The sequence below is a fragment of the Triticum aestivum genome, chromosome 2D (genome assembly GCF_018294505.1).
Source record: "Triticum aestivum cultivar Chinese Spring chromosome 2D, IWGSC CS RefSeq v2.1, whole genome shotgun sequence".
In the NCBI taxonomy this organism is placed as follows: Eukaryota; Viridiplantae; Streptophyta; class Magnoliopsida; order Poales; family Poaceae; genus Triticum; species Triticum aestivum.
Window position 1 is genome coordinate 574,004,272 of NC_057799.1, and position 71,866 is coordinate 574,076,137.

General features: G+C 46.2%; 3 protein-coding genes across 4 annotated transcripts; 2 read left to right on the forward strand and 1 right to left on the reverse strand.

Annotated features, from left to right (window-relative positions):
- The first annotated feature begins 28,035 nt into the window (after nt 1-28,035).
- LOC123054604 (uncharacterized) lies at nt 28,036-31,458 on the forward strand. Of its 2 annotated transcripts, none has more exons than XM_044478409.1 (6): nt 28,036-28,395; nt 29,226-29,381; nt 29,460-30,119; nt 30,198-30,642; nt 30,782-30,863; nt 30,984-31,458. In XM_044478409.1, the coding sequence occupies exons 2-6, from the start codon at nt 29,252-29,254 to the stop codon at nt 31,194-31,196; spliced, it is 1,530 nt and encodes a 509-aa protein (XP_044334344.1). In that variant the 5' UTR covers nt 28,036-28,395; nt 29,226-29,251; the 3' UTR covers nt 31,197-31,458. The 2 variants fall into 2 exon arrangements, with proteins under 2 accessions (XP_044334344.1, XP_044334343.1); XM_044478408.1 differs by having other exon boundaries at nt 28,039-28,395; nt 29,222-29,381.
- An 11,765-nt stretch (nt 31,459-43,223) lies between these two features.
- LOC123054605 (serine/threonine-protein phosphatase 6 regulatory subunit 3) lies at nt 43,224-53,093 on the forward strand. The gene is made up of 20 exons (XM_044478410.1): nt 43,224-43,568; nt 44,540-44,695; nt 44,780-44,883; nt 45,352-45,438; nt 45,523-45,598; nt 45,703-45,777; nt 45,901-45,954; nt 46,399-46,458; nt 46,624-46,740; nt 47,445-47,539; nt 47,664-47,866; nt 48,683-48,780; nt 48,962-49,065; nt 49,133-49,298; nt 49,397-49,519; nt 49,739-49,821; nt 50,530-50,671; nt 51,212-51,241; nt 51,546-51,616; nt 51,915-53,093. The coding sequence occupies exons 2-20, from the start codon at nt 44,657-44,659 to the stop codon at nt 52,534-52,536; spliced, it is 2,349 nt and encodes a 782-aa protein (XP_044334345.1). The 5' UTR covers nt 43,224-43,568; nt 44,540-44,656; the 3' UTR covers nt 52,537-53,093.
- Nucleotides 53,094-53,201: 108 nt separating this feature from the next.
- LOC123054606 (protein NOI4) lies at nt 53,202-54,158 on the reverse strand. The gene is made up of 3 exons (XM_044478411.1): nt 53,988-54,158; nt 53,640-53,891; nt 53,202-53,553 (listed from the first exon to the last, which is right to left on the reverse strand). Exons 1-3 carry the CDS (start codon nt 54,009-54,011, stop codon nt 53,515-53,517), a joined length of 315 nt encoding a protein of 104 aa, XP_044334346.1. The 5' UTR covers nt 54,012-54,158; the 3' UTR covers nt 53,202-53,514.
- Nucleotides 54,159-71,866: the final 17,708 nt, after the last annotated feature.

The window sequence follows — 71,866 nt, forward strand, 5'->3', positions numbered from 1 at the left end:
GCCTCTGGTTAGATTTTTTGTGTGCTTTAATTAGTGTTTGTGCCAAGTAGAACCTTTGGGAAGACTTGGGTGAAGTCTTTATGATCTTGCTGTAAAAAAACAGAAACTTTAGCGCTCACGAGATTAGCTACAACTTTTTACTGGAGAGTGATATTTAGTTGATTATGTTTGCAGATGATTAATAGATAAATTCCTCACGTCCAGAAATTTATTTTAGAATTTTTGGAGTTCCAGAAGTATGCGTTTGATACAGATTACTAAAGACTGTTCTGTTTTTGACAGATTCTGTTTTCCGTGTGTTGTTTGCTTATTTTGAGGAATCTATGGCTAGTATTGGAGGTTATGAACCATAGAGAAGTTGGAATACAGTAGGTTTAACACCAATATAAATAAAGAATGAGTTCATTGCAGTATCTTGAAGTGGTGTTTTGTTTTCTTTCGCTAACGGAGCTCACGAGATTTTCTGTTAAGTTTTGTGTTGTGAAGTTTTCAAGTTTTGGGTAAAGATTTGATGGATTGTGGAACAAGGAGTGGCAAGAGCCTAAGCTTGGGGATTCCCAAGGCACCCCAAGGTAAAATCCAAGGACAATCAAAAAGCCTAATCTTGGTGATGTCCCGGAAGGCATCTCCTCTTTTGTCTTCGTCCATCGGTAAATTTACTTGGAGCTATATTTTTATTCACCACATGATATGTGTTTTGCTTGGAGCGTGTTGTATGATTTGAGTCTTTTCTTTTTAGTTAACCACAATCATCCTTGCTGTACACACCTTTTGGGAGAGACACACATTATTCGGAATTTATTAGAATACTCTTTGTGCTTCACTTATATCTTTTGAGCTAAACAATTTTGCTCTAGTACTTCACTTATATCTTTTAGAGCACGGTCGTGGTTTTATTTTATAGAAATTAATGATCTCTCATGCTTCACTTATATTATTTTGAGAGTCTTTTAGAACAGCATGGTAATTTGCTTTGGCTATAAAATTAGTCCTAATGTGATAGGCATCCAAGATGGATATAATAAAAAATTTCATATAAGTGTGTTGAATACTAAGAGAAGTTTGATACTTGATGATTGTTTTGAGATATGGAGATGGTGATATTAAAGTTGTGCTAGTTGAGTAGTTGTGAATTTGAGAAATACTTGTGTTGAAGTGTGCAAGTCCCGTAGCATGCACGTATGGTAAACGTTGTGTAACAAATTTGAAACATGAGGTGTTCTTTGATTGTCATCCTTATGAGTGGCGGTCGGGGACGAGCGATGGTCTTTTCCTACCAATCTATCCCTCTAGGAGCATGCGCGTAGTGCTTGGTTTTTGATGACTTGTAGATTTTTGCAATAAGTATGTGAGTTCTTTATGACTAATGTCGAGTCGATGGATTATACGCACTCTCAACCTTCCATCATTGCTAGCCTCTTTGGTACCGTGCATTGCCCTTTCTCACCTTGAGAGTTGGTGCAAACTTCGCCGGTGCATCCAAACCCCATGATACGATACGCTCTATCACACATAAACCTCCTTATATCTTCCTCAAAACAGCCACCATACCTACCTATTATGGCATTTCCACAGCCATTCCGAGATATATTGCTATGCAACTTTCCACCGTTCCGTTTATTATGACACGCTTCATCATTGTCATATTGCCTTGCATGATCATGTAGTTGACATCGTATTTGTGGCAAATCCACCATGCATATTATTTCATACATGTCACTCTTGATTCATTGTCCATCCCGGTACACCGCTGGAGGCATTCATATAGAGTCATATTTTGTTCTAGTATCGAGTTGTAAATAAATAGAAGTGTGATGATCATCATTAATAGAGCATTGTCCCAAAAAAAAGAGAAAGGCCAAATAAAAAAAGAAAGTCCCAAAAAAAAGAAGAGAAATAAAAAGGGACAATGCTACTATCCTTTTTCCACACTTGTGCTTCAAAGTAGCACCATGATCTTTATGATAGAGAGTCTCTTGTTTTGTCACTTTCATATACTAGTGGGAATTTTTCATTATAGAACTTGGGTTGTATATTCCAACAATGGGCTTCCTCAAATGCACTAGGTCTTCGTGAGCAAGCAAGTTGGATGCACACCCACTTAGTTTCTTTTGTTGAGCTTTCATACATTTATAGCTATAGTGCATCCGTTGCATGGCAATCCCTACTCCTTGCATTGACATCAATTGATGGGCATCTCCCTAGCCCGTTGATTAGCCGCATCAATGTGAGACTTTCTCTTTTTTGTCTTCTCCACACAACCCCCATCATTATATTCTATTCCACCCATAGTGCTATATCCATGGCTCACGCTCATGTATTGCGTGAAAGTTGAAAAAAGTTTGAGATTACTAAAGTATGAAACAATTGCTTGGCTTGTCATCGGGGTTGTGCAAGATGAGAGCATCTTGTGTGACGAAAATGGAGCATGACCAAACTATATGATTTTGTAGGGATGAACTTTCTTTGGCCATGTTATTTTGAGAAGACATGATTGCTTAGTTAGTATGCTTGAAGTATTATTATTTTTATGTCAATATTAAACTTTTATCTTGAATCTTTCGGATTTGAACATTCATGCCACAATAAAGAAAATTACATTGAAGAATATGCTAAGTAGCATTGCAAATCAAAAATTCTATTTTTATCATTTACCTACTCGAGGACGAGCAAGAATTAAGCTTGGGGATGCTTGATACGTCTTCAACGTATCTATAATTTTTTATTGCTCCATGCTATTATATATTATGTTTTGGATGTTTAATGGGATTTATTATACACTTTTATATTATTTTTGGGACTAACCTACTAACCCAAGGCCCAATGCAAATTGTTGTTTTTTTGCCTATTTCATCGTTCCGCAGAAAAGGAATATCAAACGGAGTCCAAATGGAATGAAACCTTCGGGAGCGTGATTTTTGGAACAAACGTGATCTAGAGGACTTGGAGTGGACGTCAAGAAATCAACGAGGAGGCCACGAGGCAGGGAGGCGCGCCGCCACCCTCGTGGGCCCCTCGTGGCTCCACCGACCTACTTCTTCCTCCTATATATACCCATGTACCTCGAAACCATCGAGGAGCACCACGAAACCCTATTTCCACTGCCGCAACCTTCTGTACCCGTGAGATCCCATCTTGGGGCCTTTTCTGGCGCTCCGCCAGAGGGGGAATCGATCACGGAGGGCTTCTACATCAACACCATAGCCTCTCCGATGATATGTGAGTATTTTACCACAGACCTTCGGGTCCATAGTTATTAGCCGGATGGCTTCTTCTCTCTTTTTGGATCTCAATACAAAGTTCTCCTCGATCTTCTTGGAGATCTATTTGATGTAACTCTTTTTGCGGTGTGTTTGTCGAGATCCGATGAATTGTGGGTTTATGATCAAGATTATCTATGAACAATATTTGAATCTTCTCTGAATTCTTTTATGTATGATTGGTTATCTTTGCAAGTCTCTTCGAAATATCAGTTTGGTTTGGCCTACTAGATTGATCTTTCTTGCAATGGGAGAAGTGCTTAGCTTTGGGTTCAATCTTGCGTTGCTCGATCCCAGTGACAGCATGGGAAACGACACGTATTGTATTGTTGCCATCGAGGATAAAAAGATGGGGTTTATATCATATTGCTTGAGTTTATCCCTCTACATCATGTCATCTTGCCTAATGTGTTACTCTCTTCTTATGAACTTAATACTCTAGATGCATGCTGGATAGCGGTCGATGTGTGGAGTAATAGTAGTAGATGCAGGCAGGAGTCGGTCTACTTGTTGCGGACGTGATGCCTATATACATGATCATGCCTAGATATTCTCATAACTATGCACTTTTCTATCAATTGCTCGGCAGTAATTTGTTCACCCACCGTAATACTTATGCTATCTTGAGAGAAGCCACTAGTGAAACCTATGGCCCGTTTATTTTCCATCATATTAATCTTCCGTCAACGAGCCATTTCTGTCTCCGTTTATTTTGCAATCTTTACTTTCAATCTTTATCATAAAAATACAAAAAATATTATCTTATCATCTCTATCAGATCTCACTTTTGCAAGTGGCCATGAAGGGATTGACAGCCCCTTTATCGCGTTGGTTGCAAGGTTCTTATTTGTTTGTGTAGGTACGAGGGACTTGCGTGTGGCCTCCTACTGGATTGATACCTTGGTTCTCAAAAACCGAGGGAAATACTTACGCTACTTTGCTGCATCACCCTTTCCTCTTCAAGGGAAAACTAACGCATGCTCAAGAGGTAGCAGCGATCTCCTTCGTCTGCTCCTGCGACAGTACGTCCAAGAGAGCTTTGGAGCGCGCCCGGAGCGGAGCCGCCGATGTCCTTCCTCTGCTCCTGCGACAGTACGTCCAAGAGAGCTTTGGAGCGCCAGGAGGCCATGGTTGGAGTGGTGCCGACATAAGGAAGGGACCGGAGGAGAATGAGTGTGGGTCTTTGGCTATGGCCGGGAGCTGGGGCTCAAGTTAATATAGCGGGCGAATGGCAATGAGCCACGGGAGACAGATGGACGGCTGGCGCTGGAGTAGGTTCGTCGACAGCCGTGTGTCACTAATGTGTGCGGCGGACAGAAGGATGGTTGTGGTGTCGTTAACGCGAAGCAGTCGCTTGCACCGGGATGCCGCGCGGGTGGCGCTCTCTCGGTTGTCGCGCTGCTGCAATGCCGGCGCCAGTGAGAGGTCGCGTCGGGCGTGAATGCAGACGCTGCTTCAGTGACTTAACTGTAGGTGCGTTGGGTCAGTGACATGTGGACCCAACAGGCATCTAGCCCGCCTGTCCGTGACACACGAACTGCACCTGCAGTTAAGTCCGGTGAATGCGGCATTGACGTTCTATTGAGACGGTGACCATTGTAGGAGGGAAGCGCGCGCTAGCGATGGAAGGGGTTTCGGTAGGCTAGTGCGGTCAGACGCTGGCGTGGTGGTAAAATGTGAACTCAGGGATGACGAGCCTTTGAAGCGTATGCGGCACGTATTGACAACCAGGCGTCCATGCAACTGCTCTTGTCGCCAGCTAGCCTTCTACGACCACCAATAGACACCACACAACCATGCATAACTTACGAGTAATGGACGAATCGATCGGACACACACTCGTGTGCAGTGGCACTATGATTGGTCGCTCACGATAGTACATATATAGGTACCATAGTACCCTCTCTAGCTAGGTTGTTTTATAGATTGCGTTGTGATGGACGATATACATGAGCAAGGCGCCAAGTCACGAGTATGACCGTTGGTGTTGAGCCAAGTGAATCATGCTCGGTGTTCACGGAGGCCTCTAGCAAACGTCTAAACAGTAATGTCAGGCACCGCCGGGGCGCGCAGGTGACGGGCTCGCCGTTTGCGTTGCGCCATGAGCAGGACTTTGATTGAGAGGGCGACGTGCATGCATTAGCATGGTTTGACAGCGTGATCGTGAGTGTCTGCACGCGTACATGCTACTTGCCTCTATGGACGGTGTGCGCTAATGTGTGCATCACGTATAATATAAAAAATCGGTTTGTGCATTTAACGCAAAGTATTTCATTTTTATTTGGCTGGCGAGTGTGCGTTGCAGCGACGAGTCCATGGTTTGATTCCTCACATACACATAATTTTCGTTTTTATTTCTTTCTCCACTGACAGGTAGGCCAGCATAGATATATAGATAAAGAACACGAGCTGATGAGGCGTATGCGGACTGTTTGACTGGTCAACTAGACAAATACGGAGCTATGCGTTGAGCCAGTGACTGTATAATCACCATATCTCGTATACAATGCTCAAAGTGAGCTGTCAAGACAAGTTCGATGACCGCCAATGCATTTTACTCAGTAATAAATGACCAGGATTGAAGGGGAATCTAAATTTCCTTCGTCTTCTATCCTTGAGCTCTTGACAAACCAATGCACTATACAGTTATCCAGCCACTCGACCCCAGAGCTGTCACCAAGCGTCGTTCATGCCACCGCGCCGCACACTAACCGGTAAGGAAGCGATGGCATCCCGTCGCGCCGAGTTCCTCGCCGCCCATGACCGCACACAAAATTGTAGGGAAGCGATGGCATCCCATTGTGCCGAGTTCATCCCCGCTCACGACCTCACACCTACGTGGGCGGAATTTGAAGCTGCCAAGGCCGAATGGGCAGTAGAGCAAGTGTTGGGGAACGCAGTAATTTGAAAAATTCCTACGCACACGCAAGATCATGGTGATGCATAGCAACAAGAGGGGAGAGTGTCGTCCACATACCCTTGTAGACCGAAAGCGGAAGCGTTATGACAACGCGGTTGATGTAGTCGTACGTCTTCACGATTCGACCGATCCTAGTACCGAAAGTACGGCACCTCCGCGGTCTGCACATGTTCGGCTCGGTGACGTCCAACGAACTCTCGATCCATGTGAGTGTCGAGGGAGAGCTTCGTCAGCACGACGGCGTGATGACGGTGATGATGAAGCTACCGGTGCAGGGCTTCGCCTAAGCACTACGACGATATGACCGACGTGGATTATGGTGGAGGGGGGCACCGCACACGGCTAAGAGATCAATGATCAACTTGTGTGTTCTAGGGTGCCCCCCTACCCCCGTATATAAAGGAGAAAGGGGGGAGGCCGGCCGGCCCTTGGGGCGCGCCAAGGAGGGGAGGAGTCCTCCTCCTAATAGGAGTAGGACTCCCCTTTTCCTAGTCCAACTAGGAGGAGGAAGGGGAAAGGAAGGGAGAGGAAGAGGAGAAGGAAAGGGGGGCGCACCCCCCCTCCCTAGTCCAATTCGGACTCCCTATAGGGAGAGGGCGCAGCTGCCCCTTGTGGGCTGCCTCCCCTCTTCCCTATGGCCCATGTAGGCCCAACTTTACCCGGGGGGTTCCGGTAACCCTCCGGCACTCATGTTTTCTCCGAAACCACCCGGAACACTTTTAGTGTCCGAATATAGCTGTCCAATATATCAATCTTTATGTCTTGACCATTTCGAGACTCCTCGTCATGTCCGTGATCACATCCGAGACTCCGAACTACCTTCGGTACATCAAAACACATAAACTCGTAATACTGATCGTCACCGAACGTTAAGCGTGCGGACCCTACGGGTTCGAGAACTATGTAGACATGACCGAGACACGTCTCCGGTCAATAACCAATAGCGGAACCTGGATGTTCATATTGGCTCCCACATATTCTATGAAGATCTTTATTGGTCAAACCGCATAACGATATATGTTGTTCCCTTTGTCATCGGTATGTTACTTGCCTGAGATTCAATCGTCGGTATCTCAATACCTAGTTCAATCTCGTTACCGGCAAGTCTCTTTACTCGTTCCATAATGCATCATCCCGCAACTAACTCATTAGTCACATTGCTTGCAAGGCTTATAATGATGTGCATTACCGAGAGGCCCAGAGATACCTCTCCGACAATCGGAGTGACAATCCTAATCTCGATCTATGCCAACTCAACAAGTACCATCGGAGACACCTATAGAGCACCTTTATAATCACCCAGTTACATTGTGATGTTTGGTAGCACACTAAGTGTTTTTCCGGTATTTGGGAGTTGCATAATCTCATAGTCATAGGAACATGTATAAGTCATGAAGAAAGCAATAGCAACATACTAAAGGATCAAGTGCTAAGCTAACGGAATGGGTCAAGTCAATCACATCATTCTCTAATGATGTGATCCCGTTAATCAAATGACAACTCATGTCCATGGCTAGGAAACTTAACCATCTTTGATTCAACGAGCTAGTCAAGTAGAGGCATACTAGTGACACTCTGTTTGTCTATGTATTCACACATGTACTAAGTTTCCGGTTAATACAATTGTAGCATGAATAATAAACATTTATCATGATATAAGGAAATATAAACAACAACTTTATTATTGCCTCTAGGGCATATTTCCTTCAGCAAGAGGCGGCAAAAGCCGCACAGAGGGAGCGGAAAAGTCAGAAAGCACTCAAGAAAAGAGAGGCCCGCCGCCGCAAGAAAGGAGAGGATGCACGCACTGCTGCGGAGAGGTCGGCGGAGATCCAAGCACGGTGGGGTGTCGCCGACAAAGCCGGGAAGGAGGACGACGGTGTCTGGCCAGCATGTGAGAAGTAGTAGTACTAGTAGTTAGTGTGTGTGTGTGTTTGTGTCACCCGTACGTTTGTTTAATTAATTACGAGCATGTACCAGTACTAGTTACTACTGTAGTTTTTAGAGCAAATTACAAGTACATTATCCTAGACTCAATGGAAAAATTCCTATCCTTTGCATCAAATGGCATCTCTTTCTCTATAGGAATTGAGATGCATGTCATCTCACTTCCTATGATTTTCATATTCCTATAAAATTCCTATCCTATGAACCAAAGGAGGCCTCTGCTGGAGTAACTACTGTAGCTAGCAATACTGCTGGTATAGTAGTTTTCTTCAAGAAGCGGAATTCAACGAAGTGATGATGGTTCCTTCGTCCGAGCAACTTCACAGTGGGAAAGGTTGGGCCTGTGATTTGACGGCTCATTAGTCATTATTACTACGGCGCGACGACCAGGGTGACTCTCCCTTGGAGTTCTGCGTGCATGGCGAGTGGACAGGATGGTCGACGTCCCACATGTCGGCGAACGGAAGTATTCTTTCCGATATCGAGGAGCAAGGAAACTGCGTGGTATAGTATCACTGCTGATTTATATTTATTTTTTATTTCTGATGAATGCTAGCGTTTCAACTCTTGCGACGAAGGAGTGCCAAACACGACACGTGTTGGATGTCCCACACGTCAGCGAAAGGAGTTGGACATGAACAGCGTGGTAGAGCGTCTCCACTTCTGGGTCGGAGACCACACGTAGTAGTACTAGTGGTATGAATGATACAAAGTGCGACCCGGAGAGAAAGACACATCTAGTTGGAAGGACTCGGGGCATACACGTCAACAAATATAAAACCTAATATGTGCCTCCAACTAAAATAGTAGTGGTAGAGTACTTAGGCACGTACTCCATAACATCACCGTGCATTGCATGTACAACATTTAGTGGTAGTAAGAGACAAATGCCTATATGCCACGCATGTTCATCCTATTCACTACTTCAGGATGCTGCTAACGCGACACTACGATTAGAGACCCTTTGACGAAACTGTGTGCGATGCAATAATCGCAAACGGTGGTGTAAAAGAACCGTCAAAAAAGGTGCAAAACGTTTGTGATGCAGGAGCCATCAAACACGGTTCAGATTTTAGTTGCGTGTGCGATGCAGGGCATACAGTTCAGTTCAATGAATTGTTTGCGATGAGGAGGAAGAAAAGAAATGGGCAGCCAGATGAAGAGTGTGTGATATACAGCATACGGTTCACTCGGATGCACTGTTTTTTATGAGGAGGAACAATAGAAACGGGCAGCTAGATAAAGGTGTGTGCAATTGAGGGCATACGCTTCAGAAGGATTAACTGTTTGCGATTAGGCAACAGAACAGAAACGGGTCAGCCATATCAAAGTGTCTGCGATTATTAGCAAAACAAATGTGTCTGCGATTCATGGCATACACTTCACACGGATGAACTTTTTGCGATTGGCCACAACAAACTGAAACAGTTAGATAGATCAACGTGTGTGCGCTAGACGGGCACACACATTCTAATTAAAAGAAGCGTGCACGATGGTAATAACGAGCGCGCACGGTTGTTGGAACAAGACGTGTGCGGACGTTGCCTATTGCGGTGCACCCTATGGTGCAAACGCCACGTACGCGGCCGAGAAGGCATACGTGCCCATGTTACCTCTTCCGGGAATCGTGCCGCACTTATAACCGTCAGTAAAATTTGAGCCTGCGTCCCACCACATTCCAAATTGCAAACTTGTTCACATCGATCAAAACCTAAACAGTTTCCCACTTAGGAGCGTATTAGTACTCGGTTATAAATACTACTACTCCAAGATGACTGCACATTCCTCCTCAACTCCTCATCCATAAAAACAAACAAGTCATTCATCATCATTCCCTTGCGTCTGCCATGGCCAGCGTGAGGTCTGGGTCGAGAGATTGCCACCAGGGAGATGCGAGCATGGAAGCGGAAGCACGTGAGATGTCCCGCCTCACCGCGAACGCAGCCGGGATGTCCCGCCACGCGGCCGTAGCAGCACAGAGGTCCTGCCCCGCCGCCGAAGCAGCACGGAGGTCCCGCCGCGCCGTTGATGCAGCAGACTGGTCCTGCCGCGCCACAGAAGCAGAAGAGATGTCCCGCTGCGCCGCGAATGCAGTAGAGATGTCCTCCCGCGCCGCGGCGGCCTGGGAAAATGTCTCGCGGGCAGGTGAGGACTCTTACAGGCACATGCATGTGATCGTCCATAGCCAGATGGATCAGGTCTCCGGCTGGGCGAGGTTGCAGGACGACATGAAAGCCTCTTTTGAACAGGCTACCGGCGTCAGCCGGCAACTAAATGAGAGCAATGCGAAGCTCCGGGCCAAGCGCGACCTGCTGAGGATGAAGATCGTCGGAAGTGCAGAGCAGCAGGAGGAGACCACTGCCTTGTTGAAGAGGACTGGCGTCATCGTCGAGAAATTATGGACGAGAATGCCATGCTGCGCATTGAGCGCAGAAGGCTGGTGGAGGAATCCGTGGATGCTCTCAAGCAGCATCTTGAGGACAAGAAAGAGCTCATCGCCGCTCGCCGCGGAGACTAGTTCCCGTGGCCTGCAGCAACGCATCAAGAAAGTTGAGATCAGCGAGCCAGATCATTGTCTTCCTTCTTCTATTGCCCTTGTGTATTTCGGGCGTTGCCGCATGTGGCTTTTTTAATTATGTTCCTAAATATGTAAGACAATTATTATCCACTGTCATCGTCCTTATATTCATCATGCTTGCTATAAGTCGCAGTCGATGCTATATAGGTCCGTCGGATCTTTCATCAAGATCCATGCAAAACTTTCTTTTTCAGATTTTCATTTTTCTCTCTTAAATCTTAGTCTAGTAAGACATATAGCCATGCCGTAGAACAGGGGCTCGGGCGCCATTAATGGAGACGTTGGGAGGGAGGTGCGCGGCGGGTAGCGGTAAAAGGGCTCTCCTCCTGATGAGCACACGCATGGGTCTGATCGCACGCCTCCCGTACTCAAATAGCTATCCCGCACGGCACCTCCTAGCCAATAAAAAAAGGTACGCGTGGCGGCACGTAATTGGTAAGTAGAACACCCACGGTTTCAATAATACTTGTGTTTCCGATATGTAACGTGACAGCACTTGTTCCAAAATGACTTTGTTGATTGTTAATGTGTGCGCTTTCACAAATCGGACAGAAAAATTACCACAGCATGTTGGTGCCATGTCATGACACCATGCCAAGTTTCATGATTTTCAGGCGTGTTTTGGATTTACAGGAATTAAAAAAACCAAGTTTCTAAATCTTTCTGGCCGAGCCACGACGCCCAGATGTTTAAATTTCATTCCCATCTCTTGCATGGGACCTAGAAATTCACCCAAGGACACACATGTGATTTTTCAACCAACTTTGGTGCACTGGAGCATGTGCTTGTAGTTCAAATTTTAATTATGCACATTAAATGCCCAGAAACCCAATTAATGTATAGAAAGGCAAAACGAACCCCGAAAAATTCCAAAATTAAACACAACACTCCTGTTGTTCTATGTTGACACTAGAAAAATTTTGAAAGCAATAAGAGGCAACGGATATCGTCCCATCCACAAAGGTGGCACATTCCCTACCGAAACCACCACGCTTGTTGTGAGAAGCTCTAGTTTGTGAGAAGCTTATACCCAAACCTGCCCCAAATGGGACAAATTGTTTACCACGGCATGTTGATGCCGCTCCATGATAGCATGCCAAGTTTCATGAATTTTAGACGAGTTTTGGATTTACTAGAATTTAAAAACCAGGAATCTCAACGTTTTGCCGGCAATCAATAGTGCCCTGGTGTTTGAATTTCATTCCCATTTCTTGCATGGGACCGAGAAATTCACCCCAAGGACACACATGTGATTTTTCAACCAACTTTGGTGCACTGGAGCATGTGCTTCTAGTTCAAATTTGAATTATGCACATTAAATGCCCAGAAACTCAATTAATGTATAAAAAAGGCCAAATGAACCCCGAAAAATTCCAAAATTAAACACAACACTCTTGTTGTTCTATGTTGACAATAGAAATTTTTTGAAAGCATTAAGAGGCAACGGATATTGTTCCGTCCCCAAAGGTGGCACGTTCCCTACCGAAACCATCACGCTTGTTGTGAGAAGCTCTGGTTTGTGAGAAGCTTATACCCAAACTTGCGCCAAATGGACAAAAAAATTACCACGGCATGTTGATGCCGCTCCATGATAGCATGCCAAGTTATAATTTCAGACGAGTTTTGGATTTACTAGAATTTAAAAACCAGGCATCTCAACGTTTTGCCGGCAATCAACAGTGCCCTGGTGTTTGAATTTCATTCTCATTCCTTGCATGGGACCGAGAAATTCACCCAAGGATACACATGTGATTTTTCAACCAACTTTGGTGCACTGGTGCATGTGCTTGTACTTCAAATTTAAATTATGCACATTAAATGCCCAGAAACCCAATTAATGTATAAAAAAGGCCAAACGAACCCCGAAAAATTACAAAATTAAACACAACACTCCTGTTGTTCTATGTTGATACTAGAAAATTTTTGAAAGCAATAAGAGGCAACGGATATCATTTCGTCCCCAAAGGTGGCATGTTCCCTACCAAAACCATCACGCTTGTTGTGAGAAGCTCTGGTTTGTGAGAAGCTTATACCCAAACCTGCCCCAAATGGGACAAAAATTTTACCACGGCATGTTGATGCTGCTCCATGAAAGCATGCCACGTTTCATGAATTTCAGACGAGTTTTGGATTTACTAGAATTTAAAAACCAGGCATCTCAAAGTTTTGCTGGCAATCAACAGTGCCCTGATGTTTGAATTTCATTCCCATTTCTTGCATGGGACCTAGAAATTCACCCAAACACATGTGATTTTTCAACCAACTTTGGTGCACTTGAGCATGTGCTTGTAGTTCAAATTTGAATTATGCACATTAAATGCCCAGAAACCCAATTAATGTATAAAAAAGGACAGACAAACCCCGAAAAATTCCAAAATTAAACACAACACTCCTGTGGTTCTATGTTGACACTAGATTTTTTTTGAAAGCAATAAGAGGCAACAGATATCGTTTCGTCCCCAAAGGTGGCACGTTCCCTACCGAAACCATCACGCTTGTTGTGAGAAGCGTTGTTTTTTGAGAAGCTTATACCCAAACCTGCCCCAAATGGGACCAAATTTTTACCACGGCATGTTGATGCCGCTCCATGATAGCATGCCAAGTTTCATGAATTTCAGACGCGTTTTGGATTTACTAGAATTTAAAAACCAGGTATCTCAATGTTTTGTTGGCAATCAACAGTGCCCTGGTGTTTGAAATTCATTCCCTTTTCTTGCATGGGACCTAAGCATGCACCCAAGGAAACAGATTTGATTTTTCAACCAATTTGTATGCACTGGAGCATGTGCATGTATTTCAAATTTGAATTACGCACACAAAATGTCTAGAAAACCCAGTTGATGTATAAAAATGTCGAAACGAACCCCGAAAAATTCCAAAACTTAACACAACACTCATGTTATTCTATGTTGGCACCAGAAATTTTTTGAAAGCAATAAGAGGAAACGGATATCGTTTCGTCCCCAAAGGTGGCACGTTCCGTACCGAAACCATCACACTTGTTGTGAGAACCTCTGGTTTGTGAGAAGCTTATACCCAAACCTATCCCCAAATGGGACAAAAATTTTACCATGGCATGTTGATGCCGCTCCATGATACCATGCCAAGTTTCATGAATTTCAGACAAGTTTTGGATTACTAGAATTTAAAAACCAAGTATCTCAACGTTTTGCCGGCAATCAACAGTGCCCTGGTGTTTGAAATTCATTCCCATTTCTTGCATGGGACCTAAGAACGCACCCAAGGACACAGATTTGATTTTTCAACCAATTTATATGCACCGGAGCATGTGCATGTAGTTTAATTTTGAATTGTGCACCTGAAATGGCTAGAAAACCAGTTTAATGTATAAAATGTCCAAACGAACCCTGAATAATTAGAATTCTTTTACAACACACATATAGTTGCATGTTCACTACAGATAAAAGGACTAGCATGTTCACTGCAGATAAATGGCTAGAAAGCACTTCTATGACGCGTGATTTATCGTCATGGAAGTGGACACTTCCGTGATTAATTTTGGTAATGTCATCGAACACTTCTACGACAGCACAGGTATGACTATCTTGATTCTGTCATAAAATCATCATGGATGTACATGCATGACAGAAAACGTGACCTACTGTGACAAACACGTATCATCACGGAAGTGTATTTTTTTGCAGTGTGACTAGTATGATGACTAGGGAGACCAGGAAACCGAGCAACGGCAGTGCCGCAAGCTCCATTGTTTTGCTCGTGGCTGGTGTAGTAGCACCCTAACGTCAGTGGGTATGTCCAAAGTATGGAATAGTGCGAGCTAGTAAGGCAGATGAGTTTGTTGCATGATGAAACATGTGTGTTTCGGGGCAAATTTATAGCAGTGTGTGGGTGGATCGAATGAGAGGATAGCCGGCGAGGCCCGAGGTCACCGACGAGGCTCGAGGTTGCCGCCGTCGACAAGGGAGCTTCATGGGAGTCGCCAGCTGGCCACACGGAGGCTTTGGCGTGAAGAAAGTTTATTCTCAGCCGCCTTCAGACGTAGTATATTTAGGTGATGGATATGGGCCGGAGTAAACTTTTTACTCCACTAAGCCGGATAGGGGATCGGCTAGGTGCGCCGTAAGGGAGTATAACCGAATTTTTACTCCCTTATGACCTTTTAGTGGATCAGTTAGAAATGAAATGCCCTTACTGAGCCCTAATAAGTGTTCCATTATACTCCCTCCATTCCAAAATAAGTGTCTCAACCTTAGTACAACTTTGTACTAGAGTTAGTACACAGTTGAGACACTTATTTTGGGACGGAGGGAGTATTCGAGAAGAAGTGCAGTTTAGAAAATCAAGTATCCACCATGGTAATATTAAAAATACTGCCAATGATTTTGAGCATAAATATCTCGATTACCTATGTGAGAGGGAAGAATGAAGGCTGGTAAGTTTTAGTCTACAAAGATAAAGCTATCGAACTGGATTGAAAAATATGCTTCTAGCAGGGCGAAGGAAACTCTGATCAAGTCAGTTATTCAGGCTCTTCCAGGTATGCCCTGGGAATTTTCAACTTCCTACTTCACTCTGTGAGGAGTTGTCTCAAGTTGTCATGATTTTTGATGCGGTGACAAGGACATGAGGAAAACTCACCGGCTGGCTTGAGATATACTGACGAGACCTAAAGGCAACAATGCTAGATAGTCTTGGTCATCATGGAGATTGTAGGCACCCCGATGCCATCTTCAACGGAGCTACTATATGGCTTCTGATACCATCCTTCATTATCTCTTCATGAAGGCTACTCGGAACTCTATGTGACATCTTCCATCCTTGTAGCCTCTTTGGTTCATCTAGATGTTTTCTCGATTCCATATGTTGCAAACAAATCATATTTGTTCTTGTGTTGTTTGAGGTCCCTTGTGGTCTATATTCACATACTATATTTGACACAGTGGCCCAACATCACTAATGTCAAAGGCATTTTGCCTAAGATAATGCCGCCGAGTAATGTCTCATCAAATACTATGGTGTCATTGATGAGTCATAATCCCTAGTAAGGTGCAAGTGGATTTTAGGTTGTTGTTGGCAACATGACATGTGGAAGCTTGTCAAAGTGCAAACTCATCCTCGGATTATCTTTCGAAGTCACATCCTACAAATTTGCAGTCACTGAGGATCAACTTATTTTGTTTTATGATTGGAAGTCTCATCCTTTCTAGAAGATAGCTATTTGTGAAGTATCCACACTCGCTAGGAACTATAATGATTATTCTCATATTGTTATCTTTGACACGATTGTCATTGTCCTTAATGGCAAGGATATGGATGAAGAGTTTAAAAAAACTAGTTTCTGTATGTGAATCCGTACTACAACTCAATTCCCCACGATGATTTTTTGTTTGATGTAATCGAGGTTGACGTCGTTTAAGCATGGGATAATGAGCATTGTTGGAATTTTGACCACCACATTGGAATAGTTTCACTTTTCACATGTAGTATCTATTTTATGAGCACTCCATAAAGAATGTCATCATGGGTGACACTGGACAAATTAGCAGATTCTCTAAGCGCTTCAACTAAAATATTCTATGCATGGATTTTATTGCTTGATAAATCAACATACATAAGAACATATAGGTTTTTAATATGATAAAAGTGTAACTTGCCTTGCTTGTAGCAATGATGCTATAATTCATCATAGAACTTTGGCTCACACTCCGCACAATTTAACATAAAAAGATAGTCATATCAGTTTCCAGCCCGAGATGGGGCCGCCATTGGAACAGATATCGGCCATTAAGGCCCAACAGTTGGTCCAGGCCGACCTTGCCAAGCGCGAGGCTTTATGTGAGCTGCAGCGAACTCGCGCTGCGGAGGCTAAGGCCAGGGCGGAGCGGGTGGCTTCCGGTGTCTAGCCGGCTGGGAGATCAGGCCAGAGGTGGCTGACCCTCCCCATGCTCGCGGGGCTGCCACGGCCCGGGGACGTGGGCGTGGCCGCGGCCGTGGTAGAGGCTGCGGGTGTCGTGGAGGCAGGAGTGCCTCCGCTACGCGTGATGAGAATGTGATTGATGGGGCGGGGACCCGTTCCCCTCTAGTCTCATGAAAGGCATCATATGGAACTTATGTGGATTCGGCCAACTTGACAGGAGGCGTCAACTGGCCGAAGCCGTGTGTTCGGAGAAGTTGGACTTCATAGGCATCCAAGAGACCATTAAGGGTTCCTTCTCTGACGGGGAGCTGCGTAGTGTCGGGGGGTGACGTGTTTAAGTGGTCTTGGCTGCCCGCTCAAGCTCGACACGTTTGACATTTTCCGAATCTCAGCCGGATAGCATTTCGTTAGTGCGGAGCTGATGCAGAAGAATAACCGGTTCCAGTGGGAACTCATAATAGTTTACGGTCCGGCCGACCATAATAAGTCCGTCGATTTCTTGGTGGAAATTCACGATAGAGTGTCCAAGGCAGTGCATCCCGTTGTGGTCGGGGGTGATTTCAACCTGATGCGATCCCTTCAAGACAAAAACAAGAACCATCACCTTGTTAACCTCCACCTCCTTGACACGTTTAACAATTGGATTGCGGATTTAGAGTAATTGAGGTGGTCAGCGCGGGGGCTAGCTTCACATGGACGAACAAGCAAACTGACCCGACCCGGTGTGTGTTGGATCGGGTTTTTGTGTCTCCAGAATGGGAGCACAAATTCCCAACTTGCTCTCTGAATGCTATGACTCGCCTCGGGCCTGACCACTGCCCACTTTTGTTTGATTCCGGTGAGGCCAGGCCCGTTAGGCGTTCGCGATTTCATTTTGAGCTTCAATGGTTGGAGCATCCAGGCTTTGCTGCGACCATGCAGGAGTGCTGGCAGCGGGCGAGTTGCCGGCCTCCCCACCGCTACGGCCCATTGCCAGACTCTATGGATAGATGGCAGCATTGTATTCGAAAGCTGCATCAACATCTACGCGGGTGGGGCGCCAATGTTGGTGCAGCTTTGCGGTCTGGGAAAGCAAGTTTGCTAACCGCAATCCAAGAACTAGACACCATTGCTGACGGTCCTGGTTTATCTGAAGCAGATTGGGAAATGAGGTATTCACTAGAAACCGACTTGTTATTCATCACAACTTGTGAGGAGATCTACTGGAGATAGTGGGGATCACAGAACTGGATCCTCAAAGGGGACCTGAATACGGCTTATTATCAAGCAGTGGCAAACGGTAGACGCAGGAAATGCCAAATCTTGATGCTTCGGGACGGCCACAATGTAATCTCAGACCCCGCAGCACTCTCACAACATATTCATGCCTTCTATCGAGAGCTGCTAGCCTCGGGCGAGCGGGGCGGTACCACTCTTGCCTTGACTGCATGGGCAGACGGCGGGAAGGTTTCGGAGGAAGAGAACGCATGGCTAATGGCCCCCTTCTCCATGGTGGAGTTGGAAGCTGCCCTTGCAGCCACCCGCACAAATACGGCTCCAGGACCAGATGGGTTTCCGGTAACGTTCTACAAGAAATTCTGGCCACTTGTGGGGCAGCAGATGTTTGAGTTGGTGAATGATTTCACAAGAGGTAGAATCGACATAAAGAGGCTAAACTACGCAATCATCACTCTGCTCCCTAAGACTCGAGGGGCGGAGCTTATTAAGCAGGTTAGACCCATTTCCCTAATAAATGTGGGATTCCGCCTTATGGTCAAGGGGTTCGCCACCCGGCTGTCCCCGGTGGCACATCGGGTCATCAGTCAGAGCCAGTCGGCCTTTATCCGAGGTAGGAGTATCCTTGAGGGGATTTCGGTTCTTCATGAAATCCTTCACACAGCCGCCCAAGAGAAGGAAGATTTCCTGATTTTGAAGTTAGACTTTGAGAAAGTGTATGACCGGGTTAACTGGGACTTTCTGGAAGAGGTCATGAGGTTAAAGGGGTTTTCTCCACTATGGGTGAGCTGGATTATGCAGATGGTGTGAGGCGGCCAAACCACCATTAACATCAACGGCGAGTCAGGGTCGTACTTCCGGAATACCTGAGGGGTCAGGCAAGGAGATCCCATATCTCCGTTGCTTTTTAACATTGTGGTCGAGGCGGTGGCTGTCATCCTAGAGGGAGCTAGGAAAGCTGGTCACATACAAGGAATCTTTCCCAACCTTATGGAAGGCGGAATTACCCATTTACAGTACACCGATGATACGCTTATCATAATCAAGAACGACCCAGCTAGTTTGGTGAACCTTCGATTTCTGCTCATGTGCTTCGAATCCATGTCGGGTCTGAAGATCAACTATGACAAAAGCGAGGCTTTTGTCACAAAAGGGGACCTGGAACATCGCCTTAGGACAGCACATCATGAACTGCAAACTGGGCACCCTACCCATCAAGTACTTGGGCATGCCTCTTACCAACAAACATCTCACCATAGAGGACTTCCTCTTTCTTACCGATCGAGTGGCTGGGCGGGTGGAGCCTTGGATCGGCAAGAACCAATCTCTAGGGGGGCAAAACCACGCTGATCAACTCATGTCTCTCTAGTCTGCCAATGTTCATCATGGGATTCTTTCTTTTGCAAGATGGCATTCATGAAAAAATGGATACGGTGTGATCCCGGTTCTTTTGGGGCAAAGAAATTGGGAAACAAAAATATCATATGGTCCACTGAAGTACTATATGTGCACCTAAAGAGGTTGGGGGCCTCGGCATTATAAATACCAAGTACATGAATTGGTGTCTGATGGCAAAATGGGCTTGGAAAATACTTACCGACCAAGGCGGCCTTTGGTTACACATCATCAGACACAAGTATCTACAACAAGCCCCGCTATCCACTGCAACAGGAAGAAACGGCTCGTCATTCTGGAAAGCGATTGTTAAGATCGGGCATTTCCTTTGCCTGGGAGCTATTCATCGGGTCGGCAACGGGCAATCCACCGTCTTTTGGCTAGATGTGTGGCCAGAGCCGCTCGCTAATGCCTTCCCCCGGCTGTACGCTATAACAACAGCACCGAATGCGTTAGTCAGTGAGATTCGGAGGAATGGCCAATGGACCCCTCAGTTCCGTCGCTCCATCGGGGCTGTTGAAAGAGACGAATGGGACTATTTGGTGGCCCTGTTACAATCTGTTACACCAAATTCGGAGCCGGACTCATTCCAGTGGAAACTAGAACCCTCGGGACAGTTCTCGACTGAATCCTTATGCCGGGCCTTACACAACAGAGCGGTTCCGTTCCAAGCAATGGATATTTGGAGGGCACGCATCCCTACTAAGATTAAAATCTTTCTATGGCAGTTGGTCCGTGATAGGCTGCCTATGGGTGTCCAGGTTCAGAAACGACACGGACCAAGGGACGGGCGGTGTCCCCTGTGCGGTGTAATCGAAGATACTAATCATATCTTTTTCAAGTGCAGCCTGGCACAACTCCTTTGGGGCTCTATCCGCGATACCACTAAGTGCAATTGGGCTCCCAATTCCTTTGGAGCCTTCCATACCTTAGTTGCACGATTGTCTGGGCGCCCACGTAGGATTACTTGGTTTGTCTTTGCGGCAATGGCTTGGGCCTTATGGCATGCTCAGAACAAAGCTGTAATTGAAGGCAAATTCATTAAACACCCTGTTGATATCATCTATAAAATGATTATTTTTATGCAGCTATGGAAACCACTGAACAAGACGGAGGATGCTTCAACCATTGCGGTACTACTGGAGAAGTTCCGCGTGCTCGCCTCCCAGTTACGGCGGCACAGGATCCATGATGACCAGCAGGGCGGCTGAGGGCCTCTGCCGTCAGGACTCGCTTCATCGGCAGCGCGGGCATCCATCGCTAGTTGTTTGGCCTAGTGCCTCGGCCCTATGGGTCTGTACCGAACCTTTTTTATTTTCTTTCCTTTTCGGTGAACTTCTTTGAACCTGGATTTGAACTCGTAAGGGCTTCAGCGTGCTAAAGCCGGGCAATATGCCTCCTCTCTAAAAAAAATATAACAAATAAATTCTAGCTCAAATCAAATCCAAATGAATGTGCAAATGTGTAAGATTGTGCAATAACATAATAAGATCACTATATTATGCAAATAGCATAACAACAGAACTTGGAAACTTGCCCACATAACATGATACTCATGTTGGGACATGCTCACATTACATGATGCAACAGTTCAGGATTTGACCACTAGCATAGTTAAAGATTATGCCCTATAGACATGTGTCTTATTAGGGACGCATCCACTTATTACACTCTAAAACACAGTAGGCAGATTACAGTGAGTGCATATTCAGAATGCCAGAAGATCTCCAAGATGAGATAAGTTGACATTCAAGTGTCCAGAATCGGGGAATGCTTACCTCCCGTGGTATCCTCCCATCTAATACGAGCTGACCAGGGACCCAATCAAGGGTTCTTCCAACACAAGCTTTCCTGTAACACAACTTCTCCCAATTTCTGTAACTTGCATATGACAGTAATAAGATCACTTACATCAACTTTCCGCGGATCGGGCTTGGCCTTAAACGGGGGCTGGCGAAGGAGTCGATGACCTCATGTAGTGCGAGTCCAGAGAGGGAGGACCCGTTAAGCGATGTGAGCTCGTGGATCACGACGAGCGAGGCCGACGTGACAGCGGCGCTGGCCTCCTCGGAGCTCACAGCGTCCACGAAGGGTGCCACAGCATGGCGACGAGCGAGGGCGAGCATCACCGCTGGGGGACGGGGGCTCGAGGGACCGGTGTCATCAGCAGGCGCACATGGGCGTCGGAGGCCGTGACGCATGACAGGCAAGGCACTACCTCCGCGTAGCTCACTCCGGCTAGGGCTACGACGGCAGCGCCTCCATCTATGCGGGAAAGGTGGGCTAGGGAGGGTGAAGGAAATATGCCCTAGAGGCAATAATGAAGTTATTATTTATTTCCTTATATCATGATAAATGTTTATTATTCATGCTAGAATTGTATTAACCGGAAACTTAGAACATGTGTGAATACATAGACAAACGGAGTGTCACTAGTATGCCTCTACTTGACTAGCTCGTTGAATCAAAGATGGTTAAAGTTTCCTAGCCATAGACATGAGTTTTCATTTGATTAATGGGATCACATCTTTAGAGAATGATGTGATTGACTTCACCCATTCCGTTAGCCTAGCACTTGATCGTTTAGTTTATTTGCTATTGCTTTCTTCATGACTTATACATGTTCCTATGACTATGAGATTATGCAACTCCCGAATATCGGAGGAACACTTTGTGTGCTACCAAACGTCACAACGTAACTGGGTGATTATAAAGGTGCTTTACAGGTGTCTCCGATGGTGTTTGTTGAGTTGGCATAGATCGAGATTAGGATTTGTCACTCCGATTGTCGGAGAGGTATCTCTGGGCCCTCTCGGTAATGCACATCACTATAAGCCTTGCAAGCAATGTGACTAATGAGTTAGTTGCGGGATGATGCATCGGAACGAGTAAAGAGACTTGCCGGTAACGAGATTGAACTAGGTATTGAGATACAGACGATCGAATCTCGGGCAAGTAACATACCGATGACAAAGGAACAACGTATGTCGTTATGCGGTTTGACGGATAAAGATCTTGGTAGAATATGTAGGAACCAATATGAGCATCCAGGTTCCGCTATTGGTTATTGACCGGAGACGTGTCTCGGTCATGTCTACATAGTTCTCGAACCCGTAGGGTCCGCACGCTTAACGTTCTGTGACGATTTGTATTATGAGTTATGTGATTTGATGACCGAAGTTTGTTCGGAGTCCCAGATGAGATCGGGGACATGACGAGGAGTCTCGAAATGGTCGAGACGTAAAGATTGATATATTAGAAGGCTATATTCGGACATCGGAAAGGTTCCGAGTGATTCGGGTATTTTTCGGAGTACCGGAGAGTTACGCGAATTCGTATTGGGCCTTAATGGGCCATACGGGAAAGGAGAGAAAGGCCTCAGGGGTGGTCGCGCCCCTTCCCCATGGACTGGTCCGAATTGGACTAGGGAAAGGGGGTGACCCCTTCCTTCCTTCTCCTTCTCCCTTCCCTTTTTCCTATTCCATGTGGGAGGTGGAATCCTACTAGGACTAGGGAGTCCTAGTAGGACTCCACACTTTGGGTGCGCCCTATGAGGGCCGGCCTCCTCCTCCCTCCATCCTTTATATATGTGGCCAGGGGCACCCCATAGACACACAAGTTGATCATTGATCTCTTAGCCGTGTGCGGTGCCCCCCTCCACCATAATCCACCTCGGTCATATCGTCGTAGTGCTTAAGCGAAGCCCTGCGCTGGTAGCTTCATCATCACCGTCATCACGCCGTCGTGCTGACGAAGCTCTTCCCCGACACTCTGCTGGATCGTGAGTTCGTGGGACGTCACCGAGCTGAACGTGTGCAGATCGCGGAGGTACCGTACGTTCGGTACTAGGATCGGTCGATCGTGAAGACGTACGACTACATCAACCGCGTTGACATAACGCTTCCTCTTACGGTCTACAAGGGTACGTGGACTACACTCTCCCCTCTCGTTGCTATGCATCACCATGATCTTGTGTGTGCGTAGGAAATTTTTTGAAATTACTACGTTCCCCAACAGAGGGGACATGAAGGAGCGGGATTTGGGATCGAGGGGAACGTGGCGGCTGGGAACCCTAGAGTCGTTTGAGATCGAGGGGAGCCTCGTTCCCGTCTGCGTTGGAGGGTTTTTTTTCGTTGGTTTTCTTTTGTAGATTTTTTCTCGTAGGTTTTTATCGTTCGATTCTCTCGTATGCGAGGGGACTACCTGGGGCACCGCTCCCTCCTAACGTCGTTTTGGTTGGGGTTTTTTGTCGAGGGGGTCATTACCTGCGGGGGAGGTGGGAGGTGGGAGGATAGACGAAAATAAACCAGGCGAAGGGTGGGAGGTGGGACGAAAAAAAACCATGGAACGAGGACTACCAACCGTCCATTAGGAATCGAGGGGAGCCTCGTTCCCGTCGGCGTCGGAGGTTTTTTTTGTTGGTTTTCTTTCGTAGATTTTTTCTCATAGGTTTTTTATCGTTCGATTCTCTCGCATGCGAGGGGACTACCTGAGGCATCGCTCCCTCCTAACGTCGTTTTGGTTGGGTTTTTTTGTAGAGGGGGTCATTACCTGCGGGGGAGGTGGGAGGTGGGAGGATAGACGAAAATAAACCAGACGAAGGGTGGGAGGTGGGAAGAAAAAACCGTGGAATGGAGACTACCAACTGCTCCATTAGGAGTAGAGATTCAGATGATAAACTGGTTTTCGGGAACTCTTCATCGATAAATCTCCTGTTCATGATGACAACAACAACGTCAAAGGTAGCAATAAGTTAATAGTCTTTATAATCACAAGTTTGTGGTGGAACTTCACAAATAACTATCTACCACAAACGACAAGGGTGTCAGTCATACTACAAACAAAGTCAATCATCAATGGCTTAAAAGTTGTCACATGTGGTTTTTCGAAGGACAATATGGCGACAAGTGTACACATTAGCAAGCTCCTGGTTGCTTGTGTTGCCAAGAATAACAACTCGATCTCCATTTTCATCTGCCTAAAACTTATTAGTCAACATCATCTTGGATAAGGTGCCCTTGACATTACCGACGTCGATCCACCAAGCATGATGAGAATGAAAAATGGAAGAAATATGAAATAACCCATCAACACTATGATTCACCGAATCAATTCTTTTGTACTAAGAGTGAGGCTGCCAGTGGTGTTGATGGCAAGTACATTTGTAATTGCCCGAGGGTTGTATCATGATCCCTTCGTCAAATAAGACCTTTGGTGTCCACACTCTTCGCGACAAAGCAACAATGCTAGATTGTCTTTGGTAATCATAGAGATTGTAGGCACCTGAATGCCATCTTCAATGGAGCTACTATATGACTTCCGATACCATCCTTCGTTATCCCTTCATGGCGGCTTACTCAGAACTTGGCATGACGTCTTCAACCCTTGTAGCCTCTTTGCTTCATGTAGATATTTTCTCAATTCCACATGTTGCAAACAAATCATATTGTAGTTGTGTAGTTTGAGGTCCCTTATGGTCTATATTCTCATACTATCTTTGACACGGTGGCCCGACATCACTATTTTCATAGGCATTTAACCTAAGATGATGCCGTTGAATAATGTTTCATCAAAGGCTATGGTGTCACTGATGACTCATAATCCCTAGTAAGGTGCAAATGGATTTTAGGTTGTTGTTGGCAACATGACATGTGGAAGCTTGTCAAAGTGTACACTTATCCTTGGATTATCTTTCAAAAATCACATCCTATGAATTTGAAGCCACTAAGGATCAACTTTCTTTGTTTTATGATTGGAAGCATCATTGTTTCTAGAAGACAACTATTTGTGAAGTACCAACACTCGCTACGAATTATAATGATTATTCTCGTATTGCTACCTTTGACACGATTGTTGTCGTCCTTAATGGCAAGGATATGATAAAGAGTTTGAAAAAAAAGTAGTTTCTATATGTGAATCCGTACTATAGCTCCTTTCCCCACAATGATCTTCTGTTCTATGCCAGCGAGGTTGACATCGTTTAAGCATGGGATAATGAGCATTGTCGGAATTTTGACCACCACATTAGAATACTTTCACTTTTCACATGTATGTATTTTATGAATGCTCCATAAACAATGCCATCATCGGTGACACTGGACTAATTAGCCCAGTCCAATTGGAGATTATCTAAGCACTTCAACTAAAATATTCTATGAATGGATTTTATTGCTTGATAAATCAACACACATAAGAACATAGAGCTTTTTAATATGATCAAAGTGTAACTTGCCACGTTTGTAGAATGATGCTCTAATTCATGATAGAACTTTGGCTTACACTCTGCGCAATCTACCATAAAAAAAACAAATAAATACTAGCTCAAATGAAATTTGAATGAATGTGCAAATGTGTAAGATCGTGCAATAACATAACAACATCACTATATTATGCAATACTCCCTCCCTTCCGGTTTAGATGGTTCAAATCTGATATCTCATCAACCAAGGTAGATTATGAGTGGATGTCACAAATTTTGTGGATACAAAACTGTCCAATAAAATATTTCTCGCATATTCAATTTCCAAAGCAATAAGTGTAGCACTCTCCCTCTCATTGGACTTGCCTGATGCATGTAGAATAAGATGCATGCATGACCACTAATTTCCTCTCTCTTATCTCTATGAATTAAATGTGGCGTGAGACTCGAAGTATTTTAACTCAATTGGACTCAAAGTGAGCCTATATATTTTTTTCAAGTGCACAAAGTGCCAACACACCACATGCGAATTACTTGCTACTAGCCCTTTGTCTACCCTACTCTGAAGTGATCCCGCTATCCATAGCAGTTGTGGCGCCCTTCAGTTTTGCCCGTCCGCCTAAATCTGTTTGAGCACGTCATCCCGTGAGGGTGATGCACTGTTACACACTATGTCATTTCTATGCTTCCACGACATCCAAGCCACCAGAACGATCATGGTCCATATTTCTTATCTGAACTACCTTGGGGGGTTGAGCGTTGTCCACCAATCCACAAGGCTTGCATCCGGATGAGGCATCCACTCCGGCTTTTCCCAGTTGTCCATTATAACTGCCCAGACATGCCTGGCAAGCACACACCCTAGAGTTAGGTGATTTATGGTTCCAGGTTCTTGATCACATAGGGACACGCAACCGGGTGTGGAAGCAGACTTCTTTGGAGTCTATCTGCTGTCCGACATCGGTTTTTGCAGCAAGCCAGGCGAAAAATTTCGCGGACGCCGGTGCCCTAGATTTCCATAACGAGTTTGGAGGTTGGCCCGGAAAGGAGGGAGTAGCATAACGAGTTAAGAACAGAACTTGGAAAGTTGCCCGCATAACATGATGCTCAGATTGGGACATGCCCACATAACATGATGCGCTAAGAGCTCAGGATTTGACCACTAGTATAATTAAAGATTAAGGTGGACCTTTGGATCCACGAAAATGTATGGCACCTATATCCAATTGGCTTAACTTAAAAGTCCTCCGGCATTCTAGGGTTCCTAGCGCTACGCCAACACGAGACAATCCCACTAGTACTCCAATTAAGAAGACCTGATAAATGCAAAACTAGCTGGGATAAATAAGTACGTGCGCTTAATCATCGGCGTGCTTGACCAGTCAAACCTACTACCAAAGATGGACGGTACAGTATTGTTAATCAAATCGGACAGCTATGTGAGCACTCGTACTGATGCTGGCTAGCCACCAAGTTGGACCACAAAATTTGCAAGGCCCCCAGCACTTATGATGAACCATTAAACGTGCCAAAATCAATCCCACGACTACAGCACATGATGCAAACACCAATTCAATCATCCAGTACACTGGTAGTACGTGATCCGTAGCATGACCCACTCGCCTCATTCATACATGTCCATAACTCGCTCGTACTACCACACGGTGAATCCAACCAAACACATGAGGCCAGCTTGGGCATCCGGTCGCTCAGGATCAGAGGGTGAGAGCATGCAGCTGAGGCAGCACAGCAGAGGCCATAATAACCAACTACACGTACTCTACGTAGTACGAGATGAGATGCGTGCAGCGCAGAGAAAACCTCGGTCAACTTTGGCGAACGGCAAGCAGAGTAGAAGACAAAAGTATATTCATGCGTGACGACACAGCAGCCAGCCTTGTGATCACGGCGAGCGGGAGGGCCGGGGCCGCGGGCGAGGCGAGTGAGCGCATGATGACATGGGCCTGGACGGTGAAAAGGGCCGGGAGATCGGGGTAGATAAAACGGAGCTTGTGCGCGCAGAGTCACTGACACGAGGGATGGGGCGGCCTGCGTCGTGCGATTCATCAGAGGTGGGGTGGGGTTGTGCCTGCTGCGTGCTCGGTGGATGGATGGGATAGGGCTCCCGTCCTGTCCAGTCCAGTCGAGGCCAGTCCGGCATCGGGACCTCTGTTTGACCACCACCAGCACCATCGTTGCTGCTGAGATTGGAGGAGGAATAATAAAAGTTTGGGGCTTTGGAGTTTGGAGCGTTAAAAGCGCACGCATCTCGAGAAATGCTAGATTTTCATAAGATTATGCTCGCCAGTTGTTAATACTAACGCGTGTCAGCGAGAGATAATCAGACGGTAATTTTCCTACTCCTACTCCGTGTCAGTGAGAGATGCTAGCACTAATCAGATAACTTTGTGTAATGGAGAGGGATTATGTTAATCTGTGGAAAGCTGGGCGTGCAGAAGAGGATGGACACTTTCCGTGTAGTCATCAAAGGTTGTTGGTAGAGTAACAAGGAGTACTATTACAAGTACAGCAAACGGCTCTCTGTTTGCGCCAGAATGGGTTTCGACGGTGCGTGTAGTAATTGTAGCAGCAGCAGCCAGCTCTGTGCTTCCACTGCGTCGATGAGACCTTTCTTTGCGGTGGAAGCATGGAGATTTCGAGCGTTCGGAAAGGGAGTTGCCACGGCCAGAGAAACTGAGCGGTGGACTGCAGTCCAGTAGGCGTAACTAAAAAAGGGCAAGACATCACGGCGTGCCTGTTAGATCTCTGCTTACAGTAGCCGAGTCCCCACTGTGTAGCGTAGTGTGTTCTCTTCTCTTCTCCCGTCACGCCCACCCCCCTTCTTCCCCCCTCACTCTCCCTCCCACACTCTCAGCAGCCGCCGCCCAAGCTGAGAGGGCGGGGCACACACAGAGGCACGCATCCGGCCAGCAGACCAGCACGGTGCGAGCAATGGAGTATGAGAGGATTCACAAGCCCCAGGTACGAGCTCAGCTCCATCCAGGCCAGCGCAGCGCCTCGCTTGATCCCCACCCGCCTAATTAGCGCCTGCTCCGTTATGCTTCATTTTACTACATTTTTTTGCCTCGGGGTTTTCCGGAAATATTTCGTTTTCTGGATATGGATGTGCTCCCTCTGCTCCTCGTTTCCAAGTCTAGCATGTTTTGTTGCGTTTTTATACTAGTAGCTTCCCTTTTCTTATCACAAGATCAAAGCCAGTCTCCCTTTTTTTTTGTTCTAGAGGATTAAAGCTAGGCTCGCTGTCAGGCGTCGGAGCTGAGCAATTTGGGAATAATTTGAGCTTTTTTTTGGAATCTAGGAGTTGGTTAGCGGCTTGTTTATAAACTGTATGTTTGTTCAGTTATCGCTTATTCGGCCAATCTGTTTTGTCAGTGAAAGAGAAGCTAACTATACTAGTTAACGTAAGCCTACTGCTAAATATGCAGAAGAACTGCCCCTCTGCATAGGCAGTGGAAGTATCCAAGGCCCATTCTGAAGAATTTGGCGTCGGCGCTATTTGTAGTACTACATGCTAAAGTGATGATGATTTCACTAGCCCGGTGTCCCAATCAGGAAATAGAAGTGTCAAATGGTCATTCCACTGGCTGTCACTGTCACAAATGTCTAAAAATTTGCATGTCACTAGTACTTCTAATTGCTTGGCACTTGATAGAGCTATAAGCTTCCTACCCAAGTAGAAATATTTTGGGCAGGATATAATAGCAGAGGTCGCTACCATGAATTATAAGACATATGAAAGTTGTAATGCTTCCATAGATAAAGACTAACCTCTTTGGTGTTCATGTAGGCAGGCGCCCTTTCTCCCACAAAGCTGAGGATGAAGCTCCTGGGAGCCCACAACCGCGTGAGGGTCATCAGCAGCAGCTCGTCGCGAACATCGCCTTCAAAGAACGCCGAGCCATCGCTAGCGCACAACAGATTATTAGTATGCGATGTTCTTGACGAAGGTACATATAACGCTAGCCTATTTGTGTCTAACTTACTTGTTCCCCGATCAAGGAAATAACATCTTGCTCTGCTTGCAGTTTCAGACAGCTCCGGTGCCTCCAAATGCCCTGCAGCAGTCAGCAACACCGAAGTTATAGACAAGGATCCAGCAGTAGATAGGTACAAGGTTCAGAACACGCCCAAGAGTTCAGTTCACCAACCGGCGCCGAGCAACTCAAGCATGATACATCCAGTGCGAACTGTCGAGGAGGACAGTAACGAATGCGACAGTGGTCTTGACAATGCCAGTACCAGCAGCTTCGAGTTCCATGGAGGTGAGAAGACGGCGGCGAAGAACCCAACGGCGGGGTACTTCTCGAGACAGGCTTCCTCCAAGTGGAACGACGCGGAGAAATGGATTGTGAACAAGCAGACTGTTCAGCAGAACACCACCACCAAGGGCGCATCGCAGAACCAGAGTGCGCACCAGGTGAGTTCCGCTGCGCCCAGGGGCGGTGGCGTTGTGCCCAAACACCACGGAACATTTGCTCGCCCCATTCAGAACATGAAGAGATTCAATCCGGCTTCGTCAGCCTCTCGGAGCATATTAGAGAGGCTGTCTTTCGCTTCGCATCAGCCGAAGCTGGTCAGGCATGCTGATGTCTGTGCAGATCAAGGTTCTAGCGCCATCTCGGACTATCAGAAGGGTCAAGCTGAAACCGATTCAATTGCAATTAAGCCCTGCAATGATACTGAAGGTAGCTTTCTCATTGTTACTTTACAGTTCAATTTTCTGCCTTCGATTTCTGTCAACTGATATGAACTATTGCACACAGCTATTTCTACAGTTCAGGCGGTGTCTGTGAGAGATGTGGGCACAGAAATGACTCCAATACCAAGTCAAGATCCGTCAAGAACAGGAACACCACTTGGGTCTGTGACACCGACTCGCAGCCCTAATTGTTCGATACCATCAACTCCTGTAGGTGGACGATCGTCGGCATCAATAGGAGAAGACAACGCAGATGATGGTCCTTATTTCAACAGAAAAGGTGGCATGAATGAAATGTCAGAGGATGAAATCAGGCTCAAGGCAAGGAAAGAAATCGCTGCCCTAGGTGTACAACTAGGAAAGATGAACATTGCTTCATGGGCTAGTAAAGAGGAGCTAGAATTAGTCTCTGCGACACCGAGCATCGCTGATCTGGAGCGGATGAAGCAGGAATACGCTACTCGTGCTGCAGCATTCGAGGATGCTGAAAATTCTAAACACACGGCACGGTATTATTCCATCAGATGACTATCTGGTACCCTTCGTTGGTTGTTGTACTATTGAGCTATAAAAGGAGATAGAAACATAATGAAATCATGTAAATAGTGGTTTTCTTCATGTTGTCTGAAATGGTATTTTGTTGCTTAGATTCAAGAAGGAAGAGCTGAAGATCGAAGCATGGGAGAGCCGCCAAAGAACAAAAGTTGAATCCGAAATGAAGAGACTAGAGGTGCATTTCCACTATATGAACAAAAACCAGCTGCTTTTGTTTGCACCAACACATACTTTGAACACATATCATACTCTTAAGTAGCCTGTGGCCTAGTAATGACAAATCGTTCTATGGCAGGAACGCGCGGAGAAAATGAGAAGCGAGGCCATGGCGAGGATGGCCGAAAGGCTGGAGCTGGCACGCCGTGTGGCCGAGGAGAAGCGGGCATCAGCCAACGCCAAGATGAACAAGCAAGCAGCAAGGGCAGTTCAGAAGGCCGATCTGATTCGCCAGACAGGACGGATTCCAGGGTCGCGTATCCTATGCTGCGGCTGCTTCTGTGAACCTTAGCACTTGTTTAACTACTAGCCTGTTAAAATATGGTCGTGAGAGGAATCTAATTTCCTCCTATAGTCAGCATTCCCTGGTTTTTTAGTATGCAAAAGGGAATGTCTGGTCTAGGTGATTCAGGTGTACACATTCTTCATTGTCATATAAATAATTTGCTTAGTGTGAGGTGTGCCAGGTTCTTGTTTTTTTTAGAAAAAAGGTTCCTATAAGCTGTTCATCAGTGGGCTAGTAATATGAACAAAAACCATTTCCATGACTGATAGATGCACTCGACCTTTCTTTCTTGTGGTGATGAACCAAGTTACAGGTCAAATTCATGTTTCTGGGATCCTACATAAAGTGGCCCAGCTGCTGCTCTCGTTGGCTGTTCATCTGTCTTGGTTCTGTGCTGCTCACGGGTCTCTTTAGACTGGAGTGTTCACGGGTCTCTGAGAGCAGTGCGTCAGTACAACGCATGACGCACTGAACAGTAAAGCGAATAGCGAACCCCACCGGTGAAATCAGAGAGATAGCTCATGGCTGTGGAATAGAAGGGGCCAGAAACGGGCATCGGCTGATACAATGTTCGAGGAAAGTACTTCCATCAGTTGGTAAAAACCTGCAAACTATGGACTCGGTACGGTGTCAGCGAGGCTTCCAGAGTGTAGACAGTAGACGTACCATCAGTCAGTCCGCCCGGTAGTCAGTGCTCGTTGGATCTACAGTTGACATTTCATATCGTGCTTCGCCCCTCCATGCCGGACCAAAATCATTGTTTTGACCTTTTAGTCAAAATTTAGGCAATTTGATACCGCTTTACAAATTTAACATAATCTGGCCTTCGGCGGCTGGGACGTGGTCAAAGCCCGGTCACCACCCCGGACCACGTTGACGTGGCAAAGTACCTACCGCTAAAGTGACAGGCGGTAGGATGTATACCTTACCGTCAAAGCCATTCTTTCTCCTTGAGAACGAACAGAGAGGTTCGGCTCTTTCTCCCAACTCAAATCCTCCCTAAATCTCCGAGGTTTTCGTGTGTCTGGCCTTCCCTACGTTGGTAGTGGTAATCTCCCTTGATTCCTCCAATTTTTTCCCTTTAAATTCTCGAATTTTGCATGCATTATTTAGCACTAGGTGAAACCCTAGTTTCTTGTTGAATTCGTAGTTCCATGTGATTGCATAGTTCCTTTAGAGCATCTACAGCCGGACTCCTCAAATTAACCGGGCGGGCGTGGGGACCACCGACCGGATAGGAGAGAGAAGCAAAAGGTAGCGAAAAGTTGACCCAACCGGACCACTCAAAGCCTCCTTAAATGTCCAGACTGTCCGGCAGCCCTCATATTCATCTCATATATGGGATAAGTATGAGGAGTGCCCGGGCGTGCCCGGTCAGTGGTCCTGCGTCCGCCACATAGGATTGGGCCCCCATAAAGCATCTTTTTTCTTTTTTATTATTTCTTTTCTTTCTCTCTCCTTCTCCACCAATCACATGCATGTGACCGGACATACAAGGAAAAAGTGAGGGACATGGCTGCGTGAACGGAAAAATAGGGAGTCAAAACGGACACCCCCGGACGCTGACCGGGCGCGTCCGCAGGCATTTGAGGGACCAAATTTGTTCAGTCTGGCTGTAGATGCTCTTAGGTGATAATGATTGACCTTGTGTGTATTAATCATCTATATCCATTGACTTGGATTTGAAGTAGGTATTTTTGGTGTTGGACCTAACATAGTAATAATTTTTTGTATGAGTTACAAATTGTTTTGACATATGTGTATATTATTTTGTAATGACAAGTTCAGGTCATGTAAAAGTATAAGATTTCGTTCATGTATGTATATTTAATGATTGTCTCATGATTTGTATCAAATAGTTGATGACTTGAACTTGACAATGCTTACAATAAGGGCCATTGTGGGCGGAATATTGAGAATGGACAGGTAATAAGCAAAATCTTGTTCATGTCACTTTATAGTTTGTAATTCGAAGGTAGTGGTCACAATTTGTGCAATTTTGATAGACGGTACCAACCTTGTGCATGAGGGGCCACACAAAAGTCACCGAGATGCCATACAACGAACGATACGTGCCATACTTCGAGAAAGCAGGCTTACTACCCTTTGTCCTCCTGTTCAAGCGTGCCCCGTCGAAGATCAACCATGTTCCCTCATTGCCCTACTAGACCATTGAAGGCCCACACAGTTTTCACCTCCGTTGTGGCGGAATGACGGTCACCCTGGAGGACTTCGCCATGATCACCGCCCTTCCAATCAACGGTGAGCCTCTCACCCAAAATATGGACAACGAGGGTGGCGTGCGAGGGTTACAACTCTCATTGGTTCTTGCTCCCCCTATTGCCGCAAATGGAAAGAAGGGTGTCCTGTTCAAGTGTCTACTTGCTAACAAAGGGGGATGCCTGCGAGGGGTCGACAAGGGGACAAAACAACAATATGCGCGGGCATGTGTGTGGTATCTCTTATCGCAGGTTGTCTTTTCAGACTGCTTAGGGGACATCACCTCGTGGATATGCTGAGATGCTAAGTAAGACTTGGGTCTGATGGTCTTGACTTTCGGACCCCTGGCTCGTCTAGACTTTTGGACCCCTAGTTGTACTTAGCGTCCCAAACTCTTAGAAAGTTGAGATACATCCACAAGGTAATTAATATCCCTTGAGCAGCCTGTAAAGACGACATGCGATAAAAGATACCACATATATGCCCACGCATATTGTTGCAGAGTCTCCTCGTCGACCCCTAGTGGACATCCCTTTGTGTTAGCCAGTAGCAATTTGAAGAGGGCATAGGATGTCCTATTATCCTTTCCAGCTGCAACAATATAGGGGAGCAAGCACCGATGAAATCAGTAACCTCGCACGCCACCCACGGGTCTCTTTAGACTTAAGCGTTCACGGGTCTCTGAGAGCAGTGTGTCAGTACAACGCATGACGCAGTGAACAGTAAAGCGTAGAGCGAACCCCGTCGGTGAAACCAGAGAGATAGATGGCTCCTATGGAATAGAAGGACCAACAGGCAACAACTGATGAATACAAGGTCCGGGGAAGGTACGTTCATCAGTTTGAAAAAAGCTGTAAACTATGGTCACGCTTCGGTGTGAGCGAGGCTTCCGGAGTGTAGACGTACCTTCAGTCAGTCCTTCAACTGCTGCCCAAATTGGCCTGGTGGTCAGTACTCGGTGGATCTACCGTTGACATTTCATATTGTGCTCCGCCCTTCCATGCTTGGCCAAAATCACTGTTTTGACCTTTCGATCAAAGTTTAGCATGATTTAACCTCATTTTAGAAGTTCAAAAATATTTGATCCTTTTTGGTGATCTGAAGGGGTAATTAGCCGGGGAGGAGGGGTGGACCCATCCACCAAACCAAACCCATTATGTCTCCTCTAGATCTCTCTCTACCACGTCAAATCCTCACTAAATATCCGGGGGTTTTCATGGATCTGGCTTTCCGAGGCAATCTCCCATGATTCCTTTATTTTATTTTTCATTTGAACCCTCGTATTTTGTCTAGTTCTATATGTGATTGCCTAGATTTTTTTGGTGATCATGATTGACCTTGTGTGGATGAATCCTCTACATCCATTGACTTAGATTTGAGATAGATTTTTTATATGATGGACCTGACATAGGAATGGTTTTCTGTATGGGTTGCAAATACATATGTGTGTATCATTTTGTAATAATAAAGTTGAGGCCATGTAGAAATATAACATTGACCTGTTCATTTTGCTTGTACTCCCTCCTGTCCTTTTTACCTTGTGCATAACTTTTTTCAGTTTTCCCCGCATTAGTCTACGCATTAGCATTTCTTGGCTGTTGCTTCCCGTTTTATCCCTAATTATTCGTTGTGCATGCAACTGCTCGCGCGCTTGAGAGAGACAGGCACCGCATCGTGTGGCCAATCAGCTTGCATGCGAGGACTCCGCATGGGAGCTTACGGATGCACTGAGATCCAGTGACTTGATAGAGGCGAGCCACCAGTGAAGAATGCGGTAACTTGCCCCCCTCTCTACCTCGTCCAGTCTGGAACCGCAGACATATCTGCGTGAACATTACTCGATCCATAGTGGCCTCATCTACAAGGCTCGTCCACAATACCTGGACTACAGTAACGTGCCTACAGTACGTTACTTAATCATGGTTGCCCATCCTTCATCCAATGGCTGGCTGGCCGCCAGTTACGACGTGACTGGCCAGAGGCCAGTCGCTGGATCTCTGTCCGTTACGGATGCATGCGTCCCGGTTTGCATGTGGGGACCGAGCGTGGGAGGTGACACGGTTGCATGCAACCAGTAAGCTTGCACACATCGAGTAAAGCTGCTTCCAATCAATGCATGCAACAATTAAGAGGTTGTAGCTTTTCCGTGCGACACAGGGGTAAACTAGTCCAAAACCGCTCACAAAATTCACTCCTTGTATGCGAGTCAAGAGTTATACAGAGAGTAAAAAGGACCAGAGGGAGTAATAACGTATGTATGTATGTTTAATGTCCGCCTCATGATTTGTGTCAGATAGTTGATGAAATGTTGATTGTGTCATGTAGGATGGCATTGATCCGACCAATGGGCATATGTATCTTAAGCTTAACAATGTTTAAACAAGGGGTCTCGTGGACCGTATATCGAGTATGGACAAGTAATAAGCAAAATCTTATTCATGTTTACGTTATTGTTTATAATTCGAAGGTAGTGACCACAATTTGTGCAGTTTTGACAGATGGTACCAACTTTACGCATGAGGGGCCACACAAACGCCACCAAGATGCCATACAACGAATACAACGGGTCGTAATTCGATAGAGTGGGCCGACTACCCTTCATCCTCCGGTTCAAGCGTGCCCAATCGAATATCGACCATGTTGGCCTCACTACCCTGCTGGACCGTTGGAGTCCCGAGACACACAGTTCCAACCTTCCTTGTGGCGAGATGACAATCATCCTGGAGGACTTCGCCATGATCGCGGCACTTCCCGATCAACGGTGAGTCTCTCCTTGAAAATGTGGGCAATCGATAGTGGTGTGCAAGGGTTACTACTCTCATCGGTGCTTGCTCCCCCTCTATTGTCGTAGATGGAAAGAAGTACGATAAGACATCTGGTGTCTCGTTCAAGCTCCTACTGGCTAACAAAGGGGTGGTCCCACCAGGACATCCCATCTGTTAGCCAGTATCCACCATTTGAACGAGACACTGAATGTCCTATTTTCCTTCTTTCCATTTGCAACAACATAGGTGAGGCAAGCATCGATGAGAGCAATAATTACCGCACACCACCCTCGGTTGTCCACATTTCCAGCGAGAGACTCAATGTTAATCGAAAGGGCGATGATCATGGCGAAGTCTTGCAAGGTGAACGTCATCTCGCAATAAGTGAGGTGGAAACTATGTGTCTCTGGCCTCCAACGATTCAGCAGTGCAGTGAGGCAACATGGTTAATATTTGACAAGGCACGCTTGAACCAAAGGACAAAGGTAGTAGGCCTGCTCTCTCGAAGTATGGTTGGCATCTTAGTGGCTTTTGTGTGACCCCTCGTGCGAAAAGTTGGTACCATCCATTAAAATTGCACAAATTGTGGTCAGTACCTTCGAATGCAAACAATTTTGCTTAATACGTATGTGTCCATTCTCGATATACTGCCCATAATGCCTCTTGTCGTAAGCATTGTTAAGCTCACGATACGAACGCCCATGGGCCAAATCAGTGGACATCCTACAACGACATTGTCATCAACTATTTGATAAAAATCACGAGACAAACATTAAACATACACACATGGCAACATTCATACTTGCAAATAGAATGAACAAGGCAATCTCATATTTCTACATGGCCTCAACTTTGTCATCAGAAACAAACACACACATATCAACACAATTTCCCATGTTAGGTCCACCCCCCCCCCCCCCCCACAATATATATCAAATCCAAGTCAATGTATATAGGATTTATCCACACAAAGTAAATCATTACCACCTAAATGAAACTAGGTAATCACATAGAACTAGGGATTCAACAACAACTAGGGTTTTACCTAGTGCTAAATTATTCATGCAAAATAAGAGGATTCGAATGAAAAAAAGGGTGGAATCGGAAGAGATTACCTACACCAACGTAGGGGTGGGCAGATCCACGAAAACCCGAAGATTTAGGATTTGAAACAACATCACACGCTTATTTGACTTTTTTCCTCTACCAAAAGAAATCAGAGTACATTCTGAATGTCAAGAGATCAAGCTAGATTTACTTGTGTCAGTCCTCTAGAACGAGCAACATAAGAGAATGTTTTTTTCGGTGCATACAAAGTTGGTCCTAAGTGGGATATTGATCCAAATTGTGACGGATTGGAGGAATCAAACCTAAAACTTGAGCAGTTGCATTGGAAAGGCTTACATGAAAGTTTTCTTAATTTCATAGTTGTCGAAACATCTAAACCACCAAGAAAAAAAAACCCTCCAAAAACTAGGATGTGATTGGGAGTAATTTAAACTCTAGAATAAATTGGCTCTTGCGTTTGTTTTTGCTTGAAGGACCTTGGTCATTCATAGTTTGTTATTTGAGCGCGTTTGTACGTCACATGACCCTCGGTTTGTTTATTTATTTGATACATTAAAATCTAAATTCGTTTCAGGGTCATCGACCTTCCTCAACCTCGAACCATCATGTCGTTTCTGGGCCATCGACCCGAACCGACGAGGGTTGTGTTCCTCGACATACGGTATTGTTTCGGGGCCATCAAACCAAATTGGTGTTGATCAAGTACCGACCCAATCCAAGGTCATTGCCCGAAAGTTGTTGAGGTAACATCCCGCCTATCAATCTATTCCAAAGAAGTATATACCCCTATTGTTCTCTAATTTCTGCCACCCACTGCCGTTCCTATTTTCTACTCCCTTCAACCTTAGTTTAAAATTGCGACACTTATTATGGATCGGAGAGACTTCGGCCCTCCTTCCCGCCACTCAAATTGACTGACACATGAACTTGACACTCATGATTTTGGACGACTGCCCAAGTTGAGGTACGTGTCCCAGAGCACAAATTGGGGTCGTAAAAAAAATGCCAGACACCACACTATTCTTTACACCTAGCCTAATAGTCGCAGCACACTGAACTCTCTCACACACGATACTAGACACCACTACAAATCTACAGTGTTTTTTTGAGGGAAAAAACACTGTAGATATAATAACCAGTCTAGAACTACGATCGCTCGGCCAAGGTCCCAATCATGCAGATATAATAACCGAAGCACATGCAACTTTCACGTACCGAGACAGGGAAAGCGGCCGCCGAGGCTCCATCGGCAGAGTACGATCGCGCCATGTGCACGAGACTAGGCTAAAGCACGATAACTTTTGTTTTGCCGGACAGCCGGATACTGCTCACCATGTGCGACCGGCTATGGCACATGCCGTCCTCGCGATTCCGGAGTCGGGTGCGTGTCGCCGTCGTTCCGATCGATCCGAATGTCGGGCGAGCGAATCAGGGGCCGATCCAAATCGAAAACCTAGCCAAAAAATAACGATGATCGCGGCAAGCAACGTCAAATGCAAATCGGATCGGGTCACATCTACGCGAACGCGCCCGGGGATCGACGGGGCGGCGAGCGGGATCGCGTGGGTTACCTTGATCTCTGAGAGGATGGGTGGCGATTTCGGCGACAGTTTGGCGGAGCTGTCTGAGATTATCTGGGGTTGCGGGACCGCGATCGCTGGAACGCCGCAAGCCCGCGATGATGAGAGGTGGAATGGAATGGAAGGGCTATTCGTCTCAAATCACCGGTTGGTCTTTATATATGGGCTTCTGATGGGCTTTCCCTGATATAGGGAGCCCATTTTTTACATGAAAGAATTTTTTTCATGGTAATACGTGTCTCATTCATATCATAAAAAACAAAGTACAAGTCACGTAAAGACCGACATGACAAAACCGAAAAGATAACAGAACATCTCTGAGCTTGACACCAACGCCCGTCACCTGCCTCCGGCACCACCACAGCAGCCACCGAAGAAAAGAATGACGAATCACCTCCTCACCCGAGCTCGACGCGGCTCCATCGCTGATATGCAGCTTTGCGGACCTTCAAGGTGGCTCACCAAAAGTGAAGCCCTTACCGTTGAACGAATCAGACCGGTGCAACACCCCAGACACGCCATCAAACTCCAGATCTGGCACCCCACCACGACTAAAATGCCGAAGGAGGAAACCATATCTGCCATCCACGAACCACGAGCCCAGCACATGCTCCGTCTTCCAGATATCGTCGATGCAGACCACAAATCTGCATCCGCTCCTGAACCACCTCCCAAACTCCGCGCCGACGCTGGAGCAAACGCCGTCGCAACGGCGGAGCCCGAGGACACAGGTCCACCACGAGGATGCCGCCGCCACGCCATCCTTGCTTGAACAGACTGGTTTCCAAATTCATCCCCAACCATAGAACCGATGGCCTCGTCAGAGAAGGATCCGAAAAATCTTTATTCAGTATTGTCATCGTAGCCGCCGAAGCAAATACGATGAACAATCTAAAAACCTAGACTACGAAAGAGTAAAAGCGATCCACACGCGTGGATCCGGCGATCCCCCTCACCACGGACGACCGAGGTCGTCGGCGGAGGGGAGCCGCCGAAGAGCGGCGTTGGAAGATCGGCCTCCCCTGGCGGCGGCTAGGGTTCCAGCCGCCAGGGACGAGAGGAAAACACATGAAAGAAATTCCTTCGGGGATATTCAAGAAGATAGAGTATTTTTGTCTAAAAAAGATAAAGTACTTTTTAACACAGTACAGACGCAAGCGCTCATACATGCGCGCATATACTCACCTCTATGAACGCACACATGCACATCCTACCCCTATGAGCACCTACGAGAGCTTGAGCCGGTATATCATCTTGAGATTTACGAAGTCATCGTAGGCGCCTCGTCGTCGACGGGAACGTCCCCTCCCATTAAAAGCGCATAGCCGGAAATTCTGAAATAAATTCAGGAATAATGCGAGCACAAGGACTTGAACCCTGATGGGCCGGGGATACCACTGTCCCTGTAACTATCCAGCCACATGTTCATTCGTAAAAAGATGGAGTACTTGATTCTAAAAAAAGACTATTTGAAATTATCCCACTGGTCGTATTAACAAATTTTGCCCTAATGTGCACACGCGACATGAAAGACAAATGCATGCAACATATTACAAAAAAGGCAATCCAACAACAAAAGAAAAATTGCAACATAAAAGCTACCATTCATATCGAACATTCAATTTCATCTAAAAAAATACCAAACATTCAAAATCATTGCAGTATAACGTGGATTTCTATGTAATAATAAACTACATATGCGAATGCGGTTTGTCGAAACAACATTCACAATATCATAAAATCCTAAAAAGTCACTAACCTTAAATCATCAACATAGAGGCACCAAATTCGATGACTTTGGCTCGACGAGCACATATCCACCTTGCTGGAACCCTATCCAAGCTATATTAGGCAACCTTGGATCCATTCCATGAAGACCCAACATCTTCCTTGGAGCCCAGGAGCGTGACCTCACAGTCCACCACGAGTTATCCATGGTACTTGGGAGGAGGAGCCATTCATAAAAGAGACACATGGGGACGCGAAGAAGCTTCGTAAGGGCATGAGATTTAGAGCCCTGTGGGGGATGGGCCCAGGGAGAGACGCGGGCACATACGAGCCTACATACAAATAAGTAAAACCCTTTTTTTCTCACATGAGAGTGGTCGAGTTTTTCTCTCGGTTTGTTCGGTAGGATCGACAGCATATTTTGAGGGCGTGGTGCGTAATGTACTACAAACTAGATGATACCACGCACGCTGCTGCAGGAACCGTTTGCAATACATTTTAATGTGATTTGATTGTGTAGAATATAAAAATTTAGAACAACAACATGTGAACCAACTTAAAAATACATATGACTTATTATACTTGATTATGTATTATAAAATATTTATTGAATATAATTATAATAATAGAATGAATAATAGTTTTCCATGCATGGTTAAATGTGGTGGTGCATCTTTTCAAACGCATGGTTGCATGTTAAGGTGAACCTTATCCAATCCATAATTGTATGGCGACGTGGCATGCTTGCATGTTGAGATAAATAAGTTAATGGACAGACTCCTAGTTTACTCGTCAAGAACATTGAGTAACATTTCCGGAGCAAAAGAAAATCACAAAGGATTCTATGCAACTAGTTCAAATCATTTGATCTGCATGCGCTATAATATTAGAGGTAGAGATACTTGTGGCAATTGTTCCTTCCCCTACTATAGCCCACTGAGAGGCGGAAAAAAAGGCAAATAAGCTCCCTCATCTCACCATAGGCCAGACATTAGGTTCTCTCCCCATCCACCAACAAGAGGGGTGTGGGAGCCATGGATCTGCGATTCCGCAATGTAAACAATAGTTTTAGGGTTTTGATTGACAACGCTATGGTGGCAGAGTCCAACAATTGCTTGACTACACGTGTGCGAAGGACTTTGTTGCTTCAGCAGCGATGTAATTCCATATGCGGTAACCATGGACACGCCGTTGTTGCATGGAGGTCTGAGAAGGCGGAGGATTCCAATGAAGTCCGATATGCAACTGGTGTTTTTTTAGTGTTTGTTTGGTAACACTATATCTCTTTTTAACACATAGCTTCACTCTTTTGCGAAAAATTTAACAAAAAAGAACATACTTTCCAATTTTTTTTGGATGATCCCACAAAGCTATATAGCAGGTTCCACCACTAGCGACTAGCTAGTTCATAAAAAAACTTGAATATAATCGCAATAAAGTGCACATACTTTTTGTAATAGTATTACTACAGTTAGGTTTTAAACCTAACATTATATTTGAGTTTAATGCAACTCTTAGTTTCACAGGAAAGACTCTGATGGAATGAAACCGACAATGTATTTTGAAACCATATACGAAAGGTGTATGGACACTTGAATCTATGGAATTTTACACGTCTACTAGGGGTGTGGACGTCACACTTGGCGTAGAGCAATCAAGAGATAACTACTTTGTTTAAACAACAGGGCAGGATGACCGAGACATCGACCAAATTAGGAACTTCAACATCTGGTACACATGGACTAGTCTTGTCCATAAACATATATCGACTTTGACATGGACAATGGGCCATTTGAATTAACAAGAGCGTACATCTATTACCCTTTCGAGATGCACTAGTTTTATTGTTTGAACTAAAAAGGAAAAAGGATTTCTTATTCTGTTTTTGTGTTTCATATACAGCCTTTGTTTTTTCACCAAAATGTAGCCATACAATTTAGTAATCTCCACACCAAATCCAGGGGCGTACACACAACCGCCAACACGACCCGTTCCCCGCCGACGGGCGTTCCCTGATACACGAGCACCCAAACACGACGGTACAAACCGCACGTGTAACCGCCAGCTGGCCCTTAAAACGCTCCTGGCCCCCGCGCGACAGCGTCTGGAGAAAGAAATTATCGTCCGTTGCTGCTGTGCAGGTACGCCAGACGGGTGACTGTAGCGGCCTAGCGGGGCGTGGATCCTCCCCCCGGATCGAATCTCCCTGCCGCCAGTGCGACTCCGCAACGGCTCACGGACGCGTGGGCCGCCACAGTCGCGCGGACCCACCGCCAGTGGGTGACGAGGACTACAGCCTTTTTGCTCTGGCCGACGCCCGCGCCGGTCCGAGCTCTCCGCCCACTCCCAGCCCCACTCGCCACGTCATGGCTCTCCGAAACGCACCCATCCCACCCATCCCAACCACACCGGCACGCGGGTCCCGCAAACCGCATGGCCCCACGCGGCAGAGACCGCGCAGCGTTTTAAAGGACCGAGGTACGTGCGGCAATGAGTGACTGTAACGCACCCTCCCCGCTGGCAAAACCTCCGGCGGCACCGAGGTATCCAGCACCACCTCACTGGCACGAGGGACCCGCGGCAGACCGGGCCCGCGTGGCAGGGAGACGGCCGCATATACCCGCACACCTGGGCGGAGACTCCCCAGCCCAGCGCCCCATGCCGCATCGAGACAGACGAAGCCCAGCAAGCAGCGGCAATAGCCGAGTAGATTATTCTCCCCAAAGTCTCTCTCGCGATCGAACCCTCGCCCCCCCGTCTCGTCTAGCCTCCCCACACCCACACACCCCGTCTCCTCCTCCCCCCGCTCCTCATCCCGCGATTGGCGAATTCGATCGAGGGTTTCCCCGCCCCAGGCGCCCCCGGATCCAGCTCCACGGCGCCAGCTCTCCGGAGATGCCCCAGATCGCGTGAGAGAGGGCTGCTCACCCGCTGCTGCTGGTTTCCCCCTCTCGCCAGCCGCCGCCGCCACGACGACCACCAGCTGGACCTCTCCGCTGCGCCTCCGCTGGCGTCCGGTGAGAAACTCCGCTCCTCCCTCCGGCCGAGCGAGCTCCCGGCCGCTCCCGGCTCGGTAGTATGTGCCCGCCCAGTTCGGGCCGCGCCGGGCGGTGCTTGTGATGTGATGTGTTTGGCCGCGGGCTTCGATTCGATGCGTCGGAGATGGGGGATGACAGCGGGTTTGGTTTGCGTAACTGGAAGCTAGTTGGGGGATGACAGCGGTTTGCGTTTGTGCGCCTACTTTATTGCGTGTCCGAGTTGAGTGGGTGGGGGCGGCTGTGGCGTTGTTGTGTGTGTGTGTCAGTCATCCGCTTTAGCGGTTTCGCTTTCGGGGATTGGTGCTTGCGGTGCTGGAGGCTCGTAGGATTCCCTGCCTTTTTTAAGCGGTTCGGCTTTGGAGTTCGGAGATGCGGAGTGGGGAGTTTGGGGGCATGGTATCTATTTTAGCTGAGTTGATTGATGCGCTTTTGTGCTTCGCTTACCAAGTTGATGCGATCAGTCCCAGGTTCCCTAGTTTGTTGCCTTCGCCCTTTCTGCTTCGAGGAGTAGCTGTGTGGTTCTGTAAGAAGACCATGGTGGGTTGGCTGTGGCTCTAGGTGCACTTGTGTGAGGATTTGGAGTCTGGGCATTTGGGGAATGCATTTTTGCTGTGAGTTGGGTGTTTGTGAGTAGGAGGTGCTGGTTAATACAACGCGGTTACCATTTTGGGGGAACTTTCTGCTCTTAACTTCTTCAGGGTTTTTAGTTTTGCTGGTATTTCTGGTTGTGCTTGCAGGGTCTGTTTGGCCTCTTCGGTCCATGTTCTGATTTGAGGTTTTTTCCCTTTAGTATCTATCGAAATATCTTAAGGTATAAATACCAAAATACAAACAATTGGTCGATTGTAGTGTGTGAAGGACATGCATGATAACTACCAAAGCTGACTCTTCTTCATCAATTGAAGTATTGAACTTATTACTCCGTCTCATCTCACAATCAACTATTTCAGGGTCTATTCTGAACTGGACATGAATCAGCTTACAAAGTGGACATCTGAGCATTAAATCTGCTTGGTTTGTGAGACTGTGAGGGAGCTGGATTCCGACATAATTTGTTGTTGTGCAAGATGTTTTGGCATGTACCTGGACTTTCTGCCGCATCACCGGTGAGGGCTTGCACTTTTGGTTATATCTTGTGTCGGGAACAATATGGAGTTTTGATTTAATGGACATTTTTCTAATTCTTTCAGGTGGATACTATTTTAGACAAGGAAAATTTTAAGTTGGAAGACCTTCTTGACGAGGATGAAATAATCCAGGAGTGCAAAGCACTGAACACCCGCCTAATTAATTTGTACGTTTTCTCTAACACTGTTTTTTTGTGTTGTTTTTCCGTTTCTCCGAGCTGTATTTTAACATTTATATTTTATTTGAATCTCTTCATTTGCTGATATTGTTTTAACTTTGCTTATGTATGATTATCTATATATAGGTACTTAGTATGATTGCTATGCATGTTTCTGTGCTCAAATCCTAATATTTGTGTTAAATTTGGCCTAAAGTTACTACTTGAGCTTTGACTTGAAGTCGACTGCTTATATGATTATCTCTAAATCTTATTTAATCAACCAAATGGAGTTTCACCCTTTTAACTCACTGGTCACTGTTTTGTTACCTGGACTGGTCAATGTTTATGCTCCAGAAGATGAAAAGCCATGTATCATTAGCAGGAAATAATGTTAATATGTATTTGAGATACTATAATTATGAGAGCACTGTATGATATATACAATAAACTATCTGTTCATTTTGGATGTTGTAGTTTGCGAGACAAAGTTCAAGTCGAGTTACTGCTCCGCTACATTGTGGAGGAGACACCTGATGATGCTGAAAAGAAGAGGATATTTAGGTATACCAAGGCTAATTTATAGCACCATTTCATCCTTTGTCCTAACATGAACTTCGCTCACTATGATTAGTGCCTGGTTTGCAGATTTCCTTTTATAGCTTGTGAAATATTCATATGTGAAGTGGATGTCATCTTGAAGACATTAGTGGAGGATGAAGATGTATGTCTTGCATTTAGCTTTCTATTCGTCTTGATGCAATAATGTTCTCTTAGCATGGTGTAATTCCTTTCTTCTGCAACTGATTAGTTGTGCTGTCTGTGCAGCTTATGAATTTACTTTTCTCCTTCCTGAAACCTGACCATCCTCATGGGACTTTATTGGCTGGCTACTTTGGCAAGGTATTTATATGCAATCATTGACTAGACTACTGGGCAATTTTGGTCTCTCTCTCGCTGATTAAATGGCAATGCCCTCATTTTTATCCTGACATTTTAAGTGGACATCACTGTACTGCTTTCCAGGTTGTTATTTGCTTGATGATGCGAAAGACACTCCCACTTATGAATTATGTGAAGGTTTGTATAGTGTCATCTCTTCTTTTGTTTGTCCATAAGTTATCACCCATGTCAGCCATTTGTGTACCTTAATTATGCATTAGTACGTATCATGATGAATACTGGTTGTTGTATGTTCAGCATACAATTGAATTATGTGGGAGTTTATGCTGATGCTGCAACAGCTTCTCTAGAGTAGCCAGCTTATACCAGAATCAGTGACTTAGCATGTAGTAATAGAACCAAACACTAGTCGATTACTGGAAACGGTAAGTGTATTTGTACGCACATCTTAGTTTTACAACTGTTCGAGGCTTAAACATCTGTAAAGCATTTCTGGCATCTCCTTTTTACGTGTGTATTTTATTTATATTTGTGGAGGAGTATCCATATCATTTATTTTCTCTTTATGTGCATTTCATTCTAGCATTTAAATTTTTGTGTGCTGTTGTTTTTCTCCTGCAGAGCCATCCTGAAATAGTTAGTCAACTTGTTGATCTTATTGGGATTACTTCTATCATGGAGGTTCGTTTACTACAATCATATTTGCCCCATCTATCAGTGGTTCCGACACTGAAAAAGCAACCCCTGGGCCTACATGCCAGTGATACACTCAGTATACTTTGTGTTTTGAGTAAGATTAATTAAATCCTCCCAGAAAATTTGATAGTTTGTTGGTCCGTATTGCAGGTGTTGATTCGCTTAATCGGCGCTGATGAAACTATGTATTCAAGTTATGCGGATTCAATGCAATGGTTAGATGACATACAAGTCCTTGAGATGATTGTTGACAAGTTCAGCTCATCCGTAAGAACTAAAGATTACTTTTAGCATCCAACCATGTCAATTGTTCACCTGTACTGTTTATTGGATTTTCAAACTATTTCAAAATTGTCCCTGCTGATGTTTGTCCGCACCATGCTACTCCTTAAGAAATGATGTGCCCTGAAAGGCTAGCCTTTTGCATATAAATTGATTAGCCAAAGTGCCATTGTTCTCCAAAAGCACCATTTGTGAGTTAGCTGAAAATTGAATAATCTTTTCTAGCAGAAATTCGCTCAAAATTCAACGTATCACTAACATATGTTATGTATATCTGATGCCTAAGGATTGATTTGACTTGGGTTTATCTATGCTTATCCGTTACTTTGGCTTGGCTACAGCTCTCCAGTTTGAACTTTAATGACTGTTAACTCTTCTTTTGAAATAAATAATCACCTTCAGATGTTGCGTATTCTGTCCAGTTTCCGGTTTACATCTGCACGGTAGTTGTTGTATAGTTCTTGCTCTGCACCCATACCAATGTAAGATGTCGAACAAGCGGGCTATGCCCATGTATGTTTCACCATTCTATAGCTACACCATGTCAAGTTTGAAGGTGGCTATATGTTTTCACAAGTTATGTATGAATAGTGGTCATTCTCCACTGTTGAAATTTCTCTCATTGTTTCTAGGGGATTTGCGGTTCATGCTTTTATTGACAACGTGACTCCTTTTAATTTCCATTGCAGGATTCTGCTGAGGTTCATGCAAATGCTGCTGAAATCCTATGTGCAGTGACTAGATATGCCCCTCCAGCACTTGCTACAAAAATTTCCAGTCCTAGGTGCTTAATATTTGTGCTCTCTTACATTGTAATACTAAACATGCTATCTTGTCTTGGGATTTTTATAGTTTCATTTTGGTATTGAACACACCTCTGTGTATTCTTTTTTACGTCGCATTTGCAGTTTTGTGGGGAGATTGTTTCATCATGCTTTTGAAGATTCAAGACCTAAATCAGTGCTGGTCCACTCACTGTCAGTGTGCATATCTTTGTTAGATCCTAAGAGACTTGTATCTGCGTCCTACCAAGCTTTCCGTAGTCAGTTAAGTCATGGAACATTGGTCACTGCAAGTCCAGAAACAGTTAACGGCATGCTGGATAGCCTTGGTCAGTGGTTGCTTTGGCTATTAAGTTTGTATATCTTTTCATGTGGAGAGACACTAGCTACAGTGCTTAAATGTTCATGATCTGCTGCTAGTTTTATATTATGTATCTTTCATGATCCATACTGAAATACAAATAGCAAATGGTACACATAATGAAGGACTAGTATAATGTCAAAAAATAAAATTGAAGGACTAGTAATTCAGCATGTGCAATGCATGTTTTACAAATATCAAGAACAAGGACAATCTAAGTATCCACCAAAGGCAATGTCTTTGTTAGTCATTGACCTGGGCAATTTGTTAAGAGAAAAAATGATTAAAGGATTAATTTCTTTTCAAGTGAAGATCAACTCTTAGCCCTCATTATGAGATAATTTGCAAAGGTCAAATTTAATTCATGAGCTATTAGATATGATTATATTGTATGGTTGAGATCATTTGTATTCTACCGAAGTTGTACCTTTTATAGTAGCACAGATATATATTATATATCTCTTTAGAGAACATGTTTTATATATATCTCAGAAATAACATGAATACTTTGTTAGTTATCTTTCAGTTTTAAATCCCACACAATTATTTGTGTCCATTCTTTCTACACTTGGTTCTGTTAAGTACTAAATATGAAGTGCGGACGCTGCCTATATTCATTACTCCTTCTGATCCAAAATAATTGTCGCAGTTTTGACCTAAGATTAGTTCAACCTTAGTTCAAAAGTGTGACACTTATTATGGATCGGAGGGAGTAGTTGTTAAAAAAATAATGTTCAAAGAATAATATCCTTAAAGTTTATAAATTCCTGTCCATCACTTTCAGGTGATTTGTTGAAGCTGCTTGATGTTTCATCAGCTGAAAATATTCTGCCGACAACATATGGCAGCTTACAGCCTCCTCTTGGAAAGCATCGCTTGAAGGTGTGTGCTGCTTAATTTGTTTAGATGTACTGCTTTGAACTAGTCATAAATCGAGCATGTACTGCTTTGTAGACATTTGAGCTATTATTAGTCATATGACTACTTATATGTTTCTTTACTCCGCAAGGTAATTGCTATGCTTTCGATGTTATTATTGATGGTGGTTATTTTCCCTTTTCAGATTGTTGAGTTCATCTCTGTCCTACTGTCTATTGGTAGTGAAGTTGCTGAAATGCGTTTGATCGACCTAGGAGCAATCAAGCATGTTATAAATCTATTTTTTGAGTAAGTTACACACTGCAATCTGCTTCACATAATCTTGTTAAAGAGCTGACAAAGAATTCACCATCAGGTACCCTTTCAACAATTTTTTGCACCATCATGTGGAGAACATCATCGTTTCCTGTTTAGAGAGTAAACAGGATCATCTGATTGCGCATGTTCTTGATGAATGTGAACTTGTTACAAGAATTTTAGAAGCTGAGAAGAACTCTGCTCTGTCAATAGATTTAACTAAGGTACAATATAGTATGTCACTGTTGATTTCTTACTCTGAACCAGCTGATGGTTCTATTACTTTTCCCGCTGAATTATTCATTTATTACTCTCTTTGCAGCGTACCCTATCTTCAGAGGGAAGAACTCCACCAAGGGTTGGATTTGTTGGTCATATTACACGCATAGCCAACAAGCTCATTCAGCTGGCCAACAGCAACAGCACAATACAGTCACATTTGCAGGTTTAAATTTAATTGTGGATGGAAATTTTGCTACTATTTCCCTTGCTAGTTATTTAATGGATCCCTTGTGTGATGGGCACTATAGTAGACATGCAATAACATCTTGCCATATCTTGCAAAAATTTCTTTGTGTATTTACCTTGTCGCTATTATATGGCCTGCACTGAGCTTTGGTTGAGCCCATTACATTGAACTTTGTTACACTTGATTGGATTGCAGCAAAATTCTGGTTGGACTGAGTGGCATGCTAGTATCCTAACAAAGCGTAACGCGGTAGAAAATGTTTACCAATGGGCTTGTGGGTAAGTATCACCTGACTTCTGTTTTATGTAACCATCTTCTGTAGCTCTGTATTTGCATGTTTTTTTTATTGAATCGTACGTTCTGTGTTGAGTTCTCCTTTTTTCATGGCTTCCATATGAATCATAATGCTGTGCACTGTTAAATGAAAATGATACACGCCAGTATGATTTGTCTTAAGAATGTGATGCGTTTAAGTGCATCAGTGCTGCCCTGATCTCCAAAAGTGTATTATGCATATTTATTGACTTGTCAGTCACTCACTTTTGTCAGTAATGTTGTGTTTCTGCTCATTTAGGCTGCCTGAATTGTTGATTTTGGTTGCAAACAGTTGTCATAATTTTTTGCTCCATAGCTACTGCCTACTGCCCTGTTGTTCTGCTTTTTTATTTAGATGGACATATGACTATTCTTTATGATCAAATTGCACATCGAAGCTTGTGTGAATGACACTGCTTCAACAAAACTTCTGCTACGACACAATTGCACGAAAGAAAAATACTGTGATGTTTCACTTTTAATAATAATGAGTTGAAGGTGACCGAGTTTTCCTAAAATAGAGGAACCACTATTCTTGTAACCCATGCCTTTCATCTATGTTTTTTGGGTGTTATTCCAGTGTCCAGACTTCATGTATGTGCTTAACTTGCTTTGTTAAATGTCCTGCATTATATGGGGAAAGTCATCTGCTGAAATATTTCTTTGGTCAGCCGGCCGACATCAATGCAGGATCGAGGTAGGGACAGCGACGACGAAGACTTCCGAGATAGGGACTATGATGTGGCTGCACTTGCTAGCAATCTGAGCCAGGCATTCAAATATGGTATTTACCCTAGTGAAGATGTTGACGAGGTCAGTATTTTCTTCTTAAGTACCACTAGTTCTGTCAAGTATAGCTAATGACTTAGTATAGAACAGTCGTATTTGATCCCTTGATTTAGCATGTATTTTTTAGATCTTTCATACTCATCTAATTTGTATAATGGGTCAGTTTTTGTGAGTACTTCTTTAGATAATACTCCCTCCGTTTCTAAATATAAGTATTTTTAGAGATTTCAATATGAACTACATACGGATGTATATAGACATACTTTAGAGTGTAGATTCACTCATTTTGCTCTGTATGTGGTCCATATTGGAATCTCTAAAAAGACTTGTATTTAGGAACGGAGGGAGTACTAGAATAGTATATATGCAGACTTATTGCTGTTTAATAATGTAGTATATGAACCAGTGTTTGTTCCAAATTCTAACATTTCCTACAACGTGTAAAGCTAAATTTATGTATTAGATCTTCAGCGTATAGTGATATTCTATCGATTATGAGCTTACACAGTACATGCTATGTTCAGATTAATCTGATGAATAACTCTTTTGTGGGTATGTATGCAGGCTCAAGCATCACAAGAGCGGGATGATGAGGTATGCTCACCTTTGCTTGCTTAAGTTCATGTACCATTATGTCCAGTATCCGATAACATGACAATATCACATTTTGCTTGCTTAAGTTCATGCACTATTATATACTCCCTCCATCCAAAAAAGCTTGTCTCTTGGATGGATGAATCTAGCACCAAGTTAGTGTTAGATACATCCATTTGAAAGATGAGGTTGGGACAAGCTTTTTCGGACGGAGGGAGTACTAGTATCTGATAGCATGACAATATTTATATTTCCTGGTACATGTGATGTGATTGTCTGTTTTGGTTGTTACTATCTGCTGTAGGATGTGTATTTTGATGATGAAGCTGCTGAAGTAGTTATTAACTCTCTTCGTCTTGGTGACGATCCTGATAGGTATTTTCTTGTCCATGCAAATTGGCTATATCTTTTCGCAAGTACTCCCTCCGTTCCAAAATAGATGACCCAACTTTGTACTAACTTTGTACTCCCTCCGTCCGGAAATACTTGTCGGAAAAATGGATGTATCTAGACGTATCCAGTTTTAGATACATCCATTTTTATCCATTTCTCCGACAAGTATTTATAGACGGAGGGAGTAGTACAAAGTTGGGTCATCTATTTTGGAACGGAGGGAGTACATTCCATTTGGTGTCGGCAAAATGAACTGGCTGATGAAAAATATGCTTTGCAGTGGCTCCCTGTTTACAAACTCCAATTGGTTTGCGTTTGATGAGGATAAAGCACTGAATGATGGCCCAGAAGCTTCCCTTTCAGCAAATTTGGAGTCGCCTTCACCAAATGTGGATGATGACGATATGGATGAAGTCGTTCTTGGTGACCCTATAGATGACACAAAAGGCTCGGATTCACTTTTAGCAACCTCTGACAGGGACTTAAATGAAGGGTCTGGTCAAACAGTACTGTCAAACGGCCCTGTTGATAAATTGGAAAATGACATCAGACCATCAACTCCTGATGTAAAAGAGAGTCCAGCTGAGTGTGTTGAATGGACGGAGGAAGATGCTGAACCTGGCGAGGTATCAGAGAATACTGCCGTTCCATGTAGTGAAACTGGAAGTGAGAAGGTGATGGATGCCACTGATGGCGGTATGCCTGGTACAGGACAAGTAGAAGAACAAGGAAGTGAGAATTTGGTTGAATCCTCGGCTCCTGATACCACAGTAGAAAAGACATTACCACATTCGCCGGATGTCAATTCAACTGGCCATTCTGAACCAGCTGATGGAAGCGCTAATGTGGAATCTCCCCTGGCTGAGCAGAAGCAGGAAAAGGAGGAAAGTCAGGAGAAATAAAGTGGATCCGGGGGTAGCCTTATATCACAGTTTTGTTCACCATGGTGCTCGATGCCGGGATGGCTTGTGATCTCATGGAGGTGCAGTGCAGGTGCTTGGGGAACCGGCGAGGCCATTCCTGTCTAAATAGCTCAGGGGCTGATGTATTGATATTCTGCTGTACAATTTGCATTAGATTGCCCTGCCTTGTGCCCAAGATGCAAAAGTGGTCGCTTGAATTGAACATGGTCTAGTCGAGCTGCTCGAGCTTGTCTTACCTCAGAATTTTTTGGAGGTCTGTTGTTATGGTGTCACTGTACTCGGTCTGTTGGCGGCATATGGCGCAGCATGTTGATAAAGTAGACATCTCTTTCTTTCTGCAATCACGGTGCCGGGTTGTACTGTGTCGCGTCCGGTAAATAACTGATTATTGGTGATATCCGGTTCTGATACTTGTTCATTATTCCTCTAGGTGGTGCTATTATTAGTAGTACTAAAATTTTGACTGGAATTCAGACAGCAGATTATTATTCTCGTATGCACAATATGTAATACTATGGATACCATTTTTGTTTTTCTAAGTTCTTTTTACTCGCTGTGTCCGTCCAACCTATTGATTTTTCTCATAATTGTTTTCAAATCAAATGTCTGCCAGGCCACATGAATCGAACCTGTGATTGTGGCGATGCAGCGAACAGTTCGTGTTTATGACATGATTAGCATGAACATTTGCAAAAGAATAGGGTAACAAGTTACAGGTCGTTTTACTTCACTAGTCACTCACTTCCCCCCTTTTATTCGACACAAATTATTCATACAGATCAACGGTGACATCACTCGTCGATGATGTACTGGACGTCAAATGCGGCGACCGAGCAGGGACAAAGCCACCACGATCGCCAAAAATCCCACCGTCGCCTCCCGTCGAGTACGTGCTTCTGGCCGTGGCGCGGCGAAGTAACGGATCTCTCTCACCAACGACGGCAAGCAGCTACGGCATCAGAATCGGCAGCTGGTGCAGGAGAACCAGCTCTTCTTCTGCGGACAAAAGTTCGTGGCGTCAGTGCACGCGATAAACCAAAGCACGCCCGTTGCGCGCGGAGAGAACGCAAGCACGTACGTACCTTGGACCGTTTGGGTGTCGCCACCCTGGCGTACTGGTAGCCGTTGCCGGTTTTGATGGTGCCGTAGCGGCCGTCGGCGTTCCTCAAGGCCGGCGGGATGCCCGGCCTCCCGGGGCCAGTGGTCGTCTTCTTGTCGTCGCGGGCTCTCTGGAATATGACGGTGAAGCCGTCGGCCGTGGCCGGGTTCTTCACGTCCCACTCCCCGAACTTGGGCAGCGACCGGCCCTTGTTCTGCGCGTAGTGTCCGGATTTCTTGCCCACACACACGACACGGAACCAACCACGTCAACCACAGATCAATTGTATGTACCGCCCGAACCAGAGATTTACAGTATAACGTGCACGCACCGTGGGGTTGTTCGCCATGGCCATCGAGCTAGCTAGCCCGCGCGAGTAGAAAGGGTTCAGACGACCGCCCGACTGGCCGCCGGGCACGAGGCGAAGGAGATCGAAGGCGAGGAGGAAGCCGCGACCACCAGGAGAGAATTGGAGGTGGAAATGAACGGGAGGGTGGTGATCGAGGTGGAGGGGAGGCCCCTCGTTTTATACTGCAGCAGGGGAACCTCGTCCGTTCCTTTCCCGCGCCAAATAGTCTGGCGGCGTCTCCGTCGGAACCGGGCTTCGGGACCTTCCTCACCCTCACCGGCCGTCCAGGAGCGCCGTGCAAATGGACGATGCGCTGCAAACTGCATGTGATACGTTGTTTTTTCCCACCTCTAATAATGGACGCGACGAGGCAGGCCTCTTTTCATTCATTCATTTTTTTTCTTCTGAAATGGCCTCCTTTCATTCGGTTCGATGGGGCTGGTATTGGCGAGCAGAGACGGCGAGATCGTATATCTGTTGCATCTGATCTATGCTGCGCACCTGCCTACTGTCAGCTTCTCGCCTAAAATTTACCGCGCGCTCCTGAGGCCGTGCGTGACGGTTCATTTCTCATCGGACGACTCACATCGCAGTATACCGGTTCGCCCACTTCGGATTCGCCGTCGGCAATTGATCCTGGATCGGATGCTCCCCAAGCTCTTCCACATCATTGTTTAGTGCCCGACAACATCGTCTCCTTTTCTGTTTGCTTTTCACATGCTCCTCGAGCTGTAATAGCTATAAAGACACCATTTTCCTTTCGTCGGAGGTTAATATGGTTGTAGCCCTAGCCGTCATAGCGTGCTATAGTACCTACTTCCCCTTTCTTGCAATATAAACCCTAGCGATCTGAGTGAATCTTGCTCTGAATCGCTGAATTTCTTGTGTTACTCTAGTTAGTGATAGCTAGTTCCTGGCAGTTGGTATCTAGAGCAGTCCATTGATTCTCGGAGGCGGTTGGATTTGGGATGCCGCTAGGTTCTCTTATAAAATCCATCTTCGAGAGCAGGGTTCCGGTGGCGGCGTGCGAGGCTTCGGGGTGGCGGACAGAGTGGCAAATATTCGGATGCAGTTGGTTGTGCAGAACTGGTTGCTGAAGAAAATTTCTTTAGTGATAAAATCCCAGCTCCTTATAGCTGATCGTGCATCACCGGTTGCGGGCGGCATCAATAGACCTTGGAGGTTTGGGAGAACGAGAAGCTCGACCAAAACCCTCCGCCCCAACCTTGTTCTTTAGTAAGGTAACTTCAATCGGTCTTCCCTTCATTTGAGATGACGAAAGTGATAGAATCACAAGAACTAATTTGGAACTCGAACCATTAGAGCTAGATCTCAAGACCCTCGCAGAGAAACCGTGTGGAGGATACAAAGGAATTTCAGGAGTTCCAAGCTACAACCAACAAAATTTGTTACCATGCAAAACAATTTTCAAAGACACTCCCTCAATAAACTAATATAAGATTTTTAGACAACTAAAGCAATGATCTAAAAAGTCTCATATTAATTAAAGAAGCATTACATGTTAATTTTAAGCGTTTACTATTGGACCATGAACCTGAGGATGATGATGAGAAACCAGGCGAGCAGTAAACACAAGGAGGGGGGGGGGGGTGTTCACAACAAAACTACTCCTCTAGGTACAACAACAGGAATGCCCAAACAGCTGCCTTCTTCATTGACAGTTCCTTAAAAGCAAGCCTCCCCCTACTGCTGGTTCAGCTCAACTAAGAGATCATATTGGGAAGGAGTTGAATTCGTATGATACTCCCAAAGTTCCCTATAGGCATCCCAATTATGGCAAATACAAACAAGATGTTGTCTAACCTCAGTCACAAACACAACAACATCATGTTAGTTGTGAAGATTATATGGAAGAGGAAATTCCTGAAGTAAGCATGAGGAGGCACAGACCTCCCACGCCTATGTCTAATAGAAGATTTCCTCTAATAGTCAAACCTTCTAAATTGAATATCTGTGAATTTGAGGAAGAACAGTTGTCTATTGGATTCATATCTTAGAGTAGTATTTTACAGCTGCCAGAACACCCTTAGAGCAGTATTCATATTAGTCATCCTTCACAATTTTGTTCGAAATGATATTTTTAATTGTAATTCAAAAAACTTTGTTCTATTCTTAGACACTTTCTTTTATAGATTTTTAAGCTTATATTTCTTTTCATTATATTTAGTTTTTTTAGCAACTACTTGCGCATTTTTTAACAAAGCTGCCGCAGCAACGCGTGGGAGGGAGTCATCCAACTACTCTATTCATCTTGACATACACACATGCCAACTCATCTGTCGTGCCATATCAACAAGTGAAAGAATCGATATAGTTGACTAGAGGGGGGGGGGGGTGAATAGGCAACTAACAATTTTTAGCTTTTCTTTACCAAATTAAACTTTGCATCAAAGTAGGTTGTCTAGATATGCAACTAGGTGAGCAACCTATATGATGCGGCAACAACAAGCACACAAGCAAGCAAGGGATATAACACAAATAAGCTTGCACAAGTAAAGGCACGAGATAACCAAGAGCGGAGCCGGTGAAGACGAGGATGTGTTACCGAAGTTCCTTCCTTTTAGGGGAAGTACGTCTCCGTTGGAGCGGTGTGGAGGCACAATGCTCCCCAAGAAGCCACTAGGGCCACCGTATTCTCCTCACGCCCTCACACAATGCGAGATGCCGTGATTCCACTATTGGCGCCCTTGGAGGCGGCAACCGGACCTTTACAAATAAGGTTGGGGCAATCTCCACAACTTAATTGGAGGCTCCCAACGACACCACGAAGCTTCACCACAATGGACTATGGCTCCGCGGTGACCTCAACCGTCTAGGGTGCTCAAACACCCAAGAGTAACAAGATCCGCAAGGGATTAGTGGGGGGAATCAAATTTCTCTGGGTGGAAGTGTAGATTGAAGCCTTCTCAACCAATCCCTAGAAAATCAACAAGTTTGATTGGCTAGGGAGAGAGATCGGGCGAAAATGGAGCTTGGAGCAACAATGGAGCTTAGGGTTGGCAGAGGTGGTCAACTAGAGGAAGAAGACACCCCTTATATAGTGAAGAGACAAATCCAACCGTTATCCACTAAACCAGCCCACGACCTGCGGTACTACCGCACCAGACAAGTGATACTACCGCAAGAGCTCACGGTACTACCGCGGCGGACCGCGGTACTACCGCTGCTACGGCAGGAGCTAGCCCAGGCCTGTAGCTCAAAGGCTCGGGGCGGTACTGCCGCTGGCGCGGTACTACCGCTCCCCCTTGCGGTACTACCGCAAGGCAGGATTGGACTAGCCCGGGAAGGGCGCGGATAAATAAAAATACATCCGTGCCAACTTCCGCTGAATATCAAATCATGCAAAAATCCGACACGGTACTACCGCACTTGGCATGCGGTACTACCGCGCACGGAGCGGATGTAAATTTTTTACATCCGCCCCTACTTCCGCTCATGTTGCTGTGCCAGGCCAGGACTCACGGTACTACCGCGCGCATGGGGCGGTACTACCGCGTAGGGTGCGGATGTAAAAAATTACATCCGCACCTACAGCCGCACGAGCAGCCGAGTCTGGTCTGAGGCCGCTGTACTACAGCTCCATAGGAGCGGTACTACCGCAAGGGCGTGCGGTTACCGCAGGTGCCTGCGGTACTACCGCTCCGTAGAGCAGTACTACCGCATGCCCCAGAACAGCAACACTAGGAATCCTTCTCTTTGCATATATATGAAGAAAACGGAGGATGCTCCAAAGTGAAGGGAAAGGCGGTGCAAAAGGAGTAAACGTGTACGTGATGATTCCACCCAAACCTTTCCAAAGCGGACCCTCTCTTAATAGTACGGCTTTCCTACGACTCAAATCCACCGAAAAGAAACGTAGAAAAACACCGTCTTCAATAATCTTCGAGGGGCACCAAACCATCTTGTGCCTAGTGATGAAATGTCTGAAATACTCAAGGCACACGATTAGTCCGCAAAAGCATTGTCATCAATCACCAAAACACCTTAGGGATAAATATGCCCTTGCAATCTCCCCCTTTTTGGTGGATTGATGACAATACGAGATTTGCACAAAGGGAAAAATATATACCATAAGCAAACCCCACATCTCTAAAATATAGATGGGCTCCCCCTAGATGTGTGCACACTAGATAAGTGCTTTGGACTGCACGACACACATACTAGGATCAACACTTCCCCTATATTTTATAGACAATGCATATCTTGCAACAAAAAAGGCTAACACTAAGCAAGATAGTAAATAGGAGCATAATATAAATAGCACAAGATATCATAAGCTCAATAAGATGCGATAGAGTGCATATGTCTTACACCATATGATAGATAAGTCTCACGAGCGCAAACCAAACCAAAGCAAACAAGGTTCAACGAAACAAACGCAAGCAACGCAAACACAAGCACGACACAAGACTCGCAAATCCCTACACTCTCTCCCCCTTTGGTATCGAGACGCCAAAAAGGCAGAGAGGGCACCTACAACACAAGTGGTGGCTCAATCGGAGTAATCACTCGCACGTTCCTCGTCAGACTCGGCAGCGGGGACGGTCTCCTCGTTGTCCTCCTCAGAATCAGTGCACTTGAAGCCTTGTTTTGCCATCCACTCTGCCTCTGGAGTGATGTGCTCCTCAGAGCCGCCGGAAACTTCCTCTCCAAAAACCCTCATGATCTTCTTGTCGCAGCGGCGACTCTCCTTGGAGGCAACATGAGTCTGGTACTGACCCTTTGCCTGCATGCAGAACAGGGTCTTCATCTTGGCCTTCAGCTTCTTAGCCCAAGAGGGCTCAGTAGAGGGAGGGGCATACCCAGCAGAGCGGTCCTCATCTGCATCCTCCGGCTCACTCTCCTCCCCATCAACAACCATCTTAGCAGCCGCCGCCTCAGCACGAGTAGTAGTGTTTGCCCACTGGGGCTTGACACGGAGCCTGATGGGCTCATGACGAGTCCAGTCCGGAACAAGAAACTCATCACCGGGAAACAGCTTCTCCCAAGTCTTCGAGATCAACAGAAACAAGTACGGTCCATGGATGGGTACCTTGCGGTTGAACACCGCGAACCGAAGCTCACACCACATGATATGTGAGACATCAAGTGGTTGCGACTGAGATACGCGCGCCTCCTCACAAAGGAGCATCATATCCACAAGATAGGCATGCACCTTGTCCTTGTCACCAATGCAAGGAAAGAGGGAGTTGCGGAAGATGCGATACATGATGTCCAGAAAGGGGTTCAGCACCCACGTCTTCTTGCCACTGGGAAGCAACTTCTCAACATAGTACTGCTGAAGCTTGTTCTTGTTAGCTGACTCGGAGTTGGCATGAGGGCGAACACCGACGGGCGTGTTGAGCCCCTCATCAGGTACGTGAAGCAAATCCATGAAGTCCTTCCAGGTAGCAGTCAACTGACGTCCATTGGTCATCCAGGTCAGATTGTGTTCCTCATCAGGATGGAAGTGGACCGATGCAAAGAACTGTGCAATAATCTCAGGGTCATAGTCCAGGTGGAAAGAGATCACAAGCTCAATGCCAAACTGCTCCACCAGGTCTAGAGCCTAACCAAAGTAAGTACGGTGCTTGTCCTGCCTCATGTGATGCATGTCAATCCAGTGCACATCCACATAGGTGTTCTGCTTGGCCTTGGTCACATCCAGATAAATGAGAGCCTGCTGCTTGGTCCAAAACAAGTCATTCCCTCTGAAGTTGGCACGGGGATTCACATACGGGTTGATCTTCCTTCGAGAGGTAAACTCAGGAAGGGGTATCTCGTCCATGCCCTTGGCGAGTTCCTTGTACTTGCTAGCAGTGGTCTTGACATTGCGCTTGGGGGCATTGGAGCCCTCTGGAGCTTCGTCTTGATTGCGCAGGCGCTTGGAGCTAGTGTCACGGCTGGGATTGGAACGGCGAGCAGGGGCACCGGAACCACCACCTAAGACACAAAAACACAAAACACGCACGAAAAGCGAGAAGGATCAATGCAAAGAACACAACAAAGCAGGTGAAACAAGTAGAAATAGCACGTGCAAAGAACACAACACTACAGGAAACAGCTATTTTGCCGTCTGCCACGGCGGACGGCAAAGGCTCGAACGGCGGACGGCAAAGACCTTTGCCGTTAGCCGCGGACGGCAAAAGGCTTCGGCAAAGTAGGCTACGGTAAACAGGTCCTTTGCCGTCTGCTTTTTATGGCGGACGGCAAAGAGTCCTTTGCCTACAGCGGCGGACGGCAAAGAGGAGGGACGGCAAAAATACTGGACGTCCGCCAGCGTTAGTCCGTTAGGTGGCTAACGGCGGCCTTTGCCGTCCGCCAGCGGACGGCAAATTTGAGCGCCTCTTTGCCGTCCGCCAGTTGACGTCAGCAATGCGTCAGCGCCCGCTGTTTTTTGCCGTCTGCCACGGCGGACGGCAAAGGCAAAGTCTTTGCCATCAGCTTAGCTTTGCCGTCCGCCACGGTAGGCAAATTTGCCAAATGGCCCATCTCTCAGGAAGCACAGGTGGGCGCCACGTGCCCCCTTTGCCGTCTGCCACCGATGGCAAAGGTGTCTTTGCCGTCCGCGGCGGACGGCAAAGAGCCTGCACTGCCTCTTTTTATTCTGTTTTTCTTATATCCAACAATTATCACAGGAAATATATCACAGCAAATATATCACAGGAGCCAGCACATATATATCCAACATAATAAATATCCAGCACATATATATCCATACATACATAGTAGGTTGCACATAGTTCCATCGATCCATACATATTACAATATGCAAAGTTTCATCATAGCAATCTAGTTTCATCATAGCAAGCGAGCAGAATACAAGAAGTGCATCAAAGGAAAAAACAAGCAATCCATCATAGAAAGCTGGCTTCCGTGAAGTGAACGAAACCTGCAAAATGACAAATAAGAAAGTTAGAAAAAGAAGACTAGAAGAAGAATTAGACTAGAAGAAAAAGAATAGAAGAAGAAGAAGAAGACTAGAAGAAGAAGTATATGCCATTTATTAGCTAACTTAGGTGAACTGGATCATTTATGAGCTAAATTAGTTGAAATGGATCGTTTATGAGCTAACTTAGGTGAAATGGATCGTTTATTAGCTAACCTAGGTGAAATGGATCGTTTATGAGCTATCTTAGGTGAAATGGATCGTTTATGAGCTAAGTTAGGTGAAATGGATCGTTTATGAGCTAACCTAGGTGAAATGGATCGTTTATGAGCTAACCTAGGTGAAATGGGTCGTTTATGAGCTAACCTAGGTGAAATGGGTCGTTTATGAGCTAACCTAGGTGAAATGGGTCGTTTATGAGCTAACCTAGGTGAAATGGGTCGTTTATGAGCTAACCTAGGTGAAATGGGTCGTTTATGAGTTAACCTAGGTGAAATGGGTCGTTTATGAGTTAACCTAGGTGAAATGGGTCGTTTATGAGCTAATTATGCAATTTTTGACATAAGTTAGCTAAGTACATATCGTTTTAGAGCTAACTTAGGTAAAATGGATGGTTTATGAGGTCAGTAAGCTTATTAAGTCATTTTGGAGGAAAAGAAGCTAACTCTAGGTCATTATGGTAAGCATATTGGAGGAAATAAAGCTAAGTCTAGGTCTTTATGCATTTGTTAAGCAAAACACTAGAGAAACTTACCGTGATCAGGGAGGTGTAGGAGCGGGGTGGCTAGTGCCGCTACCTGGAGAAGGATCGTGCGATGCGTTTCTGGAGTTAAGCTGCACCAAAGATCATTTCCAATGTCTCGTTAGCATTATGACACTCAAATGTTAAGACTAGCAAGTAATGTCCATTCAAATTAAACTCACCGTGCTCCCAGGAGCAATCACTGGCATCGGCGGAGCGGGCTGACCGGACTTCTCGCACACAGACTGCACATTTGGTTTTCAGAACAGAGTCATACTAGTTAGTAATGAGACTCAAATGTTAAGACTAGCAAGTAATCTGCAGAAGAAACTTACCACAAGGAGCTCGTACATGGCCCTTGCCTGCATGTCATTCCGTGCCCTCTCCTCCTCCATCATCTTTCTCGTCCTCTCCTCCATCTCCCGCTGCCTCTCCGCCGCCTCCGCCAGAAGTTTCTCCGTTCTATCTCTCTCAGTCTGTATAGCAGCCTGCAACACCACTCACATGACCATTTGTAATCATTGATGGAAGCGCACACAATGTAATGGAGAAAGATAACTGAGTACGTATCACTAACCTTGATGGCGAGTTGCACTGGCCGTTCACGAGGCCTTATCTCAGGAGCGGAGCTCGACTGGCGCGCCTTGATCTCCGGGAGAGTGCTAGGACAACGGATAAGTCCATCTCCAATGGCTATGGAGCCATGGGACCTCCCGCCACCAGATATCATCACCAGCTCTGGATCAATGGGACCCTGGCTCGGGTTAAAGTCCTCCCCTTTCCTTGCCTTCCCCTCATCTCTATATCTCACGAGCTTGTTGTGGGAGGAGATGTTGGTGAAGTTGTTTGCATCATCGAGGTCAGACTGAGAGAAAGCCTTGACTTTCTTGAAAGAGGCAGTGTGGGCCATGGCATACAGGTCGTACACCTCTGGCACCTTATCCGCCTTATTGTAGCGTGCCTGAAAGGGAGAAACAATGAAAATTAGTAATTAAAGGGCTCAAGCTAGCATGATGAATGAATTGCATGAATCATGAAGCAAACCACATACCCAGTTGCGCCCGAACTGATATAAGTTGGAGCTACCTTGATGGTGTGGCACACCTTCCATTTGGGCACGTTTGTCCTTGGCCTCGTTGTGGAGGGCTAGCCATTCTTTTGAGAACCACTCATCGACCAACACCTCCCAACAATCCATCCGATCCGCACACCATCTCGGAGGCGCCTAAGTTAGCAAATAGAACTTGAGCGCTACGGCTAAGAATTACTAAATGAAGGAACTTAAGTAGAAGGCCTTAAGAATTACCTTCATGTACTGCTCCTTACTCAGGAACTTATGCATCACCTCCCCGCTGTTCTCCTGATACACGTCTCTGCAATAAACAGAGAGGATGTGTACCCGGAGAACAACAGGGGAGGCACTGACGAAATTTATGCGTTGGATCCGGAGCAAAGCATATGGGAAAACGAACCCAATCTAAACATACTCGGGCTGTCCATGGATAGCGTTGGACAATTCGAAAGAATCAAGGTTATAAATATGCAAATGCATGCATATTTATAACTATGACGCTTTCGAACGGGAGACACATATTGGTTACGCATACTGATGATTCAAGACACATATGTAGCTAGCTATCAAGTTTCATCGGAATAGATCAAATAATTAATGGGGGAGGAGGACATGTCATTTGTGCTCACCCACGAACGAAGGGGCAGAGCTCGTCAAACGCACGGCGAGGTCGTCGAACACCAAACCTCGCAGCGATGAAACAACTGCACTTTTAAAACTACCCGATCAACACAATTATATATGATGTTTTTCATAACAAAATCGAAAGATATATGACCTAACTAATAATTCACAAATATATGACCCCGTCGGCTTCTGGAAGGCCAAAGAACACCTTTTCGGGAGGTGTCGGGGGTCGGGGTGTCGTGTCGGTCTCAGGGTGCCGTGTCGGGGTCGGGGTCGGGGTGTCGGGTCGGGGTGCCGGGTCGGGGTCGGGGTGCCGTGTCGGTGTCGGGGTCGGGGTGTCGGGTCAGGCTCGGGGTCGGGGTGTCGGGGTCGGGGTCGGGGTGCCGGGTCGGGGTCGGGGTGCCGTGTCGGTGTCGGGGTCGGGGTGTCGGGTCAGGCTCGGGGTCGGGGTCTCGGGGTCGGGGTGTCGGGTCGGGGTGCCGGGTCGGGGTTGGGGTGCCGTGTCGGTGTCGGGGTCGGGGTCTCGGGGTCGGGGTGTCGGGTCGGGGTGCCGGGTCGGGGTGTCGGGTCGGGGTGTCGGGTCGGGGTGCCGTCTCGGGGTCGGGGTGTCGGGTCGGGGTGCCGTGTCGGGGTCGGGGTAAGGGTGGGTGTGGTGTCAGGGTGTCGGTGTCGGGGTGTCGTGTCGGTGTCGGTGTCGGGGTCGGGGTCTCGGGGTCGGGGTGTCGGGTCGGGGTGCCGGGTCGGGGTCGGGGTGCCATGTCGGTGTCGGGGTCGGGGTGTCGGGTCAGGTCGGGGTCAGGGTGTCGGGGTCGGGGTCGGGGTCGGGGTGCCGGGTCGGGGTCGGGGTGCCGTGTCGGTGTCGGGGTCAGGGTGTCGGGTCAGGCTCGGGGTCGGGGTGTCGGGGTCGGGGTTGGGGTCGGGGTGTCGGGGTCGGGGTCTAGGGGTCGTGGTGTCGTGTCGGGGTGCCGGGTCGGGGTCGGGGTGCCGTGTCGGGTCGGGGTTTTTTTCCTCTTTTTTCCTTTTCTTCTTCTTCTTCTTCTTCTTCCTATTCTTCCTTTTCTTCCTCTTCTTCTTTTTTCTTCTCCTCCTCCTCTTCTTCTTCTTCCTTTCCTTTTTCCTCTTCTTCTTCTCCTCCTCTCCTCTTTTTTCTTCTTCTTCTTCCTCTTCTTCTTTTTTCTTCTCCTCCTCCTCTTCTTCTTCTTCTTCCTTTCCTTTTTCCTCTTCTTCTTCTCCTCCTCTCCTCTTTTTTCTTCTTCTTCTTCTTTCCTCAAACTAAACTAAACCTAAAACTAAAACTAAACCTAAAACTACAACTAAAACTAAATCTAAACTAAAACAAAAACTAAAAAGAAAAAAAACAGAAAAAAACAGAAAAAACAGAAAAAAGGGGGGCTCACCTGGGGGGTGGAGGAGGCCGGTGGAGGAGGGGGGCGGGGCGGTGGAGGAGGCGGCCTGGGGCGGCGGGGGCCCGGGCGTTGGCGGTGGGGCGCGGGGCGGCGGGGGCCGGGGCGGGGGGGGGCGACGGGGCGGTGGGGGCGACGGGGCCCCGGGGCGGCGGCGAGCCGGGGCGGCGGCGGCGGGGTGGGAGGAGAGAAACGGCGAGGGAGAGAAGAAGTGAGTAACGGGCGGGGGCTACGGGCCGTTAGGTAGTGAGCTCTTTGCCGTCTGCCTCTCTTTGCCGTCCGCCCTTTTGCCTCTTTGCCGTCTGCTGGCAGACGGCAAAGAGGTGGGCCGTTAAGATTTTTCCAAACGGGCGGGGGGTGGGGGCCACCTCACTCTTTGCCGTCCGCCAGCGGACGGCAAAGATTCTTTGCCGTCTGTTGGCTGACGGCAAAGAGCTCGCAGATGGCAAAGAGCTTCTTTGCCGTCCGCCTTTTCTTTGCCGTCTGCTTTTGGGTAGCTGATGGCAAAGAGCTTCTTTGCCGTCAGCTAGCAGACGGCAAAGAGCTGGCAGATGGCAAATTAGCTGATTCCAGTAGTACCGCAGTGCTGCGCGGTACTAAAATTTTAGTGCTGCTCCTAGCCACGGTAGTACCGCGCTAGGGAGGCACAGTAGTACCGTGTCTTGGTGCGGCAGTAAAATTTTAGTGCCGTGCCTCGCGCGGTAGTACCGCTCCTAGCGAGCGGTAGTACCGGACGAGCGGTAGTACCGCACGGTTGCAGATCCGAAACCACAACTTGATCTGTGAACAGCCGTGACATCAACGCGGTACTACGGTCGATCAAATCCATCACGGGGCAACATAGCAAGTACCATCTCTACGCATTACTACTCTCCTACATCCTACTCGTGCAAAGATTTAGCCTAAAATCTCAAGAACAACATGCATCTCCCCAAAAACCTAGAAGCAAAAGAACGAACCAAAGAGAGAGGGATTTGGGGAGAAACCTTGTTCCATGGCAAGAGGAAGTGGTGGGGAACGATCCCACCGGTCAGAATCCGAGGAGAGCAGCCGGAGACGGAGATCCCGCGAGGGCCTCCGGCGCCGTTCTTAGGCAGGAGAGAGAGAGGCGGCATGGGGAGAAGGAGTGAATGGGTATGGGGGAGTTGGAACTCCCCCTGCCCGCTCTTAACCCCCACGCGCTTGCTACTACGCGGTAGTATCGCGCGTCATTGCGGTAGTACCGCCCGGGCGGAAGTACCGCGCCGTGGGCGGTAGTACTGCTCCACCAGCGGCAGTAAAAAATTATTGCCGTGCTGGTTGCGGTAGTACCGTGTCCTTGCAGTAGTCCCGTGGCAGGCCACGCTAGTACCGTGAACCCAAGAAAATGCAGTTTCAAACAGAAAGAAGAAAGGGGTCTTTGCAAGGAACCTCCAAGCGAACGAACACACCAACGAGCTGACAGACGAGACACCACAAGCACAAGCTCAGCACAAAGAAAGAAGGGCAAGAGACAACAAGGACCAAACACAAGACATAACCTCTCCAAGGAGAGGGCGGTGGCCGGAGCCACCTATGTTTGAGTCAATTGGTATGGCACCGCGAAGAATTATCCTTGGGCCCATGACCACAACTCATTTTTCAAGCACAAGTACCATCAACAATGGCTAATGTGAAAGAGTTGATCAATTTATGCATAATGGGGGGAGGGAGAGTTCATTGAGAGAACAACACTCCCCCTATGTTCATGCCTACATCTAAACTAGACAACAAGTTGAGTGTGGTGGGGTGTGCAGGGGTTCAAGTCACATTGCTCGAATCAATGATATTTAGCTCATGCCTTAACTCGCGAAATCTTGCTTCATCCAAGGGCTTCGTGAAAATATCTGCAAGCTTATCATGAGTGTTGACATAGTTAAGCTCGATCTCCCCTCGCCTAATATGATCTCGGATGAAGTGATACCGAATCTCAATATGCTTCGTCTTGAAGTGTTGCACCGGGTTGAGAGAAATCTTGATGGCACTTTCATTGTCACACCAAAGAGGCACTTTGTCACAAATGACACCGTAATCCTTTAAAGTTTGCCTCATCCATAAGAGTTGTGCACAACAACTACCGGCAACCACATACTCCGCTTCGGTGGACGAGAGAGACACACAACTTTGCTTCTTGGAAGACCAACTCACCAAAGAGCAACCAAGAAATTGGCACCCTCCGGAAGTGGACTTCCTATCCACTTTGTCTCCCACCCAATCGGAGTCCAAATATCCTACAAGCTTGAAGTTTGCTCCTCTTGGGTACCATAAGCCAAAGTTTGGGGTATGAGCCAAATATCGAAAGATTTGCTTGACCACCACAAAGTGGCTTTCCTTAGGTGCGGCTTGAAACCGCACACAAATTCCCACACTCAACATGATATCCGGTCTAGATGCACAAAGGTAAAGCAAGGAGCCAATCATGGAGCGATATACCTTTTGATCCACCGCTTTACCATTGGGATCAATGTCAAGTTGGCACTTGGTGGGCATTGGAGTGGAAGCTTGCTTGACATCACTTAGCTTGAATCTCTTTAGCATGTCTTGAGTGTATTTGGCTTGGTTGATGAAGTTTCCTTCTCTTCTTTGTTTGACTTCAAATCCAAGGAAGAACTTCAACTCTCCCATCGAAGACATCTTGAACTTAGAGGTCATGAGAGTGGAAAATTCCTCATTGAAAGCTTTGTTAGGGGAACCAAAGATAATGTCATCAACATATAGTTGGCACACAAACAACTCCCCTTTGACCTTCTTAGTAAAAAGAGTGGGATCGATTTGCCCAACTTCAAATCCACGATCTTGCAACAACTCGGTAAGGTGGTCATACCACACACGTGGGGCTTGCTTAAGGCCATAGAGTGCCTTATCGAGTTGATACACATGATCGGGAAAGTAGGGATCCTCGAACCCGGGGGGTTGCTTGACATAAACCAACTCATTAATAGGACCATTAAGAAAAGCACTCTTCAGATCCATTTGTTGTAACTTAAAGTTATTATGGGAAGCATAAGCAATCAACAAACGAATGGATTCAAGGCGAGCAACGGGAGCAAAGGTTTCACCGTAGTCGATACCCTCAACTTGGGAGTAGCCTTGTGCTACCAATCTTGACTTGTTGCGAACGATGGTCCCATGAGCATCTTGCTTGTTCCTGAATATCCACTTGGTTCCAATGACATTGTGGTTCCCCGTTGGCCTTGGCACCAATCTCCACACCTTGTTGTACTCGAAGTTGTTGAGCTCTTCATGCATGGCATTGAGCCACTCTGGATCTTCGAGCACCTCATAGACCTTTTGGGGTTCAACACAAGAGACAAACACGTGATGTTCACAATAGTTTGCCAATTGTCTACGAGTGCTTACCCCCTTTTGGATGCTTCCAAGCACATTCTTCATGAGATGACCCTTGGTAGAGAGCTTGGATGCAATCTTGGCGGCACGACGCTCCAATTCCTCCTCGGGGGTGAGATGAGGAGCGGTCACTTGATCATCTTGAGCGCCGTCTTGAACTTGTACTTGATATTGAACTTTCTCGGAGGAGAGAACTTGACCTTGGGCATCACTCGGTGTTTCAACACCGTCTTGAGCTTGATCTTGCCCTTGGTCTTGTTCATGAGGTTGAGGGCCTTCACTTTATTCTTCGGAAGCGCGTGGGCCTTGGGTTGGTGATGGCTCCACTTGAGTGGAGCATTGTCCTTCTCCTTCGGCCACAAGGGGTTCCTCAATGGGTAGGATAAAACCAACTCCCATTCTTCTTATGGCTTGAGGAGGAATTTCATCACCTACATCACAAGTGCCACTTTGCTCCACTTGGGAGCCATTATTCTCATCAAACTCCACGTTACACGTCTCCTCAATAAGTCCCGTGGACTTATTGAGGACACGGTAAGCATGAGAGTTTGTAGTATAACCAACAAATATGCCCTCATAAGCTGTAGCCTCAAATTTAGACAAACGAACACCTTTCTTGAGAATGAAACACTTACACCCGAACACCCGAAAGTACTTGAGGTTGGGCTTGTTACCGGTGAGTATCTCATAAGGAGTCTTGTTCAAGCCCTTGCGGAGGTAGAGCCGATTGGATGCATGACAAGCGGTGTTGATGGCTTCGGCCCATAAGTTGTATGGAGACTTGAACTCCGCCATCATGGTCCTTGCCGCATCCATCAACGCCCGGTTCTTCCTCTCTGCTACACCATTTTGTTGAGGGGTGTATGGTGCGGAATATTGATGCTTGATCCCCTCATCACTAAGAAACTCATCCAAGGTGTAGTTCTTGAACTCGGTGCCGTTGTCACTTCTTATTGTCAAGATCTTTGCATTGTGTTGACGGTGGGCTTCATTTGCAAAGTCAATGACGGTTTGTTGGGTCTCGCTCTTCCTCTTGAAGAAATATACCCAAGTGTATCTTGAATAGTCATCCACAATCACCAAGCAATACTTTCTACCCCCAAGACTATCAAAGGATGGAGGCCCAAAGAGATCCAAGTGAACGAGATCCAAAGGCCTCTTCGAGTAGATGATAGTCGTGGGAGGGCGAGCCTTTTCATGAAGCTTTCCTTCGATACAAGCACTGCAAGCACGATCTTTAGCAAAACTAACATTTGTTAGTCCACGGACATGGTCCCCCTTGAGAAGACTTTGCAAAGATCTCATATTGACATGGGCTAGACGGCGATGCCAGAGCCATCCCACGTCAACTTTAGCCATTAGGCATGTCGCGGTCTTAGTGGGTCGCTCCGAAAAGTTAATCACATAGAGACCGTTCTCGACATGCCCAACAAAGGCAACTTTAAGAGTCTTGCTCCACAAGAGGGCCACGGTATCAATATCAAAGAAAGTGGCAAAGCCCATGAGTTCAAGTTGACGAACGGAAAGTAAATTGTATGCGAGGGACTCAACAAGCATGACATTCTCGATCGTGAGATCATGAGAAATGACAACCTAGCCAAGCCCCAATACCTTACAGGACGAGGCATCACCCCACTCGACATTGGTGGGCATAGATGGAATCTTGTGAACGTCCACCACCAAGTCCTTGCTTCCGGTCATATGATTAGTGGCTCCACTATCGAGCAACCATGATTCCCCACTGAAAGCAAACACCTACAAGAGATCAATGCTTGGTTTTAGGTACCCATTTTGCAATGGGTCCTTTGATGTTAGTGACAAGGGTCCTAGGAACCCAAATAGACCATTCAATGTACTCATAAGGAGAACCAACAAATTTGGCATAAACATGCCCATCACTAGCACGGCACAACCCATAAGAAGGGTTAAAGTCGTCGGCTTTGTTGGAAGGGGTGGCATTGCCTTTCTTGACACCACCACCCTTCACATTGTTCTTCTTCTCCTTGGAAGCACCCTCTCCCTCTTTCACAAAGGTTTGCTTGAGAGAGGGAGGTCGTTTGGTCTTGTCATTCTTCTTCTTGTTCTTGGGCATGGGTGCGAACCCAATCCCTTCCTTGGCCACAACTTCCTTTTGATTGCTCAAAAGGTCGTTGAGGTTCTTCTCACCTTGTATGCACGACACAAGGCCTTTCTCAAGTTGCTCCTTCAACTTAGCGTTCTCCTCAACAAGATGCACAGGCTCACAACAAGGGTTAGTAGCATTTGCATTATCAATTAACACCATATGAAGAAAGGTGGCTTTCTCCTTGGTTAGCTTCACTTGAAGTTGATCATGAGACTCTTTGAGATTAGCATGAATAACCTTCAAGCCTTCTGAGCCTTGTCAAGTATATCAAACTCCTCCTTGAGTCTAGCAAGATCAACCCCAAGTTTGGCCTTCTCGGAGGTTAGCACACGAGAGACAACAAGAGCATGATCAAGATCTTTCGTTAATTTAGCATGATCATCGTGTTGGGGAACGTAGTAATTTCAAAAAAATTCCTACGCACACGCAAGATCATGGTGATGCATAGCAATGAGAGGGGAGAGTGTGTCCACGTACCCTCGTAGACCGAAAGCGGAAGCGTTAGCACAATGCGGTTGATGTAGTCGTACGTCTTCACGATCCGACCGATCAAGTACCGAACGCACGACACCTCCGAGTTCTGCACACGTTCAACTCGATGACGTCCCTCGAACTCCGATCAAGCTGAGCTTTGAGGGAGAGTTCCATCAGCACGACGGCGTGGTGACGATGATGATGTTCTACCGACGCAGGGCTTCGCCTAAGCACCGCTACGATATAATCGAGGTGGATTATGGTGGAGGGGGGCACCGCACACGGCTAAGAGATCAAGAGATCAATTGTTGTGTCTCCAAGGGGTGCCCCCCTCCCCGTATATAAAGGAGTGGAGGAGGGGGAGGGCCGGCCCTCTCTATGGCGCGCCCTAGGAGGAGTCCTACTCCCATCGGGAGTAGGATTCCCCCTTCCAAGTAGTAGGAGTAGGAGTCAAGGAAAGGGGAGAGAAAAGAGAAGGAAGGAGGGGGCGCAGCCCCTTCCCCTAGTCCAATTCGGACTAGGCCTTGGGGCACGCGCAGCCTCTCCTCTCTCTTTCCCCTAAAGCCCAATAAGGCCCATATACTCCCCAGCGAATTCCCGTAACTCTTCGGTACTCCGAAAAATACCCGAATCACTCGGAACCTTTCCGATGTCCGAATATAGTCGTCCAATATATCGATCTTTACGTCTCGACCATTTTGAGACTCCTCGTCATGTCCCCGATCTCATCCGGGACTCCGAACTACCTTCGGTACGTCAAAACACATAAACTCATAATATAACCGTCATCGAACTTTAAGCGTGCGGACCCTACGAGTTCGAGAACAATGTAGACATGACCGAGACATGTCTCCGGTCAATAACCAATAGCGGAACCTGGATGCTCATATTTGCTCCCACATATTCTACGAAGATCTTTATCGGTCAAACCGCATAACAACATACGCTGTTCCCTTTGTCATCGGTATGTTACTTGCCCGAGATTCGATCGTCGGTATCTCAATACCTAGTTCAATCTCGTTACCGGCAAGTCTCTTTACTCATTCCGTAATACATCATCCCGCAACTAACTCATTAGTTACAATGCTTGCAAGGCTTATAGTGATGTGCATTACTGAGTGGGTCCAGAGATACCTCTCCGACAATCGGAGTGACAAATCCTA

Coding starts and splice junctions, on each gene's coding strand:
- LOC123054604 (XM_044478408.1), top strand. CDS start 28,366: ATGGAGTATGAGAGGATTCACAAGCCCCAG. Junction 28,396..29,221: donor AGAGGATTCACAAGCCCCAG/GTACGAGCTCAG, acceptor GTGTTCATGTAG/GCAGGCGCCCTTTCTCCCAC. Junction 30,120..30,197: donor GCCCTGCAATGATACTGAAG/GTAGCTTTCTCA, acceptor TATTGCACACAG/CTATTTCTACAGTTCAGGCG.
- LOC123054605 (XM_044478410.1), top strand. CDS start 44,657: ATGTTTTGGCATGTACCTGGACTTTCTGCCGCATCACCG. Junction 45,599..45,702: donor CATTAGTGGAGGATGAAGAT/GTATGTCTTGCA, acceptor CTGTCTGTGCAG/CTTATGAATTTACTTTTCTC. Junction 50,672..51,211: donor CTAGTGAAGATGTTGACGAG/GTCAGTATTTTC, acceptor GTATGTATGCAG/GCTCAAGCATCACAAGAGCG.
- LOC123054606 (XM_044478411.1), bottom strand. CDS start 54,011: ATGGCCATGGCGAACAACCCCACG. Junction 53,892..53,987: donor CCATGGCGAACAACCCCACG/GTGCGTGCACGT, acceptor TGTGTGGGCAAG/AAATCCGGACACTACGCGCA. Junction 53,554..53,639: donor CGACACCCAAACGGTCCAAG/GTACGTACGTGC, acceptor TTTTGTCCGCAG/AAGAAGAGCTGGTTCTCCTG.